Below are 72,089 nucleotides of genomic sequence, written 5' to 3' on the forward strand. Positions count from 1 at the left end.
TTACCCAAATTCGTCCAAATTAGTGAAAGTGCTCAAAACTGCCCAGAAAGTGTTTTTAAGGCAGTTTTGAGTGTTTTGGGGCTGTTTTGAGTCTTTGGGTTTGTTTTAGTGTTTTTATTGTTTAGCTTTGCATTCTTTGAGTCTAGTTTAGTGTTTTAACCTTTGTTTTACGTTTTTGAGTCAGTTTCCAAGTGATTTAGCAATCCCTCCTAATCCCCGGTTTAGAACGATCCCTACTTATTTATATGCTACAATTGTCAAAAGAGGGTTAATTTGTGTGTTAAGTTAATTTTCGCATCACCATGCAGGATTCTATAGGCGATTTATCAAGGATTTTTCTAAGATTGCACAACCACTATGCCGTCTCCTACAAAAAGAAGTGGCGTTTGAATTCACTAAGGAATGCACGACATCATTCAACCAACTCAAGGAGTTGTTGACCATGGCACCCATTATTGTTCCCCCGGATTGGAGCCTCTCGTTCGAGCTTATGTGTGATGTGTCCGATTATGCTTTAGGGGCTGTTTTGGGACAAAGAAAGGACAAGAGGCCGCATGTCATCTACTATGCCTCACGGACGTTGAATGATGCTCAACTTAATTATTCCACAACCGAAAAAGAACTCTTGGCTATTGTATTTGCATTAGATAAGTTTAGATCATATCTTCTTGGTACTAAAGTAATTGTTTTCACTGACCATGCAGCCTTGAAGTATCTTCTCACCAAAAAGGAGGCTAAGCCAAGACTCATTCGTTGGATGCTCCTACTTCAAGAGTTCGATCTTGAAATCCGAGACAAGAAAGGGTGTGAAAACGTGGTGGCTGACCACCTAAGTAGAATGGTGCGTGAGGAAGAGTCCACCCCCATTTTAGAAACGTTTCCGGATGAGCAACTTCTGTCCATTGAGGTAAGAACCCCTTGGTATGCCGATTTGGTCAATTTCTTGGTGTCTAAGCAAGTTCCTAGTACCCTAAACAAGTTCCAACGTGATAAACTTGTTCATGATGCACGTTTTTATGTTTGGGATGATCCATATTTATGGAAATTCTGCCCAGATCAGATTGTGCGTAGATGTGTGCCCGAATCTGAATTTAATTCCATTCTTACATTCTGCCATACTTATGCATGTGGGGGACATTTTGGCACCCAAAGGACAGCCCTAAAGGTGTTACAATCTGGATTTTATTGGCCTAATCTCTTTAAAGATGCTAAAATGTTTTGTGTAACATGCGATAAGTGATAGGAGCATATTCATGCGACTTAAATGGCTTGTTCTCGTGCATTTACGTTATGTTTCTTTAGTTATTTTAGTCCTTTAAGCTATTTTCGTGTGTTTGTAGGTCCAAAGGGCTAAAGGAGCAAAAAGATGCATTTTGGAGACTTTTGGAGCACTTTTGGGCTAAGGATGGATAGCTTATGCTTGGCGCCAAAATGTTGGACGAAATTGAAGACCAAAGTGTTGGAACCTTGTTCCCTTTAGTTTTAGGACATTTAAACCTTTCCAATTCCCTTATCACATGCATTCATTATTCATTCCCTCACATGCTTCCATTACTTATCATCACCAACTTATCATAACCACTTATCATCATCACTTATCACTTATCACTTATCACTTATCACATATCATTCACCACATATCATTCACCACTTATCTTATCAACCACTTATCATATCATTCACTTATCTTATCAATCACTTATCATATCATACACTTAATTAATTAACCCACATGCATCCATCACCCAACACTTCCCTTGTGCCGTGCATACCCTCATTCTTTCATCATTTCAGCCACTTCATCATTCCATCAGATTTCACAACCTAAGTCACATGTACATTCATCCACCTTTCTCCCAAAAAGCTTTGCACATGCATTCACTCACCACAAACAAGTCACATGCATTCATCAACATATCTAGCTGTCATTCACATGCATTCCATCTTTTAATTTAATCACATGCACATTCACCTTGCATTTGCAGAAAATCCACTTCATAACACATGCATCTTGGCAGATTTCACATGCACTCATGCACATTCACCTTAATCATTCACATAGCTTTAATCCACATGCATTTCCACCTAGATTTCCACCTCACAACCACCAGAAATCAACCAAAACCGTGCATTCCCTTTCATTTCTGTCAAAGCACATGCATTTCCACCCTTTAATCACATGCACAAACAGCCACATGCATCTCCCATCACCATTTCAGATTTCCACCAAGTTCCTAGCTGTCATGTTCCCCCCATTTCACCTATAAATACTCATTCATTCATTCTCATTCATACACAATCCATTCACCACAGAAATAAGGCCTTTGTGCCAGAAATTCACCCATTCCAAACACTCTTCCATATTCCAGAAATTCGTCAAAACCTCTCCACACCCTTGCAGCAGCCACCAAAACACTTTTCTCCTCCATTGCAGCCACTCCAACCACTCCCCAAACCATTCACACCATCAAACTATCCTTAGACCTTGTGCTACAACGAAGAGGAAGATAAGAGGGCCTAAACGTTCATACAATTCAAGTTTGAGTTGTTGGAATGTTTAGGTGTTTCTTTGATTTCAATGTTTAATTTCAATACTCTTTGTTTTGTACGAATGAGGAATGGAAGAGAAGAGGGCCTAAACGTTCATACAATTCAAGTTTGAGTTGTTGGAATGTTTAGGTGTTTCTTTGATTCCAATGTTTAAATTCAACTAAACCCCCCTTGGCTAGGGGGGGGATTCGAAATATATGTTTATGCTTGCATTTTGATTTGATTACTTCTAATTGCGTTTCATAAGTTATGGATTCAATTTGTTTAACCGTTTGATTGATAACTTATTTATGTATGTTTATTGAGAATGCGCGCTTAATTTTCATGCATGAATATGACGCTAGAATATAAGTGAGTTTCACCTAATAGTTACGAACTTATATTCGCAAGTAGTGGAGGTTGCTTATAAACAATCGCGTTAAACAAATTCTTGGCATAAGTTTCATGCAATCATAGTAACGAATGCCTCGTCAACACTTATAATTTTCATAGAGCGTAATGATTCTTGCTTGTACCTCTTCTATGCATTCATGTTGAGGACTTGTGGGGAATGTTTTGAATTGTCGCATGCATCATCCAATTCAATAACGTTAGGAAGATTTGAAGGTTAATTAGTGCATCACGGTTAACTTGGGGTGTTGAGTATCATAGTTTATTGAAATGCAATTGGAAATCATTTTATTATGCAAGTATAACATGTATGGAGATGAACCCCTTAGCCATTCTATCATCCATTCATTCCATTCCATCAAATTCGTTTTACAATCTGTTTAGTTTATTAACTTGTTTTGTTATTTCAATTCTCGTCAATTTAAAACCCCCCTTTACTTTCTTGTTCTTTAGTGTTTAGAATTTGTTTAGTTTATGTTTTAAAGTGTTTTGATTCAATTTTATTTCCCAATTTCGTCCAAATTCACCAAAGTGCTCAAAACTGCCCAGAAAGTGATTTCTAGGCAGTTTTGAGTGTTTTGGGTGATGTTTGAGTCTTTTGGTTTGTTTTAATGTTTTAAGTGTTTAGTTTTACATTCTTTGAGTTAGTTTAGTGTTTTATATTGTGTTTTTACGTTCTTGAGTCAAGTTATTACTTAATTTCGTCCAAATTTGTGTTTGTGCTCAAATCTGCCCAGAAAGTGGTTTTTAGGCAGATTTGAGTGTGTTTGTGTTGTTTTGAGTCTTTTGGTTTGTCTTAGTGTTTTAAAGTTTAGTTTTGCATTCTTTGAGTCTAGTATAGTGTTTCATATTGTTATTTTACGTTTTTGAGTCAAATCCAAGTGGTTAACAATCCCTCCTAATCCCCGGTCCAGAACGATCCCTACTTGCACCTATACTATAATTGACGAAAAGAGGGTTTAATTTGTGTGCGTATAAATCACGCATCAATAAGTGTCAAAGAACAGGTAACATAAGGCCTAAGGACCAAATGCCACAACAATCTCTCTCCTTTGTGGAAATTTTTGATGTTTGGGGTATTGATTTCATAGGCCCCTTCCCTCCATCTTTTGGTTTCACTTATATCTTGCTAGCTGTCGATTATGTTTCCAAATGGGTGGAAGCCAAAGCCACCCGTACTAACGATTCTAAGGTTGTTGCAGATTTTGTGAAATCTAATATTTTTGCTAGGTTTGGGATGCCACGAGTTTTAATTAGTGATGGGGGTTCTCACTTTCGTAACCGCACCTTTGAAGCTTTGCTCAAGAAGTACAACGTTACTCATAAGGTTTCCACACCTTATCACCCTCAAACTAATGGGCAAGCGGAGGTTTCAAATAGGGAGATCAAACAAGTCCTAGAGAAAACCGTGGGACCCTCAAGAAGAGATTGGAGTTTGCGCTTGGACGATGCATTGTGGGCCTATCGTACGGCTTACAAAACTCCCCTTGGCATGTCACCTTTTCGGCTTATATATGGTAAGCCATGTCATTTGCCCGTTGAGTTAGAGCACAAGGCACATTGGGCTGTGAAAACCTTCAATTTGGACATAGACGCTGCTGGAGTTCATAGGAAGCTCCAATTAGATGAACTTGAGGAGATTAGGAACGAGGCTTACGAGAATGCTCGCATCTACAAGGACAAGACGAAGGCTTATCATGATAAGATGCTTCGTACCAAAACGTTCTCCAAGGGGCAGAAAGTGTTGCTTTTTGATTCAAGACTTCGGTTATTCCCTGGTAAGTTACGTTCTAAATGGATTGGACCTCTTGTTGTTACTAATGTTTTTCCTCATGGTGCAGTCCAAGTCCAAAGCTTAAAAAGTGGCCACGAGTTCAAGGTGAACGGACATAGATTGAAGCCATACTATGAGAACTTTGTGGAGCATGTTGTGGAAGAGCTTCCCTTGGGTGCCGTGGGCTCCAATCTGGAGTGATTGGGTTCTTCGTCCGGCTGTACGACGTTAAAGCAAGCGCTACTTGGGAGGCAACCCATGCATTCAACAAAGGAAGACCTAGAAAGCACTCCAATTCCAGATTTGCGTTCCTAAACTCTTCTCTTTGTTGCTATTTCGTTTTTGCCATGTTAGGTTGTTTAGTTGTTGTTTTGTTTGTTAATTGTGTGAGTCTATGCTTGAAACATTGAGGACAATGTTTGATTAGTGTGGGGGGGTAACTAAAGTGTTGTGATGCAAATTCGTAGGGTTTTATCCACCATAACTTCTAATGTTGTTTCTTGCTGTTTTTAAGTGTTTTTAAACTGTTTTAGTGTGTTTTGACCTAAAAATTCGAAAATCCCATAAAAATTTGAAAAATTGTTTCAAAAAAACCCAAAACGAGTTGTTTTTGTGTCTTAGGGTACCTTCCAACACAATGATGAGGATTTGGTTTTAATTGCATGACTATTAAAGAATGTTGTAAACATGGCTGGAAGTTGATTTGTGCTTTGGTTTATGCTTGGTTATGGTTATAGCTTATGAATTCACATGTAATCACAAAAAGAGAAAATCAGTTTTTGTAACATGCTTGAAGGAAGAAACTCAAACTAAAGCTACATCCTTGTGAGACTTGAGCCTATAACGTTCTTTGGAGAGTATAAATCTGTGATTTCTTGTTTTCTAAAGTCGTTGCATGATCTCATCATTCTTTGCTTGGTTGCTACTTGGAATGCATTTCATTATAGTTCCAAATACTAGAACTCATGCCCATTTCATTCAAAGCATGATATTGATTGCATAACATACAATAAGATGAAGTTGTTAGTCAAGCCAAAGCCAAAAAGCCTATCCCTTTTCACATGTATTGTAGGATTACCCCTTTTTGAGCCTTTTCAAGCTTATTTTCTTTGTTAGCCACATTATCCTTACCTAGCCTAGATTAGGACTTCACATACCCTTGTTCTTAAAGGATAGTGAAGCATGATTTAGAATGAACTCCTTTTGATCAATATATTGCAGAAAATGAGTGTTGGGGAAGATAATAGGGCACGGCCAAAGAATGAAATAAAATAATAATAATAATAATAATAATAAAAAGAAAATAGAAAAGTGTTGAAAAGAAAGAAAAAGAGTTGAAAAATATGTGAGAATGCTCTCACAAGTGTTGGTTATTGAAGGAAGGGTCCAAAAGAGTGAATTTGACCCTAATTGTGCATGAATCTTCCCTTATGTTTAAAAGTTGATTTCTGCCATTAAAAGTGAGTTTAAGTGTCAATTTCATTACTTTGCTTCCTATTGCTTTAAGAACCTTTGTTTGTCCTTTGCTTTTCCTTGTTAGCCATTACCCTTAGCCCCGTTACAACCCTCAACTTCTATCTTGATGTTATGTATTCAATATGTGGAGTTTGAATTTGGTATGAGCATATGGAATCATTGGTTCTCCTTCTAAGTAGTAGCATTCCATTCATGAGATCATATTCATGTCATTATCGTAAACCCAGAAAATGCTTTCTTTGATATAACATATGTGAGTGTTAGAATTCATATTTACATCAATCTTCTCACATATACCTAGTGTAGGGTGTGAAGTTAGAAAATCTGTGTGAAAATAGAGTGCATTCTAGTGAGGAATTGAGGAAATTCTCTAAGGCATGTTACTACATTCCAAATGTGTTTTAATTGATTAAATGCGAACTAGTGAATGGTAACTATGATTAAGTGTTTGTTGAAGTGTAAAGAAAGCTAAATGTTGTGGGAATTATGTTCTATATTATGTCATGTTCGTTTGAAATCCCTGAGATACATGTTGGAAGGTTTAGATTGTGTTTTGTTTTGTTTTTGGTTTCTTTCGTTTTGTTTTGCTCGAGGACTAGCAAAAGCTAAGTGTGGGGGAATTTGATAGGAGCATATTTAGGCGACTTACTTAGCTTGTTTTCGTGCATTTATATTGTTAATTCATAGTTGTTTTAGTCGTTTAAGCCATTTTCGTGTGTTTTTAGGTTCATATGGCTAAGGAAGCAAAAAGATGCATTTTGGAGCATTTTGGAGCAAATTAGAGATGGGAATGGATATCATATGCTTAAAGCCAAGTAGATGGACGAAATTGAAGACCAAACCATTCACTTATCACCCAAGTGTGTAATAGGATCAATTGGAAGGCAAATGAAGTAAAAACACTTCTTTTGGTAGCTGAGCATTATTCCAAACGTGGAGAGGATTCTGGGGAGTTAATTTGGAGTCCAAATGAGGAATCTAGGACTAATTTGGCTGCTGGAATTTCAGGAAAAGATGTGGAAGGGAAGTGGTGCAATTCGGCCATATTGGGTGGTTCTACACAAGGCAAGAAGGTGTAAACCTGATTTGCAAGTTGTGAAAACAAGGAAAAAAAACGCTCAAAACACATGCCATATGTGGAAATACCATTTACATCAGATTTGAGCCATTTAACTTACCTTAAACACTTACCTTGTTTGTCATCCTCTCAGCCATATTTTAAAGTAATGAAAACCTGATTTGGAGGTGGAAAATAAGGAAACAAAGTTCAAAACAAATGCCATTCTCAGTAAATCAGATTCTAGCCTTTTATACACACTTCATTCCAGCCACTCCACATGCATTTCCAACCCACATGCCCCTTTAATCATTCAACCATGCAGCCACACATTCACCCACATGCATTTCCACCCACATGCTCTCCCATTTCAGATTGCATCACACTTCATTCCACCCAAGCCATATGCACTCCCATCCATTTCATCATTGCAGCCACATATCCATCCCACTTCATCATTTCAGTCACCAAAACACCCACATGCATTCCTAATCACCCTTCCACACAACTTGCCTTCATTCATTCAGAAAATACATCCCTTGCCGTGGCTTTCCATCATTCCACACCATCATTTCAGCACATGCACTTCTCCCATTCTTTAATCCAATTCAGCCACTTAATCATTCAAATTCCCATTCACACATCAAAACCTTCCTTTTTGCCGTGCACATGCAATTCCCACTCCAGATTTTCAGCCATCCCAATTCATCATTGCACATCAACACATTTCAGCACACTCCACATGCATTTCCAGCTTTCCACCAAGTTCCTAGCTGTCATATTCCCTCTTTTTCACCTATAAATAAGCATCCATTGCATACACATTTCATTCACTCTTCCATATTCAGAAAACCATCTCATATTCACATTCATTCACGCCAGAAATTCATTCCCTCTCTCTAACACAGCCATACTCCACCATTCTTCATATTTTCTGCCCAAAAACACTCCTTGCCTTCCCCTACATCCATCCCTACCCTAAACACATCATTCTACATCATCCATAACCCCCAAAACTCACCAAAACCCCTTGTGCCGCAGCAACTAGAGGAGAAGAGGCCTAAACGTTCATACAATTCAAGATTGAGTTGTTGGAATTTTTAGGTATACTTTGATTCTTGTTTTCAATGTTTACTTTGTTATTACTCTCTAAGTTTGTTGTAATCATGAGTGGCTAAACCCCTAATTAGTTAGGGGAAAGTTTGAAGCCATGAACATGTTTGAAATATGAATTGATTTCTTCCAATTGTGATTTGTTAAGTTGTGATTGCAATTCAATTATCATGTTTATTAAAAACTTGTTTTTGTATGTTGATTAGGGATGCATACTTAGTCTTCATGCATAAACTCGATGCTAGTTTATAAACGAGTTTCACCTAATCGTCACAAGTTTATAAACATGAGTAGTGAAGGTTGCTAGTCACAACCGCGTTAATTGAATTCTTGGCAAAAGTATCATGCATTCATAGTTACAATTGCCTCGTCAACACTTATAATTTTCATAGAGCATAATGATCTCTCATTGTATCTCTTCTATGCATTCATGTTGAGAACCATTGGAGAATGCTTTGAATTGTCGCATGCGTCATCCAATTCAATAACATAAGGAAAATTTGAGAGTTAATTAGTGCATCACGGTTAACTTGGGGTGTTGAGCATCATAGTTAATGAAAAACAATTGGAGAATCGATTCATATATAAATGTATCATGTGTGGAGAATGGACCTCTAACTAATCCATCCATCATCTTGTTTCTCAAATCCGTTTATACAACCTGCCTAGTTTATTAACTTGTTTTGTTAATTCAATTTTCGTCAAATCAAAACCCCCCTTTACTTTCTTGTTCCTTGGTGCTTAAAATCTGTTTAGTTTATGTTTTAAAGTGTTTTGAATCAAGCCATAATCTTAAATTCATCCAACATTGGGTTTAAGGTCCGAAACTGCCTAGTTAGTGTTTTTAGGCAGTTTTGAGTCTTTTGAACTTGTTTTGAGTCCTTTGAGTCTTTGTGAACGTTTTTAACCTTGTTTTTATGTTTTTGAGTCAATTTAGAGGTTTTAGCAAGCCCTCCTAATCCCCGGTCTAGAACGATCCCTACTTGCATCCTTACTACAATTTGACAACAAGAGGGTTAATTTGTGTGCTTAACTATTTTCGCATCAATAGGAGCATATTCATGCGACTTAATTAGCTTGTTCCCGTGCATTTATGTTGTGTTTCCTTAGTTATTTTAGTGTTTAAAGTCATTTTTGTGTATTTTCAGATTATAAGGCCAAAGTGTGCAAGAAGATGCAAATTGGAGCCTTTTGGAGCAAAAGAGGAATGAATGAGTTGAAGACTTGAAGAAACGATGAATTCCTACTCCAACGACGAATTCCTACTCCAACGATGAATTCCTACCAAAACGAGGATTCCTACTCAAACAAGGATTCCTACTTGAAGTAGGAAAGTTAAACCTAGGTTTCTCGTTTTGGTAACCTTTCCTAATCTTAAACGTCCGTATTTTCTAGCCACTTTGAAGGCCTTGTAGGCACTTTAGGACACAAAACGAAGGCCCTAAGCCCACTTACACAACCTTGCCATGCATTAACCCTAATCCCCTTCCCTTGCCGTGCAAGGGGGGGCATTTTTGTCCAATGTTGTGCACTTAAACCCTATTTCCCTCTCCTAACCTAAACCCTAGCCGCACCTTGCAGCCATCCCCTTTAATTTCTGATTTAATTCCCTAATTCTAGCAGCCTTTAACTTAATTTTAATTAACCAAAATAAATTAGGATGGAAATTTCTGAAAACCCTAGGTAATCCACCATTTAGCGGCACCCTAGGGAGAGTTTTCATGCATTCTCTTCATCACACACATCTAAGCCGTCACTCCCATCATCCATAAACCCTAAGGACCCTAATTCCACATCTCAGCCGTACCCTCTATTTTCACCCTAGGTATTCTCTCATTCATTCTATTCAGCCATTCACTCACAAAACCTCTCAGCCGCAAGAACCTTTCCATCTTCTCCCAACAGCCGCACCTTTTCCCATCCATTCCAGCCATTACCCAACCTTACCGCAGCCACTCCACCCTTCCAGCCACCATTCCCAACCTCCATACACCTTCCCACCTCCTTGCCGCACCACCACATCTCCCTAAATTCATCCCCAACCCAAAATAACATCCAAAAACCCCATAAACCATCTCTGCCGCAGCAAGGAGAAGAAGAAAGAGGAGCTTAGACGCGCAGAAATTCAAGTGGATTCGTTGGGCGTTCTAGGTGTAATCAATCTTTTAATCTTTATGTTTAAATTCAATTTTATTTCTCTTTCTGTGAACATGAGAGGCTAAATCCCTAGTTAGCTAGGGGGTGATTCGAAACCATGTTTATGCTTGCAATATGAATCGAAAGACCAACTAAAAATCATCTTGTATGCAAGTGTGACATGTGTGGAGAAGAACCTTCTAGCTAGCGTTCCATCCATATTTTCATCACATTCATCTTTACAATCTGTTTTAAATTACAATCTGTGCATTTTATTTAATTTCGTCAAAAAACTAAATCCCCCTTTACTTTAGTGTCCAATTTAGTTAGAAAGTGTCTTAGTTTGTGTTTCTAAGTGTTTTGATTCAAGTTATTACCCAAATTCGTCCAAATTAGTGAAAGTGCTCAAAACTGCCCAGAAAGTGTTTTTAAGGCAGTTTTGAGTGTTTTGGGGCTGTTTTGAGTCTTTTGGTTTGTTTTAGTGTTTTATTGTTTAGTTTGCATTCTTTGAGTCTAGTTTAGTGTTTTAACCTTTGTTTTAAGTTTTTGAGTCAGTTTCCAAGTGATTTAGCAATCCCTCTTAATCCCCGGTTTAGAACGATCCCTACTTATTCATATACTACAATTGTCAAAAGAGGGTTTTAATTTGTGTGCTTATTTAGTTCGCATCAAATTTTTGGCGCCGTTGCCGGGGATTAGCAACTTTGCTAATCCCTTGGATTGTTACTTTCTATTTAATTTAGTTTTTGTTAAAGATTTTGACCTTGTTTTGTTTTCCTCGTTTTAGGTACTAGTGTATGACTCGGAGTTCTCAACCGATTCGTGATCATATCTTGGACTTTGACAGCGATTTTGAGAGGACTTTGAGACTGAAGAGGAAGCAACACGAACCAAATCCACAAAGCCCGGAACCTGACCTCGAAGAACAAGTCCTAGAAGAGGAGGAGGAACCCACGACAAGGGTTTTTGAAGAACCACAAGTCATGGCCATGGACAACCGGACACTCAAGGAGCTTTCGGCCTTGGGATTGGATAATGCCACACCTTTGTGTATCCAATATCCCCCACCTGCCCAAGGGAAGACCAATGAGTTCGAATTGAAGTCAAGCTTGCTGCATCATATTCCCAAGTACCATGGGCTGTCCATGGAAGATCCAAACAAGCATTTGAAGGAGTTTGAAGTTGTATGCTCAAGCATGACTCCCGTCAACGTCGATGGAAGTATTCTGAAGATGAAGGCTTTTCCATTTTCCTTAATGGACAAAGCCAAAGATTGGTTGTACGAGTTAGCTCCCGGAACCGTCACATCTGGGAGAGCATGAAGAGGGCATATCTGGAGAAGTTTTTCCCAACTTCTCGAATCATCCTTTTACGAAAAAGGATAAGTGGAATCCAACAAGAAGAAGGTGAGTCCTTTCCTACGTATTATGAACGTTTTAAATCCCTTGTTGCTTCTTGTCCACAGCATCAGATGAAGGAGTTACTTCTACAATACTTTTACAAGGGGCTCCTACCAATCGAATGTTAAATGCTCGATGCCTCGGCGGGTGGAGCATTGGTGGACAAGACACCCATGGCGGCCAAGGTCTTGATTGCTAACCGAGCATTGAACGCTCAACAATACGAAGGAGTAGGCCAAAGAGGACCCCCGCGGCAGCAAGTTCATGAGGTAAGTTCCACACCCGACATTCATTCACAATTAGCTAATCTTACTTCCATTGTGTCTCAGATGGCCGAAGGAATGAGGGTGCAAGGACCAATTGTATGCGAAGTGTGTTCTATCCAAGGACATGCTTCTGAGAAGTGCCCACAACTCATTGAAAATGGTGGATGGGAAAGCGCAAATGCAATTGGGTTTCAAGGCCAAAACCAACCGAGGAACGATCCATATTCGAACACGTATAATCCAGGTTGGAGAGACCACCCAAACTTCAAATGGAGGGAGCCCCAATAACCACCACAACAAGGAGGCTTTAGGCAACAACCCCCGGGCTTCTACAACAAGCCATACGCACCCACACAAGCACCTCCACAATCTGCCCAAACAAGTTCAGGTAACACTTTAGACAATGATACACTTCTTAAGTTACTAACGAATTTGTCTCGGGGCAAGAAAACCAAGCCAAAGCCATGCAAAACCAAGACAAGAGGGTGGAGCAATTGGAGAAACAAATTGGGCAGATTGCAGATTTTGTAGGGAAGTTTTGTGAGCAAGGCCAACTTCCTAGTTCTACCATTCCAAACCCCAAGGGAGGCTTTGAAAGTGTAAAGGCCATACTCTTGAGAAGTGGAAAAGAAGTCGGGGCAGGTCCTACATGATAGGAGCATATTCATGCGACTTAAATGGCTTGTTCTCGTGCATTTACGTTATGTTTATTTAGTTATTTTAGTACTTTAAGCTATTTTCGTGTGTTTGTAGGCCAAAAGGGCTAAAGGAGCAAAAAGATGCATTTTGGAGACGTTTGGAGCACTTTTGGGCTAAGGATGGATAGCTTATGCTTGGAGCCAAAGTGTTGGACGAAATTAAAAACCTAATTGAAGACCAAAGTGTTGGAACCTTGTTCCTTTTAGTTTTAGGATATTTAAACCTTTCCTATATCCTTAGTCGTGCATAACATTCCAACATTCCACTCCTTCATTCACCACTTATCATATCATACACTTATCTTATCATCACCACATATCATATATTTATTACTTATCATATCATTCATTCATCTACATATCAATAACCACTTATCTTATCACTCAACATATCATTCACTTATCACTTATCACTTCCATTCACTTATCACTTATCACTTCCATTCACTTATCACTCACCACATATCATTCATTTATCACCACTTATCATTCATTTATCACTTAACATATCATACACTTATCATAATCATTCACTTATCACTTATCATAATCATTCACTTATTCTTTCATCATTCAACCACCAATTCAACACATGCATTCCCTTCACATTCACCCACATGCACTCCCACTCTTTAATCATATGCACTCCCATCATAATTCCACCACCAATTCAGCCACAAAACATTATCATTGCACCACATTCAACCACTCCACATCCCTCACCAAGAAATCATTCAACACACATGCATCCTGAAATTCTTTGCCATGCAATCACATGCATTTCCCTTGACATTTTCAGCCATCACACTTCATCATTACACCACCATTCACTCTTTAACCCACACACACTTCACACAAACAACATTCACATGCATTCACATGCATTTCCAACACAAAACACACTCAAAACCGTGGCCACCTTTGCATTTCAGGATTCCCATTTGCATTTTCAGATTTCCAGCTTTCCCTTTTATTTTCCAGCTTTCATTCTTCATCATTGCAGCCATTCCACATGCAATTCTCCATCATTCCTCCACACAAACACCTTAAACAAATAGCCATATACATCTCCACTCCTCCTATAAATACCCTTGCATTCCCATCATTCAAAACATCTCATTTCATACACAACACACCACAAACACTTCCATTCCTTCTCTTTGCCGTGAGTCCCCTTAGAATCCAAAAACCATCTTTCCATTTCCACCACTTCCCAACCCTCCAAACCACTCCTCTACCATTTCCATAATCCCCCAAACCTCACCTTAGACCTTGTGCTACAACAACGAGGAAGATAAGAGGGCCTAAACGTTCATACAATTCAAGTTTGAGTTGTTGGAATGTTTAGGTGTTTCTTTGATTTCAAAAGTTTAAATTCAATTCTCTTTGTTTTGTACGTATGAGGAATGGAAGAGAAGAGTGCCTAAACGTTCATACAATTCAAGTTTGAGTTGTTGGAATGTTTAGGTGTTTCTTTAATTTCAAAGTTATGAGGAAATAAACCCCCCCTTTAGCTAGGGGGTGATTCGAAATAAATGTTTATACTTGCATTTTGATTTGATTACCTTTCGTTGGAATTTCATAAGTTTTGAATTCAATTTGTTTAACCGTTTGATTGATAACTTATTTATGAATGTTTATTAAGAATGCGCGCTTAATTTTCATGCATAAATATGACGCTAGAATATAAGTGAATTTCACCTAATCGTTATGAACTTATATTCACAAGTAGTGGAGGTTGCTTATAAACAATCGCGTTAAACGAATTCTTGGCATAAGTTTCATGCGTATTCCATAGTAACGAATGCCTCGTCAACACTTATAGTTTTCATAATGCTTAATGATCTTTGATTGTATCTTTATTGTGCTTTTCACGTAAAGGACTTTTGGAGAATGTGGTGAATTGCGTTGCGCTAACCCATCCAATTCATTAACTTAAGGAGAACTTGACGGTTAATTTAAGCGGACCTAATTAACCCGGGGCGTTGAGTTTCATAATTTATCGAAAGACCAACTGAGAATCAATCTTGTATGCAAGTGTAACATGTATGGAGATGAACCCCTTAGCTAGCATTCATCCATAAATTTCATATTTACATTCTGTCTAGTTTATTAACTTGTTTCGTTATTTCAATTTTCGTAAAAACCTCAATCCCCCTTTTGCTTTAATGTTCATTTTAGTTAGAATTCAATTTAGTTTGTGTTTTTAAAGCATTTTGAGTTTTTGGTTTGTCTTAGTGTTTTGAACTTTAATTTTGCATTCTTTGAGTCTAGTTTAGTGTTTTAAACTTTATTTTACGTTTTTGAGTCAGTTTCCAAGAGATTTGCAAGCCCTCCTAATCCCCGGTCTAGAACGATCCCTCACTTATCCATTCTACTACAATTGTCAAACGAGGGTTTAATTTGTGTGCGTATAAATCACGCATCACTACACCATCACCATCAGGTCTTAACGAGGACGAAAAACTGAGAATTGAAGAGGAAGAAATAGGCCAACCCACGGCAAAGGTGGAAACACCTTTGCCGCAAGCTTTTATTGATCCAAAATGTCCAATTCGGCCAAAAAGGGTAAGAATGTGTCAAATTCAGTTCCTACTAATGTTTTTCCTTCGAATGTGCCTTTTCCTAGTAGGTTCATGCAAACGAAGAAAGAAGAAGCCGAGAAGGACATCCTTGAGACGTTTCGGAAAGATCAAGTGAACATACCCCTTTTGGATGCAATCAAGCAAGTCCCGAGGTACGCCAAGTTTCTAAAGGAGCTTTGCACCACTAGGAAGAGGATGTCAACCAAAGAAGTGGTAAAGGTAGGTGAAAATGTTTCCGCCATCTTGCAACGCAAACTACCCCCCAAATGCAAAGATCCGGGTAGTTTTACCATTCCTTGTGTGATAGGTAATACTCGTTTTGAATTTGCCATGTTAGACCTAGGTGCCTCTATAAATGTCATGCCATATTCAATTTATGCATCTATGAACTTAGGAGTATTGAAAAATGATGGTGTAATCATACAATTGGCTGATAGATCTAATGCTTATCCAAAGGGAGTTTTGGAAGATGTGTTAGTGCAGGTAAATCATTTAATCTCTCCGGCGGCCTTCTATGTGCTCGAGATGGATGAATCTGACCATGCCCCTTCGTTGCCAATCCTCCTTGGACGGCCATTCATGAAGACGGCTCGGACGAAGATTGATGTGTTTAATGGAACTTTGTCCGTGGAATTTGATGGGGAAGTTGTTAATTTTAGTCTTTCTGATTCTATTAAGTATCCTAGTGAGGATCATTCATGTTTCTCCATTGATATAGTTGACTCATTGGCGCAGGGATACTTTGAAGATTTGAACGCCGATGCACTAGAAAATGTCATTACACGAAGCATGGAAGTCAAAACCAAAGGAGGGGAGCTTTTGATAACCCACGGCACACACACTCCATTGCATGCCGTGCCTCCTAGTGTGGAATGCCTTGAGGTTGTTGCCGCCCTGGAGTCACTGCCTAGGCACAAGGGTAAGTTTTCTAACTTTGAGTCAATTCCCATTTCGACTAATAAGTTGCTTCCATCCATAGTTCAGGCACCTCTCCTTGAACTCAAACCACTACCAAGCCATTTGAAGTACATTTTCTTGGGGGAAGAGGAGACCTTACCGGCCATTATTTCTTCATCACTCACGGCACAAGAAGAAGAGAAACTAGTGCGTGTTTTGAAGGAGTTCAAATCTGCCCTAGGTTGGACTTTGGCCGATATCAAAGGTATTAGTCCCATCACATGTATGCATCACATATTTCTTGAGGAGGGGGCCAAACCAACTAGAGAGGCTCAACGCCGTCTCAACCCTCTGATGATGGAAGTAGTGAAGAAGGAGATAATCAAACTCCTTGATTGTGGAGTGATTTACCCCATCTCCGATAGTCGTTGGGTTTCACCTATCCAATGTGTTCCCAAGAAATCTGGAGTGACGGTTGTGGAGAATGCGGAGAACGAGCTTGTGCCCACCCGAATCCAAACCGGTTGGCGCGTATGCACTGATTATAGGAAGATAAACGCCACCACGAGGAAGGACCACTTTCCATTGCCGTTCCTAGATCAAATGCTTGAGAGGTTAGCGGGTCAGTCATTTTATTGTTTTCTTGATGGATATTCTGGTTATAATCAAATTGTTATTGCCCCAGATGATCAAGAAAAGACTACTTTTACATGCCCCTTTGGTACATTTGCTTATCGTCGCATGCCATTTGGTTTATGTAATGCACCTGCCACATTTCAAAGATGCATGATGAGCATATTTTCAGATTATGTTGAGAAAATTATTGAGGTTTTTATGGATGATTTCAGCGTTTTTGGTAATTCATTTGATGGTTGTTTGAATAATCTTAGTTTGATTTTAAAACGATGCATTGAAACTAACCTTGTGTTAAATTGGGAGAAATGCCACCTTATGGTTAAACAAGGTATTGTTTTAGGTCATATCATATCTGAAAAAGGAATTGAAGTAGATAAGTCTAAAATAGATCTTGTACGCTACTTACCCTCTCCTACTTCGATGAGAGAGGTTCGTTCTTTTCTTGGTCATGCAGGATTCTATCGACGATTTATCAAGGACTTTTCCAAGATTGCACAACCATTATGCCGTCTCCTTAAAAAAGAAGTCTCTTTCGAGTTCAATGATGCATGCTCCACGGCATTCAAGCACTTAAAGGAGGCTCTCACTTTGGCTCCCATTATCACACCTCCGGATTGGAGCCTTCCATTCGAGTTGATGTGCGATGCTTCGGACTATGCAATTGGTGCTGTTTTGGGGCAGCGAAAGAACAAACAACCTCATGTTATTTATTATGCATCTAGGACACTAAATGATGCTCAATTAAATTACTCAACCACTGAAAAAGAATTACTTGCTGTGGTATTTGCATTAGATAAGTTCCGATCCTACTTACTTGGTACTAAAGTTATTATTTTTACGGATCATGCAACTCTCAAGTATTTGCTCACTAAAAAGGAGGCCAAGCCTAGGCTAATTCGATGGATATTGCTTCTACAAGAGTTTGACATTGAGATTCGGGATAAGAAGGGCGTGGAGAACGTGGTGGCTGACCACCTAAGTCGAATGGTGCATGAGGAAGCATTGCCAATTTCTGAAACATTCCTCGATGAACTTTTTGGTATGCAGATTTGGTGAACTTTTTGGTGTCTAAACATATCCCTAGCACACTTAATAGGAATCAACGTGATAAGCTTAAAAAGGTGATGCGAGATTTATACGCACACAAATTAAACCCTCTTTTCGTCAAATTGTAGTATATGTATAAGTAGGGATCGTTCTGGACCGGGGATTAGGAGGGATTGTTAATCACTTGGATTTGACTCAAAAACGTAAAAACACAATATAAAACACTATACTAGACTCAAAGAATGTAAAACTAAACTTTAAAACTCTAAAACAAACCAAAAACTCAAAATGCTTTAAAACATAAACTAAACAGATTCTAAGCACTAAAGAATAAGAAAGTAAAGGGGATTGAGTTTTAGACTAAATTTAAACTAAATGCACAGATTCTAATTAAAACAGATTATAAAAACGAAATTGATAAAATAGAATGATGAAAAACTAGTTAGAGGGTTCCTTATCCACACATGAACATAAGCATATAATTTGACTCCCAGTTATGACTTCAACAAACGATGAATGACAATGCTCCAAGTTAATTAGGTCCGCTTAAACTAACTCTCAGATTTCCCTAGATTCATTGGATTGAATGGAATACGCATTACAACCAAATTATTCCTAATCAAAGTCCCTAACCATGGAATACGCATGATAGAGACATTCAACAAAGATCATTAAGTTCAATGGAAATCATAAACATCGACTAGGCATTCATAACTATGGAATACGCATGTTAATCCAGCCTAGGGTTTACTAAACACAATCGTGACTAGCGATTTTTACTACTCATGAATATAAGTTCATAACGATTAGGTGAAATTCCCTTATATCCTAGCATCAAGTTTAGGCATGCAAATTAAGTGTCGACCCTCAACCCACATACATAAACAAGTTCTTAATCAAAACAGAAAAGTAAACCACATCTAAAGTTCATGAATTCATAACTGGAGTAAATCAAATCATAACCAACATATGTCCATGGCTTCAAATTCGCCTCTAACTAAAAAGAAATTAGTTCCACATGTTTAACATAATTGAACAACAAGTTAAATTAAACATGAAAACAGAAACAAGAAAAGAAAGAACAAATTGATGGAATTGAAAGGATGGAAAGTTAGCTACGGGGTTCATCTCCACACATGTTACACTTGCATAATAAAAAGATTTCCAATTGCATTTCAATAAATTATGAAACTCATCACCCCGGGTCAATTAGGTCCGCTTAAATTAACCGTCAAGTTTTCCTTAAGTTAATGAATTGGATGGGTTAGCGCAACGCAATTCACTACATTCTCCAAAAGGCCTTTACGTGAACAGCACAATAAAGATACAATCAAAGATCATTAAGCATTATGAAAACTATAAGTGTTGACGAGGCATTCGTTACTATGATGAGCATGAAACTCGTGCCAAGAATTCATTTAACGCGATTGTTTATAAGCAACCTCCACTACTTATGAATATAAGTTCATAACGATTAGGTGAAACTCACTTATATTCTAGCGTCATATTTATGCATGAAAATTAAGCGCGCATTCTTAATAAACATACATAAATAAGTTATCAATCAAACGGTTAAACAAATTGAATCAACAACTTATGAAACGCAATTAGAAGTAATCAAATCAAAATGCAAGCATAAACATTTATTTCAAATCCCCCCCTAGCCAAGGGGGGTTTAGTACCTCATACGTACAAAATCAAGAGAATCAAAGAAACACCTAAACATTCCAACAACTCAAACTTGAATTGTATGAACGTTTAGGCACTCTTCTCTTCCATTCCTCATTCGTACAAAACAAAGAGTATTGAAATTAAACATTGAAATCAAAGAAACACCTAAACATTCCAACAACTCAAACTTGAATTGTATGAACGTTTAGGCCCTCTTATCTTCCTCTTCGTTGTAGCACAAGGTCTAAGGATAGTTTGATGGTGTGAATGGTTTGGGAAGTGGTGGAGGAATGGAAGAGGAGTGGTGGAAATGGAAGGATGGTGTTTGGATTGTAAGGGAGAGTCACGGCACAAAGGGGGAAGTGTTTGTGGTATGTACAATGGATGAATTTCTGAAATGGAAGTGTGAATGAATTGAAAATGTGTATGAATGAGAATGAATGCTTATTTATAGGTGAAATGGGGTGAACATGACAGCTAGGAGGGAATGTGGCTGCATGTTTGAATGATTAAAGGATGCATGTGGGTTGGAATTGCATGTGCAATGAATATGTGGCTGCATGTGCAAGGGGACAATCTGAAAATGCATGTGAAAGCATGTGTTGGCTGCAATGATGAAATGGATGGGAGTGCATGTGGCTTAATTAATTAAAGGGAGTGCATGTGCAATGTTTTAAAGGATGGAATGCATGTGAATATTATGGAAATCTGATGGGAACTCACGGCAATAATGGATTTCTGGGTGCATGTGGGTTGGAAATGATGAAGGAAATGCATGTGAGTGACAACTAGATATGTTGATGAATGCATGTGGAATGTTTGTGGTGAGTGAATGTGCACGGCAATGAGTGATTTTCTGACTATGAATGTGTTTGCATGTGCACGGTTTTAGGGAGAAAGGTGGATGAATGTGCATGTGCAAGGTTGTTGTTGTGATAAGTGATAAGTGTATGGTTATGATAAGTGAATGATATGATAAGTGAATGATATGATAAGTGAATGATATGATAAGTGAATGATAAGATAAGTGAATGATATGATAAGTGGTGAATGATATGTGATAAGTGGTGATGATAAGTAATTGATAAGATAAGTGAATGATATGATAAGTGGTGAATGATATGTGGTGAATGTGGGAGTGTGGCTGAAATGAAGGAGTGGAATGTTGGAATGTTATGCACGGCTAAGGATATAGGAAAGGTTTAAATGTCCTAAAACTAAAGGGAACAAGGTTCCAACACTTTGGTCTTCAATTAGGTCTTCAATTTCGTCCAACACTTTGGGTCCAAGCATAAGTTATCCATCCTTAGCCCAAAAATGCTCCAAAAGTCTCCAAAATGCATCTTTTTGCTCCTTTAGCCCTTTGGACCTACAAACACACGAAAATAGCTTAAAGTACTAAAATAACTAAAGAAACATAACGTTAATGCACGAGAACAAGCCATTTAAGTCGCATGAATATGCTCCTATCAAAAGGATGCTAGGTTTTATGTTTGGGATGACCTCTGGAAATTTTGTCCCGATCAGATTGTACGACGTTGTGTGAATGAATCTGAGTTTCAATCTATTTTAACATTCTGTCATTCATATGCATGTGGGGGACATTTTGGCACCCAACGCACTGCCCTTAAAGTCTTAGAATGTGGGTTTTATTGGCCAACCATTTTTAGGGATGCTAGGACATTTTGCCTTACATGTGATCGTTGTCAACGAATGGGTAATATAAGTGTTAAGGATCAAATGCCACAAAACCCTATACTTTCTGTTGAAATATTTGATGTGTGGGGAATTGATTTTATGGGTCCTTTTCCTTCATCACATGGTTTTCTCTATATCTTGTTGGCGGTGGATTATGTTTCCAAATGGGTGGAAGCAAAAGCCACCCGTATTAACGATTCCAAAGTGGTTGCAGATTTTGTTAAGTCTAACATTTTTGCTAGGTTCGGAATGCCTCGAGTCCTTATAAGTGATGGAGGTTCACATTTTTGTAATCGCACAATCGAGGCACTGCTCAAGAAGTACAACGTTACACATAGGGTTTTGACACCCTATCATCCTCAAACAAGCGGGCAACCCGAGGTGTCGAATCGGGAGGTAAAACAGATTCTTGAGAAGACGGTTGGGCCAACAAGAAAAGATTGGAGCTTGAGGTTAGAGGATGCATTGTGGGCTTATAGGACCGCCTACAAAACACCCATAGGAATGTCCCCCTTTCGGCTTGTTTATGGCAAACCATGTCACTTACCTGTGGAGTTGGAGCACAAGGCTCATTGGGCCGTGAGGAAGTTCAACATGGATGTAGATGAGGCAGGAATTCATCGTAAGCTTCAATTGAATGAACTTGAGGAGATACGGAATGAAGCTTACGAGAATGCCCGCATTTACAAGGAAAAGACAAAGGTTTTTCATGACAAGATGATTTGCACCAAGTCCTTCTCTGTTGGACATAAAGTGTTGTTATTTAATTCTCGTCTTCGTCTATTTCCGGGTAAGTTACGTTCACGTTGGATTGGACCCTTTGTTATTACTAATGTTTTTCCTCATGGTGCAGTCCAAGTTCGTAGTTTCAAAACAGGTCAAGAGTTCAAGGTGAATGGGCATCGATTGAAGCCATACTACGAGAGCTTTGTAGAACATGATGTGGAGGAGACCACCCACTATGCCGTGGGTTCCCATGAAGGATGATCAATGTGGCATCGTCCGGCTGCAAGATGTAAAAGAAAGCGCTTCGTGGGAGGCAACCCATGCAATCATGATGCGAAAATAGTTAAACACACAAATTAACCCTATGGATGACAATTGTAGTAAATGAGCAAATAGGGATCGTTCTAGACCGGGGATTAACTAGGGATGCTAATCAATGTGAAATTGACTCAAAAGACTCAAAACAACACAAACACACTCAAATCTGCCTAAAAACCACTTTCTGGGCAGATTTGAGCACAAACACAAATTTGGACGAAATTAAGTAATAACTTGACTCAAGAACGTAAAAACACAATATAAAACACTAAACTAACTCAAAGAATGTAAAACTAAACACTTAAAACATTAAAACAAACCAAAAGACTCAAACATCACCCAAAACACTCAAAACTGCCTTAAAATCACTTTCTGGGCAGTTTTGAGCACTTTGGTGAATCTGGACGAAATTGGGAAATAAAATGAATCAAAACACTTAAAAGCACAAACTAAATTGATTTCTAACTAAATTGGACATTAAAGTAAAGGGGGATTAAGGTTTTGACGAAGTTAAATTAAATAAAACAAGTTAATAAACTAGGCAGATTGTATAAACGGATTTGAGAAACAAGATGATGGATGGATTAGTTAGAGGTCCATTCTCCACACATGACACATTTATATATGAATCGATTCTCCAATTGCTTTTCATTATCTATGATGCTCAACACCCCAAGTTAACCGTGATGCACTAATTAACTCTCAAATTTTCCTTATGTTATTGAATTGGATGATGCATGCGACAATTCAAATCATTCTCCAATGGTTCTCAACATGAATGCATAGAAGAGATACAATGAGAGATCATTATGCTCTATGAGAATTATAAGTGTTGACGAGGCAATTGTAACTATGAATGCATGATACTTTTGCCAAGAATTCAATTAACGCGGTTGTGACTAGCAACCTTCACTACTCATGTTTATAAACTTGTGACGATTAGGTGAAACTCGTTTATAAACTAGCATCGAGTTTATGCATGAAGACTAAGTATGCATCCCTAATCAACATACAAAAACAAGTTTTTAATAAACATGATAATTGAATTACAATCACAACTTAACAAATCACAATTGGAAGAAATCAATTCATATTTCAAACATGTTCATGGCTTCAAACTTTCCCCTAACTAATTAGGGGTTTAGCCACTCATGATTACAACAAACTTAGAGAGTAATAACAAAGTAAACATTGAAAACAAGAATCGAAGTACACCTAAAAATTCCAACAACTCAATCTTGAATTGTATGAACGTTTAGGCCTCTTCTCCTCTAGTTGCTGCGGCACAAGGGGTTTTGGTGAGTTTTGGGGGTTATGGATGATGTAGAATGATGTGTTTAGGGTAGGGATGGATGTAGGGGAAGGTAAGGAGTGTTTTTGGGCAGAAAATATGAAGAATGGTGAAGTATGGTAGTGCTAGAGAGAGGGGAGGAATTTCTGGCGTGAATGAATGTGTATGAGAGATGGTTTTCTGAAATGGAAGAGTGTGTTGTTTGTGGCTGCAATGCATGCTTATTTATAGGTGAAATGGGGGGAACATGATGACTAGGAATTAGGTGGAAAGCTGAAATGGTGATGGGAGATGCATGTGGCTGTTTGTGCATGTGATTAAAGGGTGGAAATGCATGTGCTTTGACAGAAATGAAAGGGAATGCACGGTTTTGGTTGATTTCTGGTGGTTGTGAGGTGGAAATCTAGGTGGAAATGCATGTGGATTAAAGCTATGTGAATGATTAAGGTGAATGTGCATGAGTGCATGTGAAATCTGCCAAGATGCATGTGTTATGAAGTGGATTTTCTGCAAAGGCAAGGTGAATGTGCATGTGATTAAATTAAAAGATGGAATGCATGTGAAAGGTTGGAGATTGAATGATTAAAGTGCATGTGGCTGATTTATGAAGGGGAAATGCAAAGGGGAAATCTGGAAATGGGATAGGAGCCACGGCATTGTGTGGTGTTTGTTTGAATGTTTGCAATGATGAAATGGATGGGAGTGGTTTGATGAATGAGTGGATGGAATGATGAAAGAATAAAGGGAATGATGAAAGGGGAACAAGTGCATGTTAGCCACGGCAAGGAATGCATTTTTTGAATGAATGAAGGCAGGTTATGTGGAAGGGCTTGAACAAAGGTAGAAGCATGGCACAAAGGTGAATGGGTGATGTGTGAATGTGGTTGAATGATTAAAGTGTAAATGATTAATGAATGGTTCTTTGTTGATGGTGGAAATCTGAAATGATGAAGTGGAATGTGCATGTGGCTGCAATGATGGTGTTTTGCACGGCAATGATGGAGAAAGAATGTGTGGATGCATGGTTGTGTTGGTGATGAATGCGAACTCTTTGTTCTTCATTTTCATTCCTTTGGTCTTCAATGTCGTCCATCTACTTGGCTTTAAGCATATGCAATCCATTCCAATCTCTAATTTGCTCCAAAAGGCTCCGAAAGGCATCCTTTTGCATCCTTAGCCATATGAACCTATAAACACACGAAAATGACTTTAAACACTAAATTAAGTAAGAAAACACAACATAAATGCATAAGAACTAGCTAACTAAGGCGCATAAATATGCTTCTATCAAATTCCCCCACACTTAGCTTTTGCTAGTCCTCGAGCAAAACAAAGAAACAAAACATAACCTAAACCTTCCAACGTTCACCTCAGGGATTTCCAATGGTACATGACAAGTTAAAAATCATCATCCCCACAGATTTGAGTCATCTTTACAATTGAAAACATACTTAATCATAGACACCACTTACTAGTTCACAATTAATCGAATAAAAGAATGTTTTGAATGTAGTAACATGCCTTAGAGAATTTGCTCAATCCTTACAAGATATGCACTCAATTTTCACTCAGATTTTCTAACTACACACCCTATACTAGTTATATGTGAGAAGATTGATGTAAATATGAAAACGAATGCTCACATATACGTATAACAAAGAACGCAATTTATGGAGTTAATAAGCATGTTTAGAAATGATCTCATGAATGGAATGCTACTACTTAGATGCGAGAACTAATGACCATATGCTCATACCAAATTCAAACTCCACAAATTGAAACACATAACACTCAAGAATGAAGTCAAGGGTTGTAACGGGGCTTGGGGTAGTGGTTAACAAAGAAAAGATAAAGAGAACAAGCGTTCTTCAAGTAATAGTAAGCAAAGTAGTGTACTTAAGACTTAGAATTCATTTAGATTGCAGAAATTAACTTTAAAACACAAGGGGAAGACTTAGACAACTCCTTAGGGCCGAATTCATTGTTTTGGACCCTTACTTCAACAAACAATACTTTGGAATTCTTTTTCACAACTTTTCAACTCTTTTTCATACTTTTCACGCCTTTTTTTTTTTCTTTTTCTTTTCTTTCATGCCGTGCCTATGGCACACAAATTCTCACACAAGAACACTTCCCCCACACTTGTTTTCTGCCAACATAAATCAAAAGAAATTCAATTTGAATCATGCTTTACTAAGCATTAAGAACAAGGGTGTGGATGGTCCTAATCTAGGCTAGGTGATGATAATGTGGGTTAACTTGAACATAAAATGACATGGGATACACGTCAATATGGCTAAGGTGGTGGTCACTACACAACTTCATCTTGAATCTGTGTTATGCAAATCAATAACATGCTTTGAATGAAATGGGCATGAGTTCTAGCATTTGGAACTAAATGATGAAACGCCTCTAAGTAGTAACCAAGCAAAGAATAATGAGATCATGCAACGACTTAGAAAACAAAAATGCACAGATTCTAACTCTCCAAATAAACGTTTAGGCTCAAGTCTCACAAGGTTGTAGCGTTAATTTGAGTTCCTTCCTTCAAGCATGTTACAAAAACTGATTTTTTTTTTTTTTTTTTTTTTTTTTTTTCTTTATGATTGCATGTGAAGTCATAAGTTATAATCACAACCAAGCATACACAAAGAGTAAATCAAACTTTCATCCATGTTAATCACTCTCTTTAACAGCCATGTAATTACAAACCGAATCCTCATCATTGTGTTGGAAGGTACCCTAAAACAAAAACAAACACACAAAAACACTTTGAAAACAACTCTTTTTGGGTTTTTAAAACAAATTTTTCAAATTTTTATGTGATTTTCGGATTTTTACTTCAAAACACACTAAAACACACCAAAACTGCTTAAAAACACTTAAAAACAGCAAGGAACAAGTCTATAAGTAAAGGGTGATAAAATCCCATGAATTTGCATCAAAAACACTTAGTTACCCCCCCCACACTTAAATCAAACATTGTCCTCAATGTTTCAAGCATAAAATCACACAAAACACAAAGAAACACACAAACAGCAAGTAAAACAACTAAATAGGCAGATTCGAAATAAACAACAAAGTGAAGGGGTTAGGAACGCAAATCTGGAATTGGAGTGATTCCTTGAGCTTCCTTTGTTGAATTGCATGGGTTGCCTCCCAAGTAGCGCTTTCTTTAACGTCTTGCAGCCGGACGAAGACACGTTCATGCTCCATTGGAGCCCACGGCATGGAGTGGGGTCTCCTCCACGACATGCTCCACAAAGTTCTCATAGTATGGCTTCAATCTATGTCCGTTCACCTTGAACTCGTGGCCACTTTTTAAGCTTTGTACTTGGACTGCACCATGAGGAAAAACATTAGTAACAACAAGAGGTCCAATCCATTTAAAACGTAACTTACCAGGGAATAACCGAAGTCTTGAATCAAAAAGCAACACTTTCTGCCCCTTGGAGAACGTTTTGGTACGAAGCATCTTATCATGATAAGCCTTCGTCTTGTCCTTGTAGATGCGAGCATTCTCGTAAGCCTCGTTCCTAATCTCCTCAAGTTCATCTAATTGGAGCTTCCTATGAACTCCAGCAGCGTCTATGTCCAAATTGAAGGTTTTCACAGCCCAATGTGCCTTGTGCTCTAACTCAACGGGCAAATGACATGGCTTACCATATATAAGCCGAAAAGGTGACATGCCAAGGGGAGTTTTGTAAGCCGTACGATAGGCCCACAATGCATCGTCCAAGCGCAAACTCCAATCTCTTCTTGAGGGTCCCACGGTTTTCTCTAGGACTTGTTTGATCTCCCTATTTGAAACCTCCGCTTGCCCATTGGTTTGAGGGTGATAAGGTGTGGAAACCTTATGAGTAACGTTGTACTTCTTGAGCAAAGCTTCAATGGTGCGGTTACGAAAGTGAGAACCCCCATCACTAATTAAAACTCGTGGCATCCCAAACCTAGCAAAAATATTAGATTTCACAAAATTTGCAACAACCTTAGAATCGTTAGTACGGGTGGCTTTGGCTTCCACCCATTTGGAAACATAATCGACAGCTAGCAAGATATAAGTGAAACCAAAAGATGGAGGGAAGGGGCCCATGAAATCAATACCCCACACATCAAAAATTTCCACAAATGAGAGAGATTGTTGTGGCATTTGGTCCTTAGGCCCTATGTTACCTGTTCTTTGACACTTATCGCATGTTAAACAAAACATTTTAGCATCTTTAAAGAGATTAGGCCAATAAAATCCAGATTGTAACACCTTTAGGGCTGTCCTTTGGGTGCCAAAATGTCCCCCACATGCATAAGTATGGCAGAATGTAAGAATGGAATTAAATTCAGATTCGGGCACACATCTACGCACAATCTGATCTGGGCAGAATTTCCATAAATATGGATCATCCCAAACATAAAAACGTGCATCATGAACAAGTTTATCACGTTGGAACTTGTTTAGGGTACTAGGAACTTGCTTAGACACCAAGAAATTGACCAAATCGGCATACCAAGGGGTTCTTACCTCAATGGACAGAAGTTGCTCATCCGGAAACGTTTCTAAAATGGGGGTGGACTCTTCCTCACGCACCATTCTACTTAGGTGGTCAGCCACCACGTTTTCACACCCTTTCTTGTCTCGGATTTCAAGATCGAACTCTTGAAGTAGGAGCATCCAACGAATGAGTCTTGGCTTAGCCTCCTTTTTGGTGAGAAGATACTTCAAGGCTGCATGGTCAGTGAAAACAATTACTTTAGTACCAAGAAGATATGATCTAAACTTATCTAAAGCAAATACAACCGCCAAGAGTTCTTTTTCGGTTGTAGAATAATTCAATTGAGCATCATTTAAAGTGCGTGAAGCATAATAAATAACATGTGGCTGTTTATTTTTCCTTTGACCCAAAACAGCCCCAAGTGCATAATCCGATGCATCACACATCAATTCAAAGGGAATGGACCAATCCGGGGGAGTTATGATGGGTGCCGTGGTGAGTAAGTCTTTTAGATGCTTGAATGCCTTCTCACACGCCTCGTTGAACTCAAAAGACACATCCTTTTGGAGTAGGCGGCATAGGGGTTGTGCAATCTTGGAAAAGTCCTTGATAAATCGTCGATAGAATCCTGCATGGCCAAGAAAAGAACGGACCTCTCTAACCGACGTAGGAGAGGGTAAGTGACGTACAAGATCTATTTTAGACTTATCAACTTCAATTCCTTTTTCAGAGATGATATGACCCAAAACTATACCTTGTTTAACCATAAAATGACATTTTTCCCAATTCAAAACAAGGTTAGTTTCCATGCATCTTTTCAAGATTAAAGTGAGATTATGCAAACAAGCATCAAATGAGTCTCCAAACACACTAAAATCGTCCATAAATACTTCAATTATCTTTTCAACATAATCAGAGAAGATACTTACCATGCATCGTTGGAAAGTGGCCGGTGCATTGCATAAACCAAATGGCATACGACGATATGCAAAAGTACCAAATGGACAAGTAAAGGTGGTCTTTTCTTGATCATCCGGCGTTATGACAATTTGATTATAACCCGAATAACCATCAAGAAAGCAATAAAAAGAATGACCGGCTAACCTTTCAAGCATTTGATCAATGAATGGCAAAGGGAAGTGATCTTTCCTTGTTGCGGCATTTAGCTTTCTATAGTCAATGCACACCCTCCAACCGGTTTGAATGCGTGTAGGCACAAGTTCATCTTCTTCATTCTTCACCACAGTCACTCCGGATTTCTTTGGCACAACTTGAACCGGTGAAACCCAACGGCTATCCGAGATAGGATAGATCACCCCACAATCTAGAAGCTTGATAATCTCCTTTTTCACAACTTCCATCATTGGAGGGTTGAGCCGGCGTTGAGCCTCTCTGGTTGGTTTAGCCCCCTCCTCTAAAAGTATGCGATGCATGCAAGTTGTAGGACTAATACCCTTTATGTCGGCCAAGGTCCATCCTATGGCCGTCTTGTGCTCTTTCAACACCCGAATCAATTTCTCCTCCTCCATTGCTGTGAGGGATAAGGAAACTATGACAGGCAACGTCTCATTGTCTCCCAAATAGACATACTTCAAATGATCCGGCAATGGTTTAAGCTCAAGAATGGGTGCCTGAATCACTGAAGGTAACAACTTGTTAGTCGAAACAGGAATTGGACTCGGTTTTGGAGGCTTACCAAAGTGTTGTGGCAATGACTCAAGTGCAGCAACCATCTCGGCCTCATCTTCACTTCTAGGCACGGCAAAACCAGATTTTTGCCCAATTCCTTGTGCAATTGTTGTTTCAAGTGTATCCCTCTCCAAAGAATCGAGAAATTCCTGCGCCAAATCATCAATTATATCAATAGAAAAGCAAGAATGATCGTCCTTAGGAAATTTAATACTTTCAGAAAGATTGAAATCAATGACTTCCCCATCAAATTCCATCGTTAAAGTTCCTTTAAACACATCTATCTTGGTGCGGGCTGTTTTCATGAAGGGCCTCCCTAATAGAATCGGTAATGGGGTGGAATGGGGTGAATCCTCCATGTCAAGCACATAGAAATCCGCTGGAAAAATCAAGTTATCAACCTGTACCAAAACATCTTCCAAAACACCCTTTGGATATGCATTAGAACGATCGGCTAATTGAATTATCACACCATCATTTTTAAGCTCACCTAAGTTCATAGATGCATAAATAGAGTATGGCATAACATTAATCGAAGCCCCTAAGTCTAACATGCATTGTTCAAACTTAGTATTACCAATAACGCACGGAATTGTAAAACTACCCGGATCTTTGCATTTAGGGGGTAATTTCCTTTGTAACACAGCAGAGACATTTTCACTTACCTGGACCACCTCCTTGTTTGAATTCCTCTTCACTTACGGAATGTTAACTTGAACTTTCCTAAAGGTTTCCAAAATGTCCTTTTCACTCTCCTCCTTCTTTGATTGCCTAAACCTGCTAGGAAAGGGCACGTTTAGTGGAATGGAACTTGACAAAGTCGAATTTGGATTTACCTTAGGCATATTGGACGGTTTTGGCACAATAGGGGGCTGCGGCAAAGATTCTTTCACCCTTGCCGTGGCCTTTATTCCTTGTTCCTCCTCTTCTTGCAGCAACACGTCCTCTTCTTGACTTGTTTTGGACGTGCTTGGGGTGGTTTCGACCTCCTTACCACTTCTCAACATGATTGCCTTGGCAGATTCGAATCCTCCCCTTGGATTGACAACGGTTGAGCTAGGGAGCTTGCCTTTGTCTCGGAATTGTCCTACAAATTCCGCAATCTGCCCAATTTGTTTCTCCAAGTGATCCACCCTTTTGTCTTGGTTTTGCATGGCTTTGGTTTGATCCTCTTGCCCCTGAGACAAATTGGTAAGTAATTTAAGAAGTGTTTCATTGCCCAACGACGTACCTTGATTGTTTTGGGCAGGTTGTGCTTGGTTTGGATTGGGGCCGAATGGCTTGGTGTAGAACCCTGGGGGTTGTTGTCTAAAGCCTCCTTGTTGTTGAGGTTGTTGAGGTTCCCTCCACTTGAAGTTTGGATGGTCTCTCCAACCCGGATTGTATGTGTTGGAATATGGATCATTCCTTGGTTGATTGTGGCTCGGAAATCCCATGGCATTTGCACTCTCCCATCCCCCATTCTCAATCAATTGAGGGCATTTTTCCGAAGGGTGTCCTTGGATAGAACATACACCACATACAATCGGTCCTTGTATCTTCATTCCTTCGGCCATCTGAGACACGATAGAAGTAAGATTAGCTATCTGAGATTGAATATCGGATTGAGAACTTACCTCATTCAAGTGTTGCCGTGGGGGGTCCCTTTGCCCAAGTCCTTCATATTGTTGTGCATTTAGAGCACGGTTTGCAATTAGGGTCTTGGCCGACATAGGAGTTTTGTCCACCAATGCACCTCCCGCCGAAGCATCGAGCATTTGCCTTTCAATGGGAAGAAGGCCCTCATAGAAATATTGAAGGAGAAGCTCCTCCTTCATTTGATGTTGAGGACACGATGCAACAAGGGCTTTAAAACGCTCGTAGTATGCCGGAAAAGATTCTCCTTGACTTTGTTGGATTCCGCTAATTTTCTTCCTCAAGAGAATGACTCTTGAAGTAGGGAAGAACTTCTCCAAGAACGCTCTCTTCATGCTCTCCCAAGAAGTAACGGTCCCGGGTGCCAATTCATAAAGCCAATCCTTAGCCTTTTCCACAAGAGAGAATGGAAAAGCTTTCATCATTAGAATGTTCCCATCGACATTTATGGGTGTCATGCTCGAACAAACAACCTCGAACTCCTTGAGATGCTTGTTGGGATCTTCCATGGAAAGCCCATGGTATTTCGGAATGTGGTGCAACAAGCTTGACTTCAACTCGAATTCATCGGTCTTGCCTTGGGCAGCCGCGGGGTATTGAATGCATAATGGTGCGGCATTGGCCAACCCCGAGGCCGAAAGCTCTTTAATGGTCCGATTGTCTGCTGCCATAACTTCTTCTTCCACACTTTCAAACTCAGATTCGGCCTCTGAACTTGAACTAGGTTCACTAGGTTCGGGATGCCTCCTCTTTCTTCTCAAATCACGTTCAAAATCGTCGTTAAAGTCCAAGATATGTGCATGCACAGTTTGAGAACTCCGCGTCATGCACTAGTACCTAAACCAAGAAAACAAAACAAAATGAGAAAACTAGGTAAATTACACTAAAAACATACGGCAAAAACACAAGGGATTAGCAATTTTGCTAATCCCCGGCAACGGCGCCAAAATTTGATGCGAAAATAGTTAAACACACAAATTAACCCTATGGATGACAATTGTAGTAAATGAGCAAATAGGGATCGTTCTAGACCGGGGATTAACTAGGGATGCTAATCAATGTGAAATTGACTCAAAAGACTCAAAACAACACAAACACACTCAAATCTGCCTAAAAACCACATTCTGGGCAGATTTGAGCACAAACACAAATTTGGACGAAATTAAGTAATAACTTGACTCAAGAACGTAAAAACACAATATAAAACACTAAACTAACTCAAAGAATGTAAAACTAAACACTTAAAACATTAAAACAAACCAAAAGACTCAAACATCACCCAAAACACTCAAAACTGCCTTAAAATCACTTTCTGGGCAGTTTTGAGCACTTTGGTGAATTTGGACGAAATTGGGAAATAAAATGAATCAAAACACTTAAAAGCACAAACTAAATTGATTTCTAACTAAATTGGACATTAAAGTAAAGGGGGATTAAGGTTTTGACGAAGTTAAATTAAATAAAACAAGTTAATAAACTAGGCAGATTGTATAAACGGATTTGAGAAACAAGATGATGGATGGATTAGTTAGAGGTCCATTCTCCACACATGACACATTTATATATGAATCGATTCTCCAATTGCTTTTCATTATCTATGATGCTCAACACCCCAAGTTAACCGTGATGCACTAATTAACTCTCAAATTTTCCTTATGTTATTGAATTGGATGATGCATGCGACAATTCAAATCATTCTCCAATGGTTCTCAACATGAATGCATAGAAGAGATACAATGAGAGATCATTATGCTCTATGAGAATTATAAGTGTTGACGAGGCAATTGTAACTATGAATGCATGATACTTTTGCCAAGAATTCAATTAACGCGGTTGTGACTAGCAACCTTCACTACTCATGTTTATAAACTTGTGACGATTAGGTGAAACTCGTTTATAAACTAGCATCGAGTTTATGCATGAAGACTAAGTATGCATCCCTAATCAACATACAAAAACAAGTTTTTAATAAACATGATAATTGAATTACAATCACAACTTAACAAATCACAATTGGAAGAAATCAATTCATATTTCAAACATGTTCATGGCTTCAAACTTTCCCCTAACTAATTAGGGGTTTAGCCACTCATGATTACAACAAACTTAGAGAGTAATAACAAAGTAAACATTGAAAACAAGAATCGAAGTACACCTAAAAATTCCAACAACTCAATCTTGAATTGTATGAACGTTTAGGCCTCTTCTCCTCTAGTTGCTGCGGCACAAGGGGTTTTGGTGAGTTTTGGGGGTTATGGATGATGTAGAATGATGTGTTTAGGGTAGGGATGGATGTAGGGGAAGGTAAGGAGTGTTTTTGGGCAGAAAATATGAAGAATGGTGAAGTATGGTAGTGCTAGAGAGAGGGGAGGAATTTCTGGCGTGAATGAATGTGTATGAGAGATGGTTTTCTGAAATGGAAGAGTGTGTTGTTTGTGGCTGCAATGCATGCTTATTTATAGGTGAAATGGGGGGAACATGATGACTAGGAATTAGGTGGAAAGCTGAAATGGTGATGGGAGATGCATGTGGCTGTTTGTGCATGTGATTAAAGGGTGGAAATGCATGTGCTTTGACAGAAATGAAAGGGAATGCACGGTTTTGGTTGATTTCTGGTGGTTGTGAGGTGGAAATCTAGGTGGAAATGCATGTGGATTAAAGCTATGTGAATGATTAAGGTGAATGTGCATGAGTGCATGTGAAATCTGCCAAGATGCATGTGTTATGAAGTGGATTTTCTGCAAAGGCAAGGTGAATGTGCATGTGATTAAATTAAAAGATGGAATGCATGTGAAAGGTTGGAGATTGAATGATTAAAGTGCATGTGGCTGATTTATGAAGGGGAAATGCAAAGGGGAAATCTGGAAATGGGATAGGAGCCACGGCATTGTGTGGTGTTTGTTTGAATGTTTGCAATGATGAAATGGATGGGAGTGGTTTGATGAATGAGTGGATGGAATGATGAAAGAATAAAGGGAATGATGAAAGGGGAACAAGTGCATGTTAGCCACGGCAAGGAATGCATTTTCTGAATGAATGAAGGCAGGTTATGTGGAAGGGCTTGAACAAAGGTAGAAGCATGGCACAAAGGTGAATGGGTGATGTGTGAATGTGGTTGAATGATTAAAGTGTAAATGATTAATGAATGGTTCTTTGTTGATGGTGGAAATCTGAAATGATGAAGTGGAATGTGCATGTGGCTGCAATGATGGTGTTTTGCACGGCAATGATGGAGAAAGAATGTGTGGATGCATGGTTGTGTTGGTGATGAATGCGAACTCTTTGTTCTTCATTTTCATTCCTTTGGTCTTCAATGTCGTCCATCTACTTGGCTTTAAGCATATGCAATCCATTCCAATCTCTAATTTGCTCCAAAAGGCTCCGAAAGGCATCCTTTTGCATCCTTAGCCATATGAACCTATAAACACACGAAAATGACTTTAAACACTAAATTAAGTAAGAAAACACAACATAAATGCATAAGAACTAGCTAACTAAGGCGCATAAATATGCTTCTATCAAATCACCAAGGAGAGGATGGCATTTACACTCCATAACCAGATTTGCGTCCCTAACCTCTTCTCTTTGTTATTTACATTCTGCCATGTTTAGGGTGTTTAGTTGCTGTTTGTGTGTTTACTTTTGTTTGGTGTGATTTTAAGCTTGAAACATTGAAGACAATGTTTGATTTAAGTGTGGGGGGGGGGGGGGGGGTAACTAATGTTGTTGATGCAAATTCGTGGGATTTTATCACCCATAACTTCCAATGTTGTTCCTTGCTGTTTTTAAGCCATTTTAGAGTGTTTTAGTGTGTGTTGACTTAAAAATCCGAAAATCCCATAAAAATTTGAAAAAATTGTTTTGAAAAACCCAAAAAGAGTTGTTTTTGTGTGTTTGTTTGTGTCGTAGGGTACCTTCCAACACAATGATGAGGAATTGGTTTTTAATTGCATGATGGTTAAAGAAAGTTACAAACATGGATGGATGTTTGATATACTCTTTGGTTTATGCTTGTTGGTAGTTATAGTTTACAAATTCACATGCAATCACAAAGGAAAATTAGTTTTTGTAACATGCTTGAAGGAATGAACTCAAACTAACGCTACATCCCTGTGAGACTTGAGCCTAAACGTTTATTTGGAGAGTAATAATCTGTGCATCATTGTTTTCAAAAGTCGTCGCATGATCTTATTATTCTTTGCTTGGGTACTACTTAGAAGGCGTTTCATCACTTAGTTCCAAATGCTAGAACTCATGCCCATTTCATTCAAAGCATGTTATTGATTTGCATAACACATATTCAAGATGAAGTTGTGTAGTGACCACCATAAAAACCAAATAGCTGTGTGCCTTTCACTCATTTTGTGTTTAAGTTTAACCCCATTGAGCCGTGTTAGCCATGTTTTTTGTTAACCCATATCATCCTCACCTAGCCCAGATTAGGACCATCCGTACCCTTGTTCTTGAAGCATAGTAAGCATGAATGAATTCATTTTGATTAATGTGTTGCAGAAAATAAGTGTGGGGGAAGGATTATTGATGTGAGTTATGTGCCATAGGCACGGCTAGAAGAAGAAAAAAACAAAAAAAAGAAAGTTGTGAAACAAAAGAAAAAAAAAAAAAAAGAAAAAGAAAAAAAGTGAAAAGAGTTCCAAAGTATTGCGTGTTGAAGTAAGGGCCCAAAACAATGAATATGGTCCTAAGTTTTGTGTGACTTCCCCTTGGGTGTTTAAAGTTGATTTTTGCGTTCTAATCAGAATTCTAAGTGTCTAATTCATTACTTTGCTCACTATTGCTTAAGGAACTTTTGTTTATCCCTATCTTTCCTTGTTAGCCAATACCCCAAGCCCCGTTACAACCCTTAACTTCTATCTTGAGTGTTGTGCATTTCAATTTGTGGAGTTTGAATTTGGTATGAGCATATGGTGTCACTGGTTCTCGCATCTAAGTAGTAGCATCCCATTCATGAGATCATATCTAAACATGTTTAATTACTCCAGAAATTGCGTTCATTGTTATAACATATGTGAGTACTAGTCTTTCATGTTTACATCAATCTTCTCACATATAACTAGTGTAGGGTGTGTAGTCAGAAAATCTGAGTGAAAATTGAGTGCATAACTATTAAGGAATTGAGGGAATTCTCTAAGGCATGTTACTACATTCAAAATGTGTTTTAATTGATTAAATGCGAACTAGTGAATGGTGACTATGATTAAGTATGTGCTCGAGGGGAAGGAGGACTAAAAGCTATGTGAGTAATGATCTTTGACATGTCATGTTTCATTGGAAATCCCTGAGGCAAACGTTGGAAGGTTTAGGTTATGTTTTGTTTGTTTTGTTTCGTCTTGTTTATTTTAGTTGTTTTGTTTTGCTCGAGGACTAGCAAAAGTTAAGTGTGGGGGAATTTGATAGGAGCATATTCATGCGACTTAATTAGCTTGTTCTCGTGCATTTATGTTGTGTTTCCTTAGTTATTTTAGTGTTTAAAGTCATTTTTGTGTATTTTGCAGCGCCCTTTCTTGATTTTGCAATGCTTTGTTTTGATTCTCTAGCCCCTGAGACAAATTGGTAAGTATCTTAAGAATTGTATCATTGTCCAAAGACATACCTTGATGGTTTTGGGCGGATTGGGATTGTGATGCTTCTTGGCTGTGGGTTTTGGTGTAAAACCCCGGGGGTTGCTGCCTAAAGCCTCCTTGTTGGTAAGGTTGTTGAGGCTCCCTCCACTTGAAATTTGGATGGTCTCTCCAACCCGGATTGTATGTATTGGAATATGGATCATTCCTTGGCTGATTTTGGCTTGGAAATCCAATGGCGTTTGCACTCTCCCATCCCCCATTCTCAATCAATTGAGGGCACTTTTCCGAAGGATGACCTTGAATAGAACATACGCCACATACAATTGGACTTTGGATCTTCATTCCTTCGGCCATCTGAGACACAAGAGAAGTAAGATTAGCTAATTGAGTTTGAATGTCGGATTGAGAACTTACCTCATTCACTTGTTGCCGTGGGGGTCCCTTTGCCCAATTCCTTCGTATTGTTGTGCATTGAGAGCCCGGTTCGCAATGAGGTTCTTGGCTGCCATAGGGGTTTTATCCACCAACGCTCCTCCCGCTGAAGCATCAAGCATTTGCCTTTCAATGGGAAGAAGACCTTCATAGAAGTATTGAAGTAGAAGCTCCTCCTTCATTTGATGTTGAGGACATGATGCAACAAGGGTTTTAAAACCCTCGTAGTATGTTGGAAAAGACTCCCCTTGATTTTGTTGAATTCCGCTAATCTTCTTTCTCAAGAGAATGACTCTTGAAGTAGGAAAGAACTTTTCAAGAAACGCCCTCTTCATGCTCTCCCAAGAAGTGACCATTCCGGGTGCTAACTCGTATAACCAATCTTTGGCCTTCTCCAATAGTGAGAACGGGAAAGCCTTCATCTTCAAAATACTACCATGAACGTTGATTGGAGTCATGCTCGAACATACCACCTCGAACTCTTTCAAATGCTTGTTGGGATCCTCCAAGGACAGTCCATGGAACTTCGGAATGTGGTGCAACAAGCTTGACTTCAATTCAAATTCATCGGTCTTGTCTTGAGCCGCCCTTAGGTATTGGATGCACAAGGGTGCGGCATTGTCCATTCCAGAAGCGGAGAGCTCCTTGATTGTACGGTTGTCCGCTGCCATGGTGCGGACCTCTTCTTCCTCCCTTGCCGTGGGTTCTTTGATGCGAAAATTAGCTTAACACAAATTAACCCTCTTTTGACAATTGTAGCATATAAATAAGTAGGGATCGTTCTAAACCGGGGATTAGGAGGGATTGCTAAATCACTTGGAAACTGACTTAAAAACGTAAAACAAAGGTTAAAACACTAAACTAGACTCAAAGAATGCAAAACTAGACAATAAAAACACTAAAACAAACCAAAAGACTCAAAACAGCCCCAAAACACTCAAAACTTCCTTAAAAACACTTTCTGGGCAGGTTTGAGCACTTTCACTAATTTGGACGAATTTGGGTAACAACTTGAATCAAAACACTCAAAAACACAATCTAAAACATATTCTAACTAATTAGACACTCTAAGACACTTGGGGATTTGGTTTTTGACGAAAATCAAACAAACAAAACAAATATGTAAAATAGGCAGATTCTGACGAAATTGGTGAAATTAAGTGGATGGTGAGATGGCTAGGAGGTTTTTCTCCACACATGGCATACTTGCATACAAAATAATCTCCAGTTGCTTATTCGATGAATTTATGAACCTCAACACCCCAAGTTAATTAGGTACGCTTAAATTAACTCTCAGATTTCCCTTAGGTCATTGAATTGAATGGAATTAGCGCATTGCAATCAAATTATTCCTTAAAAGTTTTCTATATGAAAGCGCATGATAGAAAGACAATCAAAGATCATTAGGTTCTATGGAAATCATAGGTGTTGACGAGGCATTCGTAACTATGAAAGCGCATGATACTTATACCAAGAATTTACTTAACATAATTGCGACCAACAATCTTAACTACTCATGGATGTGAGTTCCCAACGATTAGGTGAAGTTCCCTCATATCCTAGCATCATGTTTATGCATGCAAATCAAGCGTGCACTCTCAATTCATATACATAAGAAAGTTTTAATTAAAATAGATAAGTAAATTGAATTCATCATTCATGAAATCACAACTGAAAGTAATCAAATCATCATGCAAATATAACCATGGTTTCGAAATTCCCCCCTAGCCAAAGGGGGGATTAGATCCTCATGCTTGCACAACAAAAAGTATTGAATTTAAACATGGAAATCATAAGAAAGAATACACCTAAATGCTCAGCAATTCCAAGATGGATTCGATGCACAGATTGGCTCCTCTTCCTCCTCCTTGCTGCGGCACAAAGTTAGGGTGATGGAATTGGTGGTTTTGGATGGTGTTTTCTAGTTTGGAGGGATGGAGGATGGTTGATTATGGTGGGGAAGGGTGCGGCAGAGATGTATGGATGTGTAGGGAGGTCTATGGAGGCTTAGAATGGAGAATGGAGGTGCGGCACAAGGGTTTCTGAATAGCATAAGGGGGTGGTACGAATTTGTGGCTGAAAATATGTTTATATAGTCCTAGGGTTTATTAGATTAGGGTTTACTTAGCAGATTTGGTGGATTAGGGCCCTAGAATTCGGCCATGGGTTGTCAAATCCACCTAGGAAGAGGTTTTTGGCCCACATAGTTTTATAAAACGAATTGTATACCCAAATGCACAAGGATTAGGCCTTGGAAATCAGAATCCTAAAGGGATTGGGCCTAGGGAGGTGCGGCTGACTTAGGGGAGAGGGTTGCTTGGCTTGCAAGGCAAGCCAAAGCCTTCTAGAATGGATTGGGGCGCCACTTTTCTAGGGCTTATAGAAAGAATAGGTTTTGTGGCAGATTTGGGCCTTCTAGAATAGGATGCTTCTAGAAATAGGTTCTAGAATTATCCATTTAGGTCCCCATGTAATTAGGAGTAAGACATGATAAGGTTTGGATAGGATAAGATGAGATAAGGTTTGGATAATGTTTTGGATAATTGGATAATGTTGGATAAGGTTGGATAAGGTTTTGGATAATGTTTCCTCTTTTCTTGCACTTTCCTTATCCACTTTGTCCTTAGCTTAGTTCCTTCCTCTTCTTATCACATTTCCAACTTCTTGAAGTCCAAATTCGTCCATCCATGTTAGCCCACATGCAAGCTCACCACCTAGTGTCCAAAATAGCTCCAAAATGCACCAAAATGCACTTTCTTGATACTTTAACCCATAGGACCTACAAACACACGAAATTGAGTTGTAATACGACATTAACTAAGAAATAATAGCACAAATGCACAAGAATAAGCTAGTTAAGTCGCCTAAATATGCTCCTATCATTCTCCTTCCTCCTCAAGATTGGAAGCCGAACTAGAACTTGTTGGGTGAAGTTCTGGGTTCTTCTTCTTCTTTCTCAAAGTGCGCTCAAAATCGTCGTCAAAATCCAAGATGTTTGCACTTATAGGTTGAGAACTACGAGTCATAAACTAGTACCTACAAACAAGAAAAGAAACTAGGTCAGTAGCTAAAACAAAAACAAAACAAAAAGAAACAAAAAGAAACAACGGGGGATTAGCAAACATGCTAATCCCTGGCAACGGCGCCAAACATTTGATGTGATAAAAGATAGCACTCAAATTAAACCCTCTTTTTGACAATTGTAGTATAGATATAAGTAGGGATCGTTCTAGGCCGGGGATTAGGAGGGATTGCTAATCTAATGAAAATTGACTCAAAGATGTGAAAATATGTTTTAAAACACTTTAAATGACCTCACAAGACTCTTACTAACTTATATGACCAAAAACAAACTTTAAAGACTCAAAACAACTTAAAACAACCAAAAATACTCAATTTAGACTCTAGGACTTAATTTGGACGAAAATACACTTGGTTTTGACTCTAAAGACTCAAAAAGACTCTTTTGGACAGATTTGGAACAAATAAGAAAGGGGGTTTTGATTTTGGACGAATTTAAAAGAAAACAAGTAACTTAAAAATTTAAAACAGATTTTGGACGAATTTAAGAAAAACTAATGGATGATGGGATAGCCAAGGGATACTTCTCCACACATGATACTTTCTAACATAAATTGATTTCCAGTTGCTTTTCCGATAAACCATGAACCTCAACACCCCAGATTAACCGTGACATCACTAATTAACCCTCAGATTTCCCTTAAGTTAGTGGATTGGATGACATCATACGACAACCCAAAGCATTCTTCAAAACGTCCCCTACATGACATCATAATAGAGATACGGTCAAAGATCATTACGTTCAATGGAAATCATAAGTATTGACAAAGCACTTGTAACTATGACATCATGATACGCATGCTAGGAATTTACCTAACATCATTGTGAAAACAACCTTTACTACTTGTGAATATAAGTTTGTGACGATTATGTGAAACACCCTTATATTCTAGCCCCAAATTCAAGCATCCAAATTAAGTAGGCCTCCCTAATAAACATACAAGAATAAGTTATCCATCAAACGGTTAAGCAAATTGCGTTCATGATTTATGAAATCACAACTGGACTTAATCAACTCATATTATAAATGTAATCATGGTTTCAAAGCATCCCTAGGCTAAAACGAGTTTAGCCTCTCATGTTCATGACAAAACAAAGCAATATAGATTTAAACATTGAAAATAAAAGATAGATTACACCTAAAAACGTCCAACACTCCAACTTGAATGCACAAACGCCCAAGGCTTGGTCTTCCTTCTCCTCCTCCTTGCTAAGTCACGGCACAAGGTCTATGGTGGGTTTGTGGATGATTTTCCGGGTTTTGGATGGATTTAGATATGTATGGTGGTGCGGCAAAGGATGATGGTGGTGTATGGAGGTTGGGATGGGGGTGTGGAAGTAGGGGAATGATGGATGGGTGGTTGCAAGGTCACGGCAAAGGGTTGATTTCTGAGGGAATGTATGAATGTTGTGTGAAGGGGTGGTGCACTAAATGGTGCGGCAAGGGTTGTTTATATAGGCTAGTTTGGCACACTTAGTGAAGGAAAAGGATTGCCTAATCCCATTGGAAAAAGGTTAACTCAAGGCAGAAATCAAGTGGGATTGGGAATAGGAATTTCGGCTAGGATTTAGGGATTCTAGAAGGTTTTGGTGCGGCACATGAATAGGGCTGAGATAAGGTTTCTAGAAGGGAAGGTTTAGGGCAGATTCCTAAACCTAAAGGGCCAAGGATACATGATATTTGTGTAGGAAAAGGATTGCAATTCCTAAACCTACAAGGAATGGAGTTCTTGCGGCAATTGAGTGGATAAGGCTTCTAGAAACTGAATTATGTGCTTAAATGTGTAGTTAATTCCCTATTATTAGCTAGGAATAAGTCCTAACCTGGTTTGGATAGGAGAGAATAGGATAATGTTAGAGATAGGATAGGATAAGGTTTCTAGGATAGGATAAAATAAGGTTTGGATAAGGTTGGATAAGGTTCCTTGTTTCTTGCTTCTTCCTTATCTTCATTGGAGTAGAACTTCTTCTACCAGATTTGTAGCCTTTCCTAGCTCTTCTTGTCTTCAATTTCGTCCATCCTCTTTGCTCCTATGCTAAGCTATCCAATCCATGCCCAAAAATGCTCCAAATAGCCTCAAAATGCACTTTCTTGTTCCCTTTGCCATTAGAACCTAAAAACATACGAAAATGTCTTAAAATACTAAAACAACTATGAATTAACAACATAAATGCACGAAAACAAGCTAAGTAAGTCGCCTAAATATGCTCCTATCATTCTCTCATTCATTCTATTCAGCCATTCACTCACAAAACCTCTCAGCCGCAAGAACCTTTCCATCTTCTCCCAACAGCCGCACCTTTTCCCATCCATTCCAGCCATTACCCAACCTTGCCGCAGCCACTCCACCCTTCCAACCACCATTCCCAACCTCCATACACCTTCCCACCTCCTTGCCGCACCACCACATCTCCCTAAATTCATCCCCAACCCAAAATAACATCCAAAAACCCCCTAAACCATCTTTGCCATAGCAAGGAGAAGAAGAAAGAGGAGCTTAGACGCGCAGAAATTCAAGTGGATTCGTTGGGCGTTCTAGGTGTAATCAATCTTTTAATCTTTATGTTTAAATTCAATTTTATTTCTCTTTCTGTGAACATGAGAGGCTAAATCCCTAGTTAGCTAGGGGGTGATTCGAAACCATGTTTATGCTTGCAATATGAATCGAAAGACCAACTAAAAATCATCTTGTATGCAAGTGTGACATGTGTGGAGAAGAACCTTCTAGCTAGCGTTCCATCCATATTTTCATCACATTCATCTTTATAATCTGTTTTAAATTACAATCTGTGCATTTTATTTAATTTCGTCAAAAAACTAAATCCCCCTTTACTTTAGTGTCCAATTTAGTTAGAAAGTGTCTTAGTTTGTGTTTCTAAGTGTTTTGATTCAAGTTATTACCCAAATTCGTCCAAATTAGTGAAAGTGCTCAAAACTGCCCAGAAAGTGTTTTTAAGGCAGTTTTGAGTGTTTTGGGGCTGTTTTGAGTCTTTTGGTTTGTTTTAGTGTTTCATTGTTTAGTTTTGCATTCTTTGAGTCTATTTTAGTGTTTTAACCTTTGTTTTAAGTTTTTGAGTCAGTTTCCAAGTGATTTAGCAATCCCTCTTAATCCCCGGTTTAGAACGATTGATGCGATATTTATACATACACAAACTAAACCCTATTTGTGACAATTGTAGTAATGATGTAAGTAGGGATCGTTCTAACCGGGGATTAACTAGGGATGCTAAATACTTGACTCAAATAAATAAAACTAACTTTTAAAACACTAAGACAAACTAAAAGACTCAAAACAAGTTCAAAAGACTCCAAATACTCAAAAACATAAAATAAGACAAATCAAATGATTAAGACTTAACAAAATAGGGGGGGGGGGATTGTGGTTGGACGAGATTAAATTAAACGGACAGATTATAATTTAAAACAGATAGTAAAGATGAATGTGATGAAAATATGGATGATGGAATAGCTAAGGGGTTCTTCTCCACACATGTTACACTTGCATACAAGATTGATTTTCGGTTGGTCTTTCGATAAATTATGAAACTCAATGCTCCAAGTTAATTAGGTCCGCTTAAATTAACTTTCAGATTTCCCTAGATTCGTTGGATTGAATGGAATACGCATTACAACCAAATTATTCTTAATCAAAGTCCCTAACTATGGAATACGCATGATAGAGACATTCAACAAAGATCATTAAGTTCAATGAAAATTATAACTGTTGACGAGGCATTCGTTACTATGGAATACGCATGAAACTTATGCCAAGAATTCGTTTAACGCGATTGTTTATAAGCAACCTCCATTACTTGTGAATATAAGTTCGTAACTATTAGGTGAAACTCACTTATATTCTAGCGTCATATTCATTCAAACGGTTAAACAAATTGAATCCACAACTTATGAAATTCCAACCAAAAGTAATCAATTCATATTGCAAGCATAAACATGTATTTTGAATCACCCCCTAGCTAAAGGGGGGTTTAGTTCCTCATAACTTTGAAATCAAAGAAACACCTAAACATTCCAACAACTCAAACTTGAATTGTATGAACGTTTAGGCACTCTTCTCTTCCTCGTTGTTGTAGCACAAGGTCTAAGGTGAGCTTTGGGGATTATGTGAAGTGTTTTGGAGGGATGGGAAGTGGTTGGATATTGGCTGCGATGGAGGAGAAAAACTGCACAGAAATGGAAGGATATGCACGGCTATGGATGTGTGTTTGTGTTGTGTGTTGTGTTGTGAATGGAATGAATCAATTGTGGCTGCAATGCATGCTTATTTATAGGTAAATGAGAGGGAACATGACAGCTAGGAATAGGTGGAAATGTGGCTGCAAGTTTGGTGAATGATTATGAGTGAATGCATGTGAATGTGGCTAGGTTGGAAAGCTGGAATTGCTGGAATTGCATGGTACCCCACGGCATTGAGTGTGTTTGAGTGTTGTGGCTGCAATGTTTGTTGGTTAAATATGCATATGGATGTATTATACAATGGGAAAGTATGTGATTGACAACTAGGGTGAATGGTGGCTGCAATGATGAAGTGTGATGGCTGAAAATGGCAAGGGAAGTGCACGGCATTGGGTGTTTTTGGTGCATGTGGCTGCAATGTTGTGCAATGATGGAGGAATAAGTGCATGTGGTTGAATTGGTGGTGAATGTGCATGGCAAAGAATAGATTTGGCTGCAATGGTGTGGAATTGGGCTAAAGTTTAAGTGCATAAAATGGACCCAAATTGCTCCCCCTTGCATGGCAAGGAATGGTGTTTGTGTTAAGCCCATGGCAAGGTGTTATGTAATTGGGTTAGGGCCATTGTTTTGTGTCCTCAAGTGCATACAAGGCTGATAGGAGCATATTCATGCGACTTAAATGGCTTGTTCTCGTGCATTTACGTTATGTTTCTTTAGTTATTTTAGTACTTTAAGCTATTTTCGTGTGTTTGTAGGTCGAAAGGGCTAAAGGAGCAAAAAGATGCATTTTGGAGCACTTTTGGGCTAAGGATGGATAGCTTATGCTTGGAGCCAAAGTGTTGGACGAAATTGAAAACCTAATTGAAGACCAAAGTGTTGGAACCTTGTTCCCTTTAGTTTTAGGATATTTAAACCTTTCCTATATCCTTAGTTGTGCATAACATTCCAACATTCCACTCCTTCATTCACCACTTATCATATCATACACTTATCTATCATCACCACATATCATATATTTATTACTTATCATATCATTCATTCATCTACATATCAATAACCACATATCATTCATTCATTACTTATCATATCATTCATTCATCTACTTATCAATAACCACATATCAAATAACCACTTATCTTATCACTCAACATATCATTCATTTATCACTCAACATATCATACACTTATCACTCATCACACTTCATCATTATACCACCATTCATTCTTTAAAACACATGCACATTCACACACACTTCACACAAACAACATTCACATGCAAACACAAGCTTTAACCAACAAACAAAACAGCCAACACATGCACCAAAACACCTTTGCCGTGGCCTTCACTCCCCCTTGCATTTTCAGCCATTCCACCTCATCATTACACCACCTTCTCCATCTTTAATCACATGCACCACCAATTCAACACATGCACTTGTTCCTCCATTAAATCAACCACATTCATCACCAAAGAACCCTTGTGCCGTGAGTTCCATTGCATTTCCAGCATCCTCACATGCATTCCCTTCACATTCACCCACATGCACATTCAATCATTCACTCAAGCACCCTTTATTCTTCATCATTCAAGCCATGCCTTCACATTCATTTCCAAACAATAATCACTTCAAATCACATGCACAAACATGCATTTTCAGCACCATTACACTAGTCCATGCCGTGGCTCCCCCTTTGAAATTCCAGCTTTCCCATTCATCATTTCACCAACAATTCAGCCACATTCCACATGCATAACCAACCTAGTGTCACTCCCATTCATTCCCTTTAATCATTCAGCCACCATCATACATTTATTCTCTTCCCAAACACATGCACAACCTGCCATCATTCCAGAAAAACATCCCATGTCGTGGCCTTCATTCACATTCCAACACCTTCACATGCAATTCCAGCTTTCACATGTTTTCCTAGCTATTTGTCCATCATTAATTAGCCACTTGCATGCTTAAACAAACAGCCATTTATACCTTCATTCTCCTATAAAAGCCCTTGCATTCCCATCATTCAAAATCATCTCATTCACAACACAACACCCCTCAAACACTTCCATTCTTTCCTTAGCCGTGAGTCCCCCCTCCCTACTAATCCAAACACCAATCCTCTTCCACTTCCATCACTCCTCACTTCATTCCACACTTCCATCCCCCAAACCAATTATCCCTAGACCTTATGCTACAATAAAGAGGAAGAGAAGAGGGCCTAAACGTTCATACAATTCAAGTTTGAGTTGTTGGAATGTTTAGGCGTTTCTTTGATTTCAATGTTTAATTTCAATTCTCTTTGTTTTGTATGAGGAACTAAACCCCCCTTTAGCTAGGGGGGATTCGAAATATATGTTTATGCTTGCATTTTGATTTGATTACTTCTAATTGCGTTTCATAAGTTGTGGATTCAATTTGTTTAACCGTTTGATTGATAACTTATTTATGTATGTTTATTAAGAATGCGCGCTTAATTTTCATGCATGAATATGACGCTAGAATATAAGTGAGTTTCACCTAATCGTTATGAACTTATATTCACAAGTAGTGGAGGTTGCTTATAAACAATCGCGTTAAACGAATTCTTGGCATAAGTTTCATGCAATCATAGTAACGAATGCCTCGTCAACACTTATAGTTTTCATGATGCTTAATGATTCTTGCTTGTTTCTCTATTATGCAATTCATGTAGGGAACTTGTGAGGAATGCTTTGGGTTGTCGTATGCAATCATCCAATTCATTAACTTAAGGAAAACTTGACGGTTAATTTAAGCGGACCTAATTAACCCGGGGTGTTGAGAATTCATGGTTTCTTGAAATGCAATTGGAAATCATTTTATTATGCAAGTGTAACATGTATGGAGATGAACCCCTTAGCTAGCCATACCATCCATTCATTTCCGTCAATTTCATATTTACAATTTGTTTTCTTTACAATCTATCCATTTTAGTTTAAATTCGTCCAAAATCAACCCCCCCATATTTCGTTTAAGTCTTAGTCTTAATCTTTCTTATTTTTAGTTTTGAATTCTTCGAGTTTAGTATAGCATTTTAGTTTGTGTTTTTAAAAGCATTTTGAGTCTTTTGATTTGTTTTAGTGTTTTAAAGTTTAGTTTTACATTCTTTGAGTCTAGTTTAGTGTTTTATATTATGTTTTTACGTTTTTAAGTCAAATCCAAGTGATTAACAATCCCTCCTAATCCCCGGTCCAGAACGATCCCTCACTTATCCATTCTACTACAATTGTCAAACGAGGGTTTAATTTGAGTGTCAAGTAAATCTCGCATCAAATTTTGGCGCCGCTGCCGGGGATTAGAAAATTTGCTAATCCCTTGGATTGTTTGTTTCTGTATTGTCTTTTAGATTTAGTTTTTTATTATTTGTGTTTTGTTTGTTAAGAACAAGATGGCACTTGATAATGCTTCTCTTTTGTCACAACTCATGGAAAGGTCCCAAATGCAAAGAGTTGATATATTTAATCTTCAATCAAGGAATAACGTGTTTTCCAATACTTACAATTCGGATTGGAGTGATCATTCAAACTCTATGTGGTGGGAACCTCAAAATGCTCAACAAGGAGGATATTGGCAGCCACCACAACCTCATATTCAATATGCCCAACCAAATTTAAGTTCGTCAATAAATTATAATCAAAAGCTTGATGAATTAATTTGTTTGGTGCAGGGCTTACAAAATCAAGACAATGAGGCTCAACAAGAAGGATATTGGCAGCCGTATGAGGAGTTCTATTCAACGCCTATGCAGCCACCACAACCTGCCCAAAGTAATGTAGGTAATTCAAATGATAATGATACAATTTTTCAATTACTTACTACTCTGGAAAAGCAAATTGGGCAGATAGCGGAGTTTGAAGGACAATTTTGCGACCAAGGCGAACTCCCTAGTTCAACCATTGCAAATCAGAAGGGAGAATTTGAAACCACCAATGCTATCATGTTGAGAAGTGACAAGGAGGTTGGAACCGACCCTCAACCATCAAAATCAAATCACAAGGAAGAGGAATACACCCAACCCACGGCAAGGGTGGAAACACCTTTACCGGAGGCACCTATTGCTCCTATGCCATCTAATACAGGTATGGTTGTTCCAAATTTCATTAATTTTAACCCCGTTCCAACAAGTATCCCTATTCCTTGTAGATTCATGACTTCCAAGGAAGAAGAAGGTGAAAAAGACATCTTGGAAGCCCTTCCAAAGGTGACAAGTAGGGAATGTCATGAATTCATCAAAGAGGATATACTTGAGACAACAATGCCCAAAGAAGTTGAATTTGATGACATTGGACAAGTCATAACCATCACATGCAATCTGGCCAAGTCCAATATCCCTGAAACTTTCAAAGGAGTGGTGTTTGTCATTGAGTTCTTGTCGGACAAAACAAGCAAGTATTTTTTTCCAAATTCCATTAGATTTTATACTAACTTGCTAATTTTTTTGAATCAGGCACCTACATTAGAATTCAAACCAATGCCGGTTCACTTCAAGTATCACCTTCCATTCAAGGACCAAATCCATGCCGTTTGATTTTATTTATGTTAAAAAAAAAAAAAAAAAAAAAAAAAAAAAAAGATACTAAACATGGAGAAAGGTGGAGCTTCACAAAGGTTGTTTGCGTGAAGCCCCACTACGAGGCGCAGAAGTGGAAGGCGCAGAAGCGGGAGGCATAGAAGCGGGAGGCATCGGAGCGGAAGCCATCGGAGCGGGAGGCATCGGAGCTAGAGCATTCCAGGCCTCAATACTTGGCCAAGCGCTGGATGACCCAGGAAAAAGGTGCCTCTGGAGATAAGACGCAAGCCTTTGGCGGTCATTGTGAATTCGACCCTCAGATTCTTGCAGCTCATCAAGCTTCCTCTTCATGCCCGCCGAATAGTTATTTGCAAGCACATGCAAACTTCTATTCTCGTACTTAAGCTGTTTGATTTCCTGCTTAAGACTTTCCACCTCTGCCATCAACGATTCCACTTGGCGGGACCGAGCAAGCAAGCGTAGGCCCATGTTGGACACAGAGCTCGCACACTGAACACTAAGTGCGAGGGACTCTTGAACGGCCAACTCATCGGACCGTCCTGACAGCAGCCTACTATCTTTTGGAGTTAGGAGGTTCCTAGCTACTATTGTAGCTGTTGTGGCGTCCTGCATCACAGAGTCTTCACCTGAAAGAGGACCGTTAGAAGATAAAAAAGAAGGGCGCCATACATTACCTTGACGGGGCGCAACCGGATCGCTGCTGAGACTCAAATCTAAGCTAAGGTTCGATGAGTTTGCCATTTTCTTTCAAAAGTGTTCAAAGAGAAGGGGTGGATGGAGTTAAATTTCGAAGGGCCGGAGACGATTATCAAGAATGGGAGATCTTCAAAGTGTGTTTGTGGCGGTGATCGATACCTCAATAAGAAGCCAAGGCGACGCGTCCACCGATTCAAAAAGCCGGAATTTCCGGCGTAATTTAGGCGACATTTTCTCTTCTTTTCAGAAGACGCGTTCAACTTTGTCAAAAGATTTCTGACAAAGCTGAAAACACGTGGAGGCCATCATCGCAACCACACATCTTTGGCCGACAAGCGCAAAGTTCGGCGACGCTTTCTCTGCTTTTCAGAAAACGCGTGCAGCTTTGTCAAAAGGAGCCGCATCTGCACTACCACGTGTCGTTCAGAAAGCGAAGGGGCGCCTGTTCAGAAATCGAGGAGGCGTCTTCAAAGATCGAAGAGGCGCCACTATTTCAAAAAGCCGGATTTGCGAGATCAAAACGTCTGTCGACAAGGGTAAAATAACAGTACCACCACTTGCTATTATCTCTATATATGTCGACCTTCGTCTTTTATGGCAAGGAAAACCTGAAGAAAATGCCCAACTCTCCCTCACCTCTGAGGGCGCACTCCCAGCAAAGCCTTTCGAAATACTCAATTCTTTCTTCTTCCCCAAAGATGATACCAGATGCCTGGAGTACATATGACCCAGGAGGAAACAGCACAACAAATACATGTGCTGATTCATTCACCGCTTCTTCAAAAGCAAAGGTATCTCATATCATCAAGGTCAAAAGCAAAAGTATCTCATATCATGCTCTTTCCCTGTCTTTTTCTTTGTCCTTGTTCTTACTCGCATGGCAAAGTAAAAGAAGCAATCAGCCGGCACTTGGAGTCAGTCTTCCGATCTGGAGCCAACTGCCTGGGATCTATTCCTGATTGCTTACCTAGCGTTGCTCTCGAGTAGTCATCTTCAACGGTTGATACACTTCCGGAGAAGGGACCACTTCTGCAAAGGGGAGCGAGTAAGGCAAGTGAAAATGATACATTGAAGCATGTGGAGACAAACATAGGCTGAGTTTTCCTCCAACCCTTTTCAATACGAATTGGAAAGATTGAACAAAGAAACAGACCAAAGGGGTAAGCTCAGACCTTCGGGGAAGACCAAAAGAACCATCCTGCTACCCAGTTCAAGAAGTAGCACAAAGGAAAATCAACGATGGGCAGAAACCAGTTCAAGAGTAAGCCTGTGGAATCACAAAGATCAAAAGCCTCAATGCAATTACCAAGGAGAAGATGGAATTTACACTCTATAACCAGATTAGCGTCTCTAAACTCTTCTCTTTGTTAATTACATTATGCCATGTTTAGTATGTTTAAAGTGCTTTTTGTGTATTTACTTATGCTTTGTGTGAATCTATGCTTAAAACATTGAGGACAATGTTTGATTTAAGTGTGGGGGGATAACTAAGTATGTTGATGCAAATTCGTTGAATTTTATCACCCATAACTTCAAGTGTTGTTCCTTGCTGTTTTAAATGTTTTTAAGGTGTTTTTAAACTGTTTTAGCGTGTTTTGTTTTATAACTCCGAAAATCACATAAAAATTTGAAAAAACATTTTTTTGAAAAGCCTAAAAAGAGTGTTTTGAGTTGTTTTTGTGTCTTAGGGTACCTTCCAACACAATGATAAGGATTTGGTTTGTAATTGCATGACTGTTAAAAAGAGTTATAAACATAGAGAAAAGTTTGATTTACTCTTGGTTTATACTTAGTTATGATTATAATGTATGACTTCACATGCAATCATAAAAGAAAAATTCATTTTTGTAACATGCTTGAAGGAAGGAACTCAAACAAACGCTACAACCCTGTGAGACTCGAGCCATTACCTTCTTTGGAGAGTTATTTTCTGTGATTCTTTGTTTTCTAAAAGTTGTTGCATGATCTCATTATTCCTTGCTTGGCTGCTACTTAGAATGCAATTGTATCATGATAGAACTAAATGCTAGAACTTATATCCGTTTCATTCAAAGCATGACATTGAATTGCATAACATATATCAAGATGAAGTTGTGTAGTTGCCACCATAGCCAAATAGCCTTACTTCCCATATTTCGTATATGTTGTAAGTTTTACCCCCGTTGAGCCTTGTTTAGCCTTTATTCTTTGTTTACCCACATTATCCTCACCTAGCCTAGTGTAGGACAGTCCACACCCTTGTTCTTAATTGATAGTGAGCATGACTAAAATGAATTCCTTTTGAGTACATTATGCAAGAAAATGAGTGTGGGGGAGTAAAAGTTTGTTCTTACGTTTATATGTATGTTTTGAGATTCAAAAGAAAAAGAAGAAAAAAAAAAAAAAAAAAAAAAAAAAAAAAAAAAAAAAAAAAAGGAGTGAAAATAAGTAAGAATGAACTCACGAGCGTTGATGGTTGAAGAAAGGGTCCAAAAACGTTGAATATGGCCCTAAGTTGTGTGTGACTTTCCCTTGGGTGTTCAAAGTTGACTTCTGCGTTCTTAAGGAAATTCTAAGTGCCTAAATCAATACTTTGCTCACTATTGCTTTAAGAATGTTTGTTTATCCTTCACCTTTCATTGTTAGCCAACACCTTTAGCCCCGTTACACCCCTTTGACTTCTATCTTGATCGTTATGTGTTCAATAATGTGGAGTTTGAAATTGATATGAGCTTATGGAATCACTGGTTCTCATTCTAAGTAGTAGCATTCCATTCATGAGATCATATTCATATCATTATCGTAAATCCAGAAAATGCTTTCCTTGTTATAACATATGTGAGTGTTCGTCTACATGTTTACATCAATCTTCTCACATATAACTAGTGTAGGGTGTGTAGTCAGAAAATCTGTGTGAAAAACGAGTGCATATCTTGTAAGGATTTGAGCAATCTCTCTAAGGCATGTTACTACATTCAAAACATGGTTTTAAATGCTTAATTGTGAACTAGTATGTGGTGACTATGATTAAGAATGTACTTAAGTGTAAAGATGGCTAAAATCTGTGGGAATAATGATTTTTAACTTGTCATGTGCTTTGGAAATCCCTGAGACGTTTGTTGGAAGGTTTAGGTTGTGTTTTACTTGTTCGTTTTGTTTTGTTTCTGGTTTCTTTTGTTTTGTTTTGCTCGAGGACTAGCAAAAGATAAGTGTGGGGGTATTTGATAGGAGCATATTCATGCGACTTAAATGGCTTGTTCTCGTGCATTTAAGTTATGTTTCTTTAGTTATTTTAGTACTTTAAGCTATTTTCGTGTGTTTGTAGGTCGAAAGGGCTAAAGGAGCAAAAAGATGCATTTTGGAGCACTTTTGGGCTAAGGATGGATAGCTTATGCTTGGAGCCAAAGTGTTGGACGAAATTGAAAACCTAATTGAAGACCAAAGTGTTGGAACCTTGTTCCCTTTAGTTTTAGGATATTTAAACCTTTCCTATATCCTTAGTTGTGCATAACATTCCAACATTCCACTCCTTCATTCACCACTTATCATATCATACACTTATCTATCATCACCACATATCATATATTTATTACTTATCATATCATTCATTCATCTACATATCAATAACCACATATCATTAATTCATTACTTATCATATCATTCATTCATCTACTTATCAATAACCACATATCAAATAACCACTTATCTTATCACTCAACATATCATTCATTTATCACTCAACATATCATACACTTATCACTCATCACACTTCATCATTATACCACCATTCATTCTTTAAAACACATGCACATTCACACACACTTCACACAAACAACATTCACATGCAAACACAAGCTTTAACTAACAAACAAAACAGCCAACACATGCACCAAAACACCTTTGCCGTGGCCTTCACTCCCCCTTGCATTTTCAGCCATTCCACTTCATCATTACACCACCTTCTCCATCTTTAATCACATGCACCACCAATTCAACACATGCACTTGTTCCTCCATTAAATCAACCACATTCATCACCAAAGAACCCTTGTGCCGTGAGTTCCATTGCATTTCCAGCATCCTCACATGCATTCCCTTCACATTCACCCACATGCACATTCAATCATTCACTCATGCACCCTTTATTCTTCATCATTCAAGCCATGCCTTCACATTCATTTCCAAACAATAATCACTTCAAATCACATGCACAAACATGCATTTTCAGCACCATTACACTAGTCCATGCCGTGGCTCCCCCTTTGAAATTCCAGCTTTCCCATTCATCATTTCACCAACAATTCAGCCACATTCCACATGCATAACCAACCTAGTGTCACTCCCATTCATTCCCTTTAATCATTCAGCCACCATCATACATTTATTCTCTTCCCAAACACATGCACAACCTGCCATCATTCCAGAAAAACATCCCATGTCGTGGCCTTCATTCACATTCCAACACCTTCACATGCAATTCCAGCTTTCACATGTTTTCCTAGCTATTTGTCCATCATTAATTAGCCACTTGCATGCTTAAACAAACAGCCATTTATACCTTCATTCTCCTATAAAAGCCCTTGCATTCCCATCATTCAAAATCATCTCATTCACAACACAACACCCCTCAAACACTTCCATTCTTTCCTTAGCCGTGAGTCCCCCCCCTCCCTACTAATCCAAACACCAATCCTCTTCCACTTCCATCACTCCTCACTTCATTCCACACTTCCATCCCCCAAACCAATTATCCCTAGACCTTATGCTACAATAAAGAGGAAGAGAAGAGGGCCTAAACGTTCATACAATTCAAGTTTGAGTTGTTGGAATGTTTAGGCGTTTCTTTGATTTCAATGTTTAATTTCAATTCTCTTTGTTTTGTATGAGGAACTAAACCCCCCTTTAGCTAGGGGGGATTCGAAATATATGTTTATGCTTGCATTTTGATTTGATTACTTCTAATTGCGTTTCATAAGTTGTGGATTCAATTTGTTTAACCGTTTGATTGATAACTTATTTATGTATGTTTATTAAGAATGCGCGCTTAATTTTCATGCATGAATATGACGCTAGAATATAAGTGAGTTTCACCTAATCGTTATGAACTTATATTCACAAGTAGTGGAGGTTGCTTATAAACAATCGCGTTAAACGAATTCTTGGCATAAGTTTCATGCAATCATAGTAACGAATGCCTCGTCAACACTTATAGTTTTCATGATGCTTAATGATTCTTGCTTGTTTCTCTATTATGCAATTCATGTAGGGAACTTGTGAGGAATGCTTTGGGTTGTCGTATGCAATCATCCAATTCATTAACTTAAGGAAAACTTGACGGTTAATTTAAGCGGACCTAATTAACCCGGGGTGTTGAGAATTCATGGTTTCTTGAAATGCAATTGGAAATCATTTTATTATGCAAGTGTAACATGTATGGAGATGAACCCCTTAGCTAGCCATACCATCCATTCATTTCCGTCAATTTCATATTTACAATTTGTTTTCTTTACAATCTATCCATTTTAGTTTAAATTCGTCCAAAATCAACCCCCCCATATTTCGTTTAAGTCTTAGTCTTAATCTTTCTTATTTTTAGTTTTGAATTCTTCGAGTTTAGTATAGCATTTTAGTTTGTGTTTTTAAAAGCATTTTGAGTCTTTTGATTTGTTTTAGTGTTTTAAAGTTTAGTTTTACATTCTTTGAGTCTAGTTTAGTGTTTTATATTATGTTTTTACGTTTTTAAGTCAAATCCAAGTGATTAACAATCCCTCCTAATCCCCGGTCCAGAACGATCCCTCACTTATCCATTCTACTACAATTGTCAAACGAGGGTTTAATTTGAGTGTCAAGTAAATCTCGCATCAAAGGCCTTCAATTTCATCCAACACTTGGGCTCCAAGCATAAGCTATCCATCCTTGGCCCAATAGTGCTCCAAAAGGCCCCAAAACACTCCACAATGCATCCATTCGTCAAAACACGTCTTTCGATCCTGAAAACATACAAAAGAAGCATAAAGGACTAAAATAACTAAAGAAACATAACGTAAATGTACGAGAACAAGCCTTTTAAGTCGCATGAATATGCTCCTATCAAATACCCCCACACTTAGCTTTTGCTAGTCCTCGAGCAAAACAGAAAAACAAAACAAAACGAAACGAAACAAAACAAAACAAACCAAAGACAATCTTAAACCTTCCAACGTTGCCTTAGGGATTTCCAATGCACATGACAAGTTAAAAATCATCATTCCCATGGATTTTGGTTATCTTTACACTTAAGTACATACTTAATCATAGTCACCACATATTAGTTCACAATTAAGCATTTAAAACTATGTTTTGAATGTAGTAACATGCCTTAGAGAATTTCTCAATTCCTTACAAGATATGCACTCAATTTTCACTCAGATTTTCTAACTACACACCCTAAACTAGTTATATGTGAGAAGATTGATGTAAACATGAAAACGAACACTCACATATATGTATCATAAAGAAAGCAATTTCTGGAGTTTAATAAGCATGTTTAGGTATGATCTCATGAATGGAATGCTACCACTTAGATGCGAGAACCAGTGACACCATAAGCTCATACCAAGTTCAAACTCCACAATTGAAATACATAACACTCAAGATTGAAGTCACGGGTTATACTGGGGCTCGGGGTGTTTGGATAACAAAGAAGGAGTATGGAAAACAAAGGTTCTTTAAGCAATAGTGAGCAAAGTAATGAATTAGACATTTAGAATTCCCTTTAGAACGCAAAAATCAACTTTGAACAAAGGGGGAATCACACAAAACTTAGGGCCATATTCAACTTTTTTGGACCCTTTCTTCAACCATCAACGCTTGTGAGTTCATTCTTACTTATTTTCACTCCTTTTCTTTCTTTTCTTCTTCTTTTTCTTTTGAATCTCAAAACATACATATAAACTTAAGAACAAACTTTTACTCCCCCACACTCATTTTCTTGCATAATGTAACTCAAAAGGAATTCATTTTCCGTCATGCTTACTATGCTTCAAGAACAAGGGTACGGATGGTCCTAATCTAGGTTAGGTGAGATGATATGGGTTAACAAAGAACATGGGCTAAACGAGGCTCAACGGGGTTAAAACTTACAATATATACTTAATATGGGAAATAAGGATATTTGGCTATGGTGGCAACTACACAACTTCATCTTGATATATGTTATGCAATTCAATGTCATGCTTTGAATGAAACGGATATAAGTTCTAGCATTTAGTTCTATCATGATACAATTGCATTCTAAGTAGCAACCAAGCAAGGAATAATGAGATCATGCAACAACTTTAGAAAACAAAGAATCACAGATTATAACTCTCCAAATAACGTTTAGGCTCAAGTCTCACAAGGTTGTAGTGTTTGTATGAGTTCCTTCCTTCAAGCATGTTACAAAAACGAATTTTTCTTTTATGATTGCATGTGAAGTCATACATTATAACCATAACTAAGCATATACCAAGAGTAAATCAAACTTTTCTCCATGTTTATAACTTTTTTTTAACAGTCATGCAATTACAAACCAAATCCTTATCATTGTGTTGGAAGGTACCCTAAGACACAAGAACAACTCACAACTCTTTTTAGGCTTTTCAAAAAAAAAAAAAAAAAAAAAATGTTTTTCAAATTTTTATGTGATTTTCGGAGTTATAAAACAAAACACACTAAAATAGTTTAAAAACACCTTAAAACAGCAAGGAACAACACTTGAAGTTATGGGTGATAAAATCCCATGAATTTGCATTAACAACATTAGTTACCCCCCCCACACTTAAATCAAACATTGTCCTCAATGTTTTAAGCATATATTCACACAAAACATAAGTAAACACATAAAAAGAAACTAAACATACTAAACATGGCAGAATCTAACTAACAAAGAGAAGAGTTTAGGGACGCAAATCTGGTTATGGAGTGTATATTCCCTCTTCTCCTTGGTGTTTGTATTGAGGCATGATCTTGGTGATTCCACAGGCTTACTCTTGAACTGGTTTCCGCCCATCGTTGATTTTCCTTTGTGCTACTTTTGAACTGGGCAGCAGGATTCCCTTTAGGGTTTCCCCCGAAGGTCTGAGCTTCCTCCTGTTATCTGTTTCTTTGTTCAATCTTTGCAGTAGTGGTCCCTTCTCTGGAAGTGTATCAACCGTTGAAGATGACTACTCGAGAGCAACGCTAGGTAAGCAACCAGGAATAAATTCCAGGCAGTCGGAACCAGATCGGAAGACTGACTCCAAGTGCCGGCTGATTGCTTCTTTCTCTTTGCCATGCGAGTAAGAACAAGGACAAAGAAAAGGACAGGGAAAAAGCATGATATGAGATACTTTTGCTTTTGACCTTGATGATATGAGATACCTTTGCTTTTGAAGAAGCGGTGAATGAATCAACACATGCTTCAATCTATCGTTTCCTCCTGGGTCATCTGTACTCCAAGCATCTGGTATCATCTTTGGGGAAGAAGAAAAAATTGAGTATTTCGAAAGGCTTTGCTGGGAGTGCGCCCTCAGAGGTGAGGAAGAGTTGTGCATTTTCTTCAGGTCTGCCTTGCCATAAAAGATGAAGGTCGACATATATCGAGATAATATCAAGTGGTGGTACTGTTCTTTTACCCTTGTCGACAAACGTTTTGATCCTGCAAATCCGGCTTTTTGAAATAGTGGCGCCTCTTCGATCTTTGAAAACGCCTCTTCGATTTCTGAGCAGACGCCCCTCCGATTTCTGAACGACATGTCGTAGTGCGGATGCGGCTCCTTTTGACAAAGCTGCACGCGTTTTCTGAAAAGCAGAGAAAACGTCGCCGAACTTTGCGCTTGTCGGCTAAAGATGTGTAGTTGCGATGATGGACTCCACGTGTTTTCTGAAAAGAAGAAATCTTTTGACAAAGTTGAACACGTCCTCTGAAAAGCCGAGAAAGCGTCGCCTAAATTACGCCGGAAATTCCGATTTTTTGAATAGGTGGACGCGTCGCCTTGGCTTCTTATAGAGGTATTGATCACCGCCAACATACACACTCTGAAGATCTCCTATTCTTGAAAATCGTCTCCGGCCCTTTGAAAATTTACTCCATCCACCCCTTCTCTTTGAACACTTTTGAAAAAAATGGCAAACTCATCGAACCTTAGCTTAGATTTGAGTCTCAGCAGCGATCCGGTTGCGCCCCGTCAAGGTAATGTATGGCGCCCTTCTTTTTTATCTTCTAACGGTCTTCTTACAGGTGAAGACTCTGTGATGCAGGGCGCCACAACAGCTACAATAGTAGCTAGGAACCTCCTTACTCCAAAAGATAGTAGGCTGCTGTCAGGACGGTCCGATGAGTTGGCCGTTCAAGAGTCCCTCGCACTTAGTGTTCAGTGTGCAAGCTCTGTGTCCAACATGGGCCAACGCCTGCTTGCCCGCTCCCGTCAGGTGGAATCATTGATGGCAGAGGTGGAAAGTCTTAAGCAAGAGGTTCAGCAGCTTAAGTACGAGAATAGAAGTTTGCATGTGCTTGCAAATAACTATTCGTCGGGCATGAAGAGGAAGCTTGATGAACTGCAAGAATCTGAGGGTCGAATTCAAAGTGACCGTCAAAGGCTTGCGGCTTATCTCCAGTGGCACCTTTTTCCTGGGTCATCCAGCGTTTGGCCAAGTATTGAGGCCTGGAATGCTCTAGCTCCGATGCCTTCTGCTCTGATGCCTTCTGCCCCTATGCCTCCCGCTTCTATGCCCTCTGCTTCGACGCCTCGTAGTGGGGCTTCAAGTAAACGCCCTTTGTGAAGGCTCCATCTTTCTTTGTTTAGCAGTGCCTATCAATAAATCAAACATTTTCTCAATGTTACAATCATAGACTCACACAATTAATAAACAAACAAACAACAACAACTAAACAACCTAACAAGGCAGAAACGAAATAGCAACAAAGAGAAGAGTTTTTAAGAATCTGGAATTGGAGTGCTTTCTAAGTCTTCCTTTGTTGAATGCATGGGTTGCCTCCCAAGTAGCGCTTTCTTTTACGTCTTGCAGCCGGACGGTACCTCCGTTTAAGCTTGACTAGGTTCCACGGCATGGAGGGGTACCTCCTCCACGACATGCTCCTCAAACGTCTCGTAATAGGGCTTCAATCGATGCCCATTCACTTTGAATTCTTGCTGCGTCCTTGAACTTTTGATTTGTACTGCACCATGAGGGAAAACATTAGTGACAATAAAAAGACCAACCCATTTGGAACGCAACTTACCCGGAAACAACCGAAGGCGAGAATTGAACAACAACACTTTCTGCCCAATAGAGAACGTCTTGGCACGAATCATCTTGTCATGGAATGCCTTCGTTTTTGATGCGAAAATTAACTTAACACACAAATTAACCCTCTTTTGACAATTGTAGCATATAAATAAGTAGGGATCGTTCTAAACCGGGGATTAGGAGGGATTGCTAAATCACTTGGAAACTGACTCAAAAACGTAAAACAAAGGTTAAAACACTAAACTAGACTCAAAGAATGCAAAACTAAACAATAAAAACACTAAAACAAACCAAAAGACTCAAAACAGCCCCAAAACACTCAAAACTGCCTTAAAAACACTTTCTGGGCAGTTTTGAGCACTTTCACTAATTTGGACGAATTTGGGTAACAACTTGAATCAAAACACTCAAAAACACAATCTAAAACATATTCTAACTAATTAGACACTCTAAGACACTTGGGGATTTGGTTTTTGACGAAAATCAAACAAACAAAACAAATATGTAAAATAGGCAGATTCAGGCGAAATTGATAGAATTAAGTGGATGGTGAGATGGCTAGGAGGTTTTTCTCCACACATGGCATACTTGCATACAAAATAATCTCCAGTTGCTTATTCGATGAATTTATGAACCTCAACACCCCAAATTAATTAGGTACGCTTAAATTAACTATCAGATTTCCCTTAGGTCATTGAATTGAATGGAATTAGCGCATTGCAATCAAATTATTCCTTAAAAGTTTTCTATATGAAAGCGCATAATTGATGCGAGATTTATACGCACACAAATTAAACCCTCTTTTTGTCAAATTGTAGTATATGTATAAGTAGGGATCGTTCTGGACCGGGGATTAGGAGGGATTGCAAATCTCTTGGAAACTGACTCAAAAACGTAAAATAACAATATGAAATACTAACTTAGACTCAAAGAATGCAAAACTAAAAATAAGAAAGATTAAGACTAAGACTTAAACGAAATATGGGGGGGATTGATTTTGGACGAATTTAAACTAAAATGGATAGATTGTAAAGAAAACAAATTGTAAATATGAAATTGACGGAAATGAATGGATGGTATGGCTAGCTAAGGGGTTCATCTCCATACATGTTACACTTGCATAATAAAATGGTTTCCAATTGCATTTCAATAAATTATGAAACTCATCACCCCGGGTTAATTAGGTCCGCTTAAATTAACCGTCAAGTTTTCCTTAAGTTAATGAATTGGATGATTGCATACGACAACCCAAAGCATTCCCCACAAGTTCCCTACATGAATTGCATAATAGAGATACAAGCAAGAATCATTAAGTTCTTTGAAAACTATAAGTGTTGACGAGGCATTCGTTACTATGGAATACGCATGAAACTTATGCCAAGAATTCGTTTAACGCGATTGTTTATAAGCAACCTCCACTACTTGTGAATATAAGTTCATAACGATTAGGTGAAACTCACTTATATTCTAGCGTCATATTCATGCATGAAAATTAAGTGTACACTCTCAATAAACATACATAAATAAGTTATCAATCAAACGGTTAAACAAATTGAACCACAACTTATGAAACGCAATTAGAAGTAATCAAATCAAAATGCAAGCATAAACATTTATTTCGAATCACCCCCTAGCTAAAGGGGGTTTTAGTTCCTCATTACGTTGAAATCAAAGAAACACCTAAACATTCCAACAACTCAAACTTGAATTGTATGAACGTTTAGGCACTCTTCTCTTCCATTCCTTATACGTACAAAACAAAGAGAATTAAAATGAAACATTGAAATCAAAGAATCACCTAAACATTCCAACAACTCAAACTTGAATTGTATGAACGTTTAGGTCCTCTTCTCTTCCTCGTTGTTGTAGCACAAGGTCTAAGGTGAGGTTTGGGGGATTATGGAAATGTGGAATGGAGTGAGGAGTGATGGAAATGGAAAGATGGTTTTGGATTCTAAGGGGACTCACGGCAAAGAGAAGGAATGGAAGTGTTTGTGGTGTGTTGTGTTGTGAATGAGATGTTCTTGAATGAATGAATGCAAGGGTATTTATAGGAGTAGTGGAGGGAACATATGGTTGTTTGTTTAAGATGCAAGTGGCTAATTAATGATGGAAAAGTATGTGATTTAAAGGATGCAAAGTGAATGAATCATGAATCATTGTGGATGAAAGGTGGAAGTGCATGTGTTGATGCAATAAATAATGCATGTAGGGTTAGGAAATAATGAAGAAATGCATGTGAGATGTTTGGAAAGGAAATGGGAACCCACGGCAATGAAGTTGTTTTGTGTTGTGAATTATGATGAATGCATGTGAGTTAAAGAGGGAGAATGTGGTGAAATGATGAAGTAGGAAGGTGGAAATGCATGTGAGATGTTTGGAAAGGAATAAAGAATGAATGGTGGAAATGTGAGTGAATGATGTGCATGTGTGAGAATGCATGTGGAATTAAGAGGAGTATGGAAGTGAAATAAATGAATGATATGTTAAGTGATAAGTGAATGATATGTGGTGAGTGATAAGTGAATGGTTTGATAAGTGATAAATGAATTAGTTTAAAGGGCTAGGGTTTAAGTACATAGAATGGGCCTAAAATAGGTTGGTTTGTATGGCATAATGTGTTTGATTGAGCTAGAGCCATTGTTTTGTGTCTTCAAGTGCATACAAGGCCTTCAAATTCGTCCATCCTCTTGGCTCCATGGATAAGCTATCCAATCCATGCCCCAAAATGCTCCAAATGGCCTCAAAATGCACTTTCTTGCTCCCTAGGCCCTTAGAACCTGAAAACACACAAAAGAAGCATAAAGGACTAAAATAACGAGAGAAACATAACGTAAATGCACGAGAACAAGCCATTTAAGTCGCATGAATATGCTCCTATCAAATACCCCCACACTTAGCTTTTGCTAGTCCTCGAGCAAAACAGAATAAAAACAAATAAACAAAACGACACTAAACACGTAGAACACAACCTAAACCTTCCAACAACCGTCTTAGGGATTTCCAATGCACATGACAAGTTAAAAATCATCATTCTCACAGATTTTAGTCATCTTCACATTTAAGTACATTCTTAATCATAGTCACCATATACTAGTTCACAATTAAGCATTTAAAACCATGTTTTGAATGTAGTAACATGCCTTAGAGAATTTGCTCAATTCCTTTCAAGATATGCACTCAATTTTTACTCAGATTTTCTAACTACACACCCTAATCTAGTCATATGTGAGAAGATTTATGTAAACATGAAAACGAACACTCACATATATGTATCATAAAGAGAGCAATTTCTGGAGTTAATAAGCATGTTTAGGTATGATCTCATGAATGGAATGCTACTACTTAGAAGCGAGAACCAGTGACACCATAAGCTTATACCAAGTTCAAACTCCACAAATTGAAACACATAACAATCAAGGTAGAAGTCAAAGGGTTGTAACGGGGCTAGGGTATTGGCTAACAATGAAAGGTGAAGGATAAACAAACATTCTTAAAGCAATAGTGAGCAAAGTATTGATTTAGGCACTTAGAATTCCCTTAAGAACGCAGAAGTCAACTTTGAACACCCAAGGGAAAGTCACACAAAACTTAGGGCCAAATTCAACTTTTTTGGACCCTTTCTTCAACCATCAACGCTCGTGAGTTCATTCTTACTTATTTTCACTCTTTTTTTTTTTTTTTTTTTTTTTTTTTTTTTTTTTCTTTTGAATCTCAAAACATACATATAAACGTAAGAACAAACTTTTACTCCCCCACACTCATTTTCTTGCATAATGTACTCAAAAGGAATTCATTTTAGTCATGCTCACTATCAATTAAGAACAAGGGTGTGGACTGTCCTACACTAGGCTAGGTGAGGATAATGTGGGTAAACAAAGAATAAAGGCTAAACAAGGCTCAACGGGGGTAAAACTTACAACATATACGAAATATGGGAAGTAAGGCTATTTGGCTATGGTGGCAACTACACAACTTCATCTTGATATATGTTATGCAATTCAATGTCATGCTTTGAATGAAACGGATATAAGTTCTAGCATTTAGTTCTATCATGATACAATTGCATTCTAAGTAGCAGCCAAGCAAGGAATAATGAGATCATGCAACAACTTTAGAAAACACAGAATCACAGATTATAACTCTCCAAAGAAGGTAATGGCTCGAATCTCACAGGGATGTAGCGTTATTTGATAGGAGCATATTCATGCGACTTAAATGGCTTGTTCTCGTGCATTTACGTTATGTTTCTCTCGTTATTTTAGTCCTTTATGCTTCTTTTGTGTGTTTTCAGGTTCTAAGGGCCTAGGGAGCAAGAAAGTGCATTTTGAGGCCATTTGGAGCATTTTTGGGCATGGATTGGATAGCTTATCCATGGAGCCAAGAGGATGGACGAATTTGAAGGCCTTGTATGCACTTGAAGACACAAAACAATGGCCCTAACCCAATCACATAACACCTTGCCATGAGCTTAACACATTATGCCATACAAACCAACCTATTTTAGGCCCATTCTATGTACTTAAACCCTAGCCCTTTAAACTAGTTCATTTATCACTTATCAAACCATTCACTTATCACTCACCACATATCATTCATTTATCACTTAACATATCATTCATTTATCACTTAGCATATCATTCATTTATCAATTATCAAACCATTCACTTATCACTTCCATTCACTTATCACTCACCACATATCATTCATTTATCACTTAACATATCATTCATTTATCACTTAACATATCATACACTTATCATAATCATTCACTTATCACTTATCATAATCATTCACTTATTCTTTCATCATTCAACCACCAATTCAACACATGCATTTCAAACCTTTCAACACCCTTTAATCATCCCCCTTTAAGTTATGATTTTATTTCCTAACCCTACATGCATTATTTATTGCATCTTCACATGCATTCACACACACTTTACACATTCAAACACTAGCCAAACCGTGAGCTCCCATTCCTTTATGCCATTTTCAGATTTCCACCCACTAACCTAGTCATCAACACATGCACTTCCACCTTTCATCCACAATGATTCATGATTCATTCACTTTGCATTCCCTTTGCAATTACACCCCACATGTCCATTTAATCATTCAACCACATTCCCATTAACCACAAAACAAATCACACAACACACCAACACACATGCATCCTGAAATTCTTTGCCTTGCAATCACATGCATTTCCCTTGACATTTTCAGCCATCACACTTCATCATTACACCACCATTCACTCTTTAACCCACACACACTTCACACAAACAACATTCACATGCATTCACATGCATTTCCAACACAAAACACACTCAAAACCGTGGCCACCTTTGCATTTCAGGATTCCCATTTGCATTTTCAGATTTCCAGCTTTCCCTTTTATTTTCCAGCTTTCATTCTTCATCATTGCAGCCATTCCACATGCAATTCTCCATCATTCCTCCACACAAACACCTTAAACAAATAGCCATATACATCTCCACTCCTCCTATAAATACCCTTGCATTCCCATCATTCAAAACATCTCATTTCATACACAACACACCACAAACACTTCCATTCCTTCTCTTTGCCGTGAGTCCCCTTAGAATCCAAAACCATCTTTCCATTTCCACCACTTCCCAACCCTCCAAACCACTCCTCTACCATTTCCATAATCCCCCAAACCTCACCTTAGACCTTGTGCCATAATAAAGAGGAAGAGAAGAGGACCTAAACGTTCATACAATTCAAGTTTGAGTTGTTGGAATGTTTAGGTGATTCTTTGATTTCAATGTTTCATTTTAATTCTCTTTGTTTTGTACGTATAAGGAATGAAAGAGAAGAGTGCCTAAACGTTCATACAATTCAAGTTTGAGTTGTTGGAATGTTTAGGTGTTTCTTTGATTTCAACGTAATGAGGAACTAAAACCCCCTTTAGCTAGGGGGTGATTCGAAATAAATGTTTATGCTTGCATATGAATTGATTAAACTTTCGTTGGAATTTCATAAGTTGTGGATTCAATTCGTTTAATTGTTTGATTGATAACTTATTTATGTATGTTCATTGAGATTGCAAGCTTAATTTTCATGCATGAATATGACGCTAGAATATAAGTGAGTTTCACCTAAACGTTACGAACTTATATTCACAAGTAGTGGAGGTTGCTCATAAACAATCGCGTTAAACGAATTCTTGGCATAAGTTTCATGCGTATTCCATAGTAACGAATGCCTCGTCAACACTTATAGTTTTCATAATGCTTAATGATCTTTGATTGTATCTTTATTGTGCTTTTCACGTAAAGGACTTTTGGAGAATGTGGTGAATTGCGTTGCGCTAACCCATCCAATTCATTAACTTAAGGAGAACTTGACGGTTAATTTAAGCGGACCTAATTAACCCGGGGCGTTGAGTTTCATAATTATCGAAAGACCAACTGAGAATCAATCTTGTATGCAAGTGTAACATGTATGGAGATGAACCCCTTAGCTATTCTATCATCCATTCATTCCATTTCATCAATTCCATATTTACATTCTGTCTAGTTTATTAACTTGTTTCGTTATTTCAATTTTCGTAAAAACCTCAATCCCCCTTTTGCTTTAATGTTCATTTTAGTTAGAATTCAATTTAGTTTGTGTTTTTAAAGCATTTTGAGTCTTTTGATTTGTTTTAGTGTTTTAAAGTTTAGTTTTACATTCTTTGAGTCTAGTTTAGTGTTTTAAACTTTATTTTACGTTTTTGAGTCAGTTTCCAAGAGTTTTGCAATCCCTCCTAATCCCCGGTCCAGAACGATCCCTACTTGCACCTATACTACAATTTGACAAAAAGAGGGTTTAATTTGAGTGTCAAGTAATTTTCACATCAAATTTTGGCGCCGTTGCCGGGGATTAGCAACTTTGCTAATCCCTTGGTTCTTTTCTTTTTTTTTGTTTAGTTGTTTTCGTTTTAGTTTCTAAACTTAGTGTTGTTTTCTTTGTTTGTTGTTACTTTTGATATTTGATTTAGTTCTCTTTCTTTGATTTTAGGTACTAGAGAAGTAAGATATGGATTTTGCTAGCATTCAAGCTCAATTGGCAAATCTTACTTCTAAATTGTCGCCGTATGCCGAAAGGACCACAATGCAGAGTGTCCCTACATTTGGTGCTTCATATAGGCAAGGATTTCAAGCCAATCAATGTCCACAAAGAGATTGGAGGGATCATTCAAACTCTATATGGTGGGAAGATCAACAAGTTCAACGTGAAGCATATTGGCAACCATATGAGGAGTTTTGTTCAAGACCTATGCAGCCACCACAACTTCATATGCAATATGCTCAATTAAATTCAAGTTCGCCAATAGATTATATTCAAATTCTTAATGAAATAAATTCTTTGGCGCAGGGGTCACAAAATCAAGCCAAGGAGGCTCAACAAGAAGCATATTGGCAACCATATGAGGAGTTCAATACAACACCTATGCAGCCACCACAACCTCCCCCACAACAATTCCAATCAAGTTCAAGTATGTCCATGGATAATGATAAAAAATTTCAATTACTAACCTCTTTGACGCAGGACGAACAAAATCAAGACAAGAAGTTGGGTAAATTGGACGAGCAATTTGGGCAGATTATGGAGTTCATGAAACAAATTCAAGAGCAAAGTGAACTTTCCAACTCAACTATTGAAAACTCGAAGGAAGATTTTGAAATCCATAATGCTATCACTTTGGGAAGTGCTATGGAGGTTGGAGCTGACCTAAAAATGTCCAAACATAGCCTAGAAGTGGATGAAGAGCTGCTAATTGAGGAGGAGGAAGAAAACATGCACACGGCAAGGGTAGAACAACCCTTGCCGCAGCCCCCTAAGCCCTCTAAACCACCCACCACCAGTAAGGACGTCCCAATTTCATGTTATTCTGATGTTATTCCACCCAATGTCCCTTTTCCTAGCAGGTTTTTGATTCCCAACCAAGAAGAGAGTAAAAAGGACATCGTGGAAGCCTTCCCAAAGGAGCAAAATGCTATTCAAATTCTTGGTGCAACACAGCAAGTTTTAGATGGTGTTGAATTCTTCAAAGGACTTTGTACACCAAGAAGAATGATTCAAGAGAAGGTAGTGGCTGGAGAAGATGTAGAAGGCATCAAAGAGGACATATTTGAAACCACAATTCCCAAGGAAGTTGGATTTTATGACACGGGACAAGTCATAACTTTCGAATGGGTGTTTATTCTGGAGTTCATTTTGGAGCACACAGGTAAGCCGCATCCCCGAATTTCAATTTTCTTTTATACTAACATGTGGTTAATGATTCAGGCACCCAATCTGGAATTTAAACTATTACCGGATCATTTCAAGTATCACCGCCCATTCAAAGATAAATTCCATGCCGTTTGATTTTATTTATGTAAAAAATAAAAAATAAAAAAAAAAAAAAAAAAAAAAAAAAAAAAAAAGATACTAAACATGGAGAAAGGTGGAGCTTCACAAAGGTTGTTTACGTGAAGCCCCACTACGAGGCGCAGAAGCGGAAGGCGCAGAAGCGGGAGGCATAGAAGCGGGAGGCATCGGAGCGGGAGGCATCGGAGCTAGAGCATTCCAGGCCTCAATACTTGGCCAAGCGCTGGATGACCCAGGAAAAAGGTGCCTCTGGAGATAAGACGCAAGCCTTTGGCGGTCATTGTGAATTCGACCCTCAGATTCTTGCAGCTCATCAAGCTTCCTCTTCATGCCCGCCGAATAGTTATTTGCAAGCACATGCAAACTTCTATTCTCGTACTTAAGCTGTTTGATTTCCTGCTTAAGACTTTCCACCTCTGCCATCAACGATTCCACTTGGCGGGACCGAGCAAGCAGGCGTAGGCCCATGTTGGACACAGAGCTCGCACACTGAACACTAAGTGCGAGGGACTCTTGAACGGCCAACTCATCGGACCGTCCTGACAGCAGCCTACTATCTTTTGGTGTGAGGAGGTTCCTAGCTACTATTGTAGCTGTTGTGGCGTCCTGCATCACAGAGTCTTCACCTGAAAGAGGACCGTTAGAAGAAAAAAAAGAAGGGCGCCATACATTACCTTGACGGGGCGCAACCGGATCGCTGCTGAGACTCAAATCTAAGCTAAGGTTCGATGAGTTTGCCATTTTTTTCAAAAGTGTTCAAAGAGAATGGGTGGATGGAGTAAATTTTCAAAGGGCCGGAGTCGGTTTTCAAGAATGGGAAATCTTCAGAGTGTGTTTGTTGTGGTGATCGATAGCTCAATAAAAAAGCCAAGGCGACGCGTCCACCAATTCAAAAAGCCGGAATTTCCGGCGTAATTTAGGCGACGCTTTCTCAGCTTTTTAGAAGACGTGTTCAACTTTGTCAAAAGAGTTCTTCTTTTCAGACAACACGTGGAGGCCATCATCGCAACTACACATCTTTAGCCGACAAGCGCAAAGTTCGGCGACGCTTTCTCAGCTTTTCAGAAGACGCGTGCAGCTTTGTCAAAAGGAGCCGCATCTGCACTACCACGTGTCGTTCAGAAAGCGAAGGGGCGTCGTTCAGAAATCGAAGGGGCGCCTGCTCAGAAATCGAAGAGGCGTGTTCAGAGATCGAAGAGGCGCCACTATTTCAAAAAGCCGGATTTGCGGGATCAAAACGTTTGTCGACAAAGGTAAAAAGTACCACCACATGATATTATCTCTATATATGTCGACCTTCGTCTTTTATGGCAGGGCAAACCTGAAGAAAATGCCCAACTCTCCCTTACCTCTGAGGGTGCACTCCCAGCAAGGCCTTTCGAAATACTCAATTCTTTCTTCTTCCCCAAAGATGATACCAGATGCCTGGAGTACAAATGACCCAGGAGGAAGCAGCACAACAAATACATGTGCTGATTCATTCACCGCTTCTTCAAAAGCAAAGGTATCTCATATCATCAAGGTCAAAAGCAAAAGTATCTCATATCATGCTCTTTCCCTGTCTTTTTCTTTGTCCTTGTTCTTACTCGCATGGCAAAGTAAAAGAAGCAATCAGCCGGCACTTGGAGTCAGTCTTCCGATCTGGAGCCAACTGCCTCGAATCTATTCCTGATTGCTTACCTAGCGTTGCTCTCGAGTAGTCATCTTCAACGGTTGATACACTTCCGGAGAAGGGACCACTTCTGCAAAGGGGAGCGAGTAAGGCAAGTGAAAATGATACATTGAAGCATGTGGAGACAAACATAGGCTGAGTTATCCTCCAACCCTTTTCAATACGAATTGGAAAGATTGAACAAAGAAACAGACCAAAAGGGTATGCTCACACCTTCGGGGGAGACCAAAAGAACCATCCTGCTGCCCAGTTCAAAAAGTAGCACAAAGGAAAATCAACGATGGGCAGAAACCAGTTCAAGAGTAAGCCTGTGGAATCACAAAGATCAAAAGCCTCAATGCAATTACCAAGGAGAAGATGGAATTTACACTCCATAACCAGATTTGCGTCCCTAAACTCTTCTCTTTGTTAATTACATTTTGCCATGTTTAGTATGTTTAAGTGCTTTTTGTGTATTTACTTATGCTTTGTGTGAATCTATGCTTAAAACATTGAGGACAATGTTTGATTTAAGTGTGGGGGGGTAACTAAGTATGTTGATGCAAATTCGTTGAATTTTATCACCCATAACTTCAAGTGTTGTTCCTTGCTGTTTTAAATGTTTTGAAGGTGTTTTTAAACTGTTTTAGCGTGTTTTGTTTTATAACTCCGAAAAACACATAAAAATGCAAATTCGTTGAATTTTATCACCCATAACTTCAAGTGTTGTTCCTTGCTGTTTTAAATGTTTTGAAGGTGTTTTTAAACTGTTTTAGCGTGTTTTGTTTTATAACTCCGAAAAACACATAAAAATTTGAAAAAAATGTTTTGAAAAGCCTAAAAAGAGTGTTTTGAGTTGTTTTTGTGTCGTAGGTTACCTTCCAACACAATGATAAGGATTTGGTTTCTAATTGCATGACTGTTAAAAAGAGTTATGAACATAGAGAAAAGTTTGATTTACTCTTGGTATATGCTTGGTTATGGTTATAATGTATGACTTCACATGCAATCATAAAAGAAAAATTCGTTTTTGTAACATGCTTGAAGGAAGGAACTCATAATAACGCTACATCCCTGAGAGACTTGAGCCTATAACGTTCTTTGGAGAGTATAATCTGTGATTTCTTGTTTTCTAAAGTCGTTGCATGATCTCATTGTTCTTTGCTTGGTTACTACTTAGAAGGCGTTTCATCATATAGTTCCAAATGCTAGAACTCATGCCCATTTCATTCAAAGCATGTTATTGATTTGCATAACACATATTCAAGAAGAAGTTGTGTAGTGACCACCACCATAGCCAAATAGCCTTACTTCCCATACTTCGTATTGTTGTAAGTTTTAACCCGTTGAGCCTTGTTTAGCCTTTATTCTTTGTTTACCCACATTTTCCTCACCTAGCCTAGTTTAGGACAATCCCCACCCTTGTTCTTAAAAGATAGTGAGCATGACTTAATTGAATTCCTTTTTAGTTACATTATGAAAGAAAATAAGTGTGGGGGAGAGAATGTTTTGTTCTTAAGCGTTTATGTATGTTTTGAGAGTCAAAAGAAAAGAAAAAAATTGTGAAAAACATATGAAAAAGAAAAACAGAAAAGAAAAGAAAGAAAGAAAGAAAAAAGAGCTTGTTCCCCCTTGTTGTTCAAAAGTTGAGTTTTCATTCAAAAGTGAATTCTACGTTAATTCAAATGCTTTGCTCGCTATTTCTTTAAGAACCTTTGTTTTCCATATACCTTCTTTGTTAGCCAAACACC

This window comes from Pyrus communis, chromosome 17 (assembly GCF_041283825.1).
Source record: "Pyrus communis isolate YQ-2024b chromosome 17, ASM4128382v1, whole genome shotgun sequence".
Classification (NCBI taxonomy): Eukaryota; Viridiplantae; Streptophyta; class Magnoliopsida; order Rosales; family Rosaceae; genus Pyrus; species Pyrus communis.